Source organism: Equus asinus, chromosome 4 (genome assembly GCF_041296235.1).
Source record: "Equus asinus isolate D_3611 breed Donkey chromosome 4, EquAss-T2T_v2, whole genome shotgun sequence".
NCBI lineage: Eukaryota > Metazoa > Chordata > Mammalia > Perissodactyla > Equidae > Equus > Equus asinus.
Genome location: NC_091793.1, coordinates 11,668,975 through 11,735,604, shown reverse-complemented (window position 1 = coordinate 11,735,604; position 66,630 = coordinate 11,668,975).

Below are 66,630 nucleotides of genomic sequence, written 5' to 3'. Positions count from 1 at the left end.
CTGAGAGGTGGTTCCTGCATGCCTGGCAGGTTATTGCGGATTGTCTGCCAGGTGGTTCTCTCATAGCCAGCTGTTGATTTTGGCCTGTCAGGCAGGTGGTTCTGGTGAGTCCAGCAGGTGGCTCCGGCGTGCTCGGTAGGTGGTTCTGGCATGTCTGGCAGGTGGTTCCGGCGAGTTGAGCAGCTGGTTCCAGCCTGTCCGTCAGGTTAGGGATAGGGATAGGGTTAGGGTTACGGTTAGGGTTAGGGTTTAGGGTTTGGGGTTAGGGGTTAGGGTTAGGGGTAGGGTTAGGGTTAGGGTTACGGTTGGGTTAGGGTTTAGGGTTAGGCTTAGGGTTAGGGGTTAGGGTTAGGGTTAGGGTTTGGGGATAGGGTTAGGGTTAGGGTTAGGGTTAGGGCCCTGCAGGTGGTTCCGGCGAGGCGAGCAGGTGGCTCCGGCGCGCTCGGCAGGTGCTTCCGCTGCGCCCGGCAGGTGGTTCCGGCGAGGCGAGCAGGTTGTTCCTGCGTGCTCGGCAGGTGGTTCAGTTGGGTCTGGCAGGTGGTTTCGGTCTGTTCGGGGTGTGGTTCCAGCATCTCAGGCACATGGTTCTGGCACGTCTGAGAGGTGGTTCCGGCTGGCCCAACAGGTGTTTCTGGAGTCTCCGCCAAGTGGTTCTGGCGTAGCTGGCAGGTGATGTTGGCGTGACTGGCAGGTGGTTCCAGCCAGCCCGGCAGGTGTTTCCGGAGTGTTCACCAACTGGCTGTGGCGTAGCCGGCAGGTGATTTTGGCGTGTCCGACAGGTGGTTCTGGCGAGTCGAGCAGGTGCTTCCGGCATGCTCGGCAGGTGCTTCCGGTGTCATTGGCATGTGGTTCTGGCAGGTCTGAGAGGTGGTTCCGGCATGCCTGACAGGTGATTCCGGAGTGTTCGCCAAGCGGTTCTGGCATAGGCGGCAGGTGATTTTGCCATGTCCAGAATGTGGTTCCAGCGAGTCGAACATGTGGTTCCGGCGTGTCCGGCAGGTGTTTCCGGTCTGTCCAGCAGGTGGTTCTGGGGTGTCCGGCATGAGGTTCTGGCACGTCTGAGAGGTGGTTCCGGCCGGCCCGACATGCGTTTCCGGAGTGTCCGCCACGTGGTTCAGGCACGTCTGAGAGGTGGTTCCAGCATGCCCGGCAGGTTTTCCCGGAGAGTCCTCCAAGTGGTTCTGGCGTAGCCCGCAGGTGATTTTGGTGTGTCCGGCAGGTTGTTCCGTTCTGTCCGATAGGTTGTTCCGGCATGTCCAGCACGTGCTTCTGGCACTTCTGAGAGGTGGTTCTGGCATGCCGGGCAGGTTATTCCGGAGTGTCCGGTAAGTGGTTCTGGTGTAGCCGGCAGTTCATTTTGGCGTGTCTGGCACATGGGTCCTGCGAGTCGAGCAGGTGGTTCCGGCGTGCTCGGCAGGTGGTCCAGGCATGTCCGGCAGGTGGTTCCAGTCTGTCCAGGACGTGGTTCCAGCGTGTCCGGCACGTGGTTCTCTTACGTCTGAGAGGTGGTTCCTGCATGCCTGGCAGGTTATTGCGGATTGTCTGCCAGGTGGTTCTCTCATAGCCAGCTGTTGATTTTGGCCTGTCAGGCAGGTGGTTCTGGTGAGTCCAGCAGGTGGCTCTGGCGTGCTCGGCAGGTGGTTCTGGCATGTCTGGCAGGTGGTTCCGGCGAGTTGAGCAGCTGGTTCCAGCCTGTCCGTCAGGTTAGGGTTAGGGATAGGGTTAGGGTTACGGTTAGGGTTAGGGTTTAGGGTTTGGGGTTAGGGGTTAGGGTTAGGGGTAGGGTTAGGGTTAGGGTTACGGTTGGGTTAGGGTTTAGGGTTAGGCTTAGGGTTAGGGGTTAGGGTTAGGGTTAGGGTTTGGGGATAGGGTTAGGGTTAGGGTTAGGGTTGGGGCCCGGCAGGTGGTTCCGGCGAGCCGAGCAGGTGGCTCCGGCGCGCCTGGCAGGTGCTTCCGCTGCGCCCGGCATGTGGTTCCGGCGAGGCGAGCAGGTGGCTCCGGCGCGCTCGTCAGGTGCTTCCGCTGCGCCCGGCAGGTGGTTCCGGCGAGGCGAGCAGGTTGTTCCTGCGTGCTCGGCAGGTGGTTCAGTTGGTTCTGACAGGTGGTTTCGGTCTGTTCGGGGTGTGGTTCCAGCATCTCAGGCACATGGTTCTGGCACGTCTGAGAGGTGGTTCCGGCTGGCCCAACAGGTGTTTCTGGAGTCTCCGCCAAGTGGTTCTGGCGTAGCTGGCAGGTGATGTTGGCGTGACTGGCAGGTGGTTCCAGCCAGCCCGGCAGGTGTTTCCGGAGTGTTCACCAACTGGCTGTGGCGTAGCCGGCAGGTGATTTTGGCGTGTCCGACAGGTGGTTCTGGCGAGTCGAGCAGGTGCTTCCGGCATGCTCGGCAGGTGCTTCCGGTGTCATTGGCATGTGGTTCTGGCAGGTCTGAGAGGTGGTTCCGGCATGCCTGACAGGTGATTCCGGAGTGTTCGCCAAGCGGTTCTGGCATAGGCGGCAGGTGATTTTGCCATGTCCAGAATGTGGTTCCAGCGAGTCGAACATGTGGTTGCGGCGTGTCCGGCAGGTGTTTCCGGTCTGTCCAGCAGGTGGTTCTGGGGTGTCCGGCATGAGGTTCTGGCACGTCTGAGAGGTGGTTCCGGCCGGCCCGACATGCGTTTCCGGAGTGTCCGCCACGTGGTTCAGGCACGTCTGAGAGGTGGTTCCAGCATGCCCGGCAGGTTTTCCCGGAGAGTCCTCCAAGTGGTTCTGGCGTAGCCCGCAGGTGATTTTGGTGTGTCCGGCAGGTTGTTCCGTTCTGTCCGATAGGTTGTTCCGGCATGTCCAGCACGTGCTTCTGGCACTTCTGAGAGGTGGTTCTGGCATGCCGGGCAGGTTATTCCGGAGTGTCCGGTAAGTGGTTCTGGTGTAGCCGGCAGTTCATTTTGGCGTGTCTGGCACATGGGTCCTGCGAGTCGAGCAGGTGGTTCCGGCGTGCTCGGCAGGTGTTCCAGGCATGTCCGGCAGGTGGTTCCAGTCTGTCCAGGACGTGGTTCCAGCGTGTCCGGCACGTGGTTCTCTTACGTCTGAGAGGTGGTTCCTGCATGCCTGGAAGGTTATTGCGGATTGTCTGCCAGGTGGTTCTCTCATAGCCAGCTGTTGATTTTGGCCTGTCAGGCAGGTGGTTCTGGTGAGTCCAGCAGGTGGCTCCGGCGTGCTCGGCAGGTGGTTCTGGCATGTCTGGCAGGTGGTTCCGGCGAGTTGAGCAGCTGGTTCCAGCCTGTCCGTCAGGTTAGGGTTAGGGATAGGGTTAGGGTTACGGTTAGGGTTAGGGTTTAGGGTTTGGGGTTAGGGGTTAGGGTTAGGGGTAGGGTTAGGTTTGGGTTACGGTTGGGTTAGGGTTTAGGGTTAGGCTTAGGGTTAGGGGTTAGGGTTAGGGTTTGGGGATAGGGTTAGGGTTAGGGTTAGGGTTAGGGTTGGGGCCCGGCAGGTGGTTCCGGCGAGCCGAGCAGGTGGCTCCGGCGCGCTCGGCAGGTGCTTCCGCTGCGCCCGGCAGGTGGTTCCGGCGAGGCGAGCAGGTGGCTCCGGCGCGCTCGGCAGGTGCTTCCGCTGCGCCCGGCAGGTGGTTCCGGCGAGGCGAGCAGGTTGTTCCTGCGTGCTCGGCAGGTGGTTCAGTTGGTTCTGGCAGGTGGTTTCGGTCTGTTCGGGGTGTGGTTCCAGCATCTCAGGCACATGGTTCTGGCACGTCTGAGAGGTGGTTCCGGCTGGCCCAACAGGTGTTTCTGGAGTCTCCGCCAAGTGGTTCTGGCGTAGCTGGCAGGTGATGTTTGCGTGACTGGCAGGTGGTTCCAGCCAGCCCGGCAGGTGTTTCCGGAGTGTTCACCAACTGGCTGTGGTGTAGCCGGCAGGTGATTTTGGCGTGTCCGACAGGTGGTTCTGGCGAGTCGAGCAGGTGCTTCCGGCATGCTCGGCAGGTGCTTCCGGTGTCATTGGCATGTGGTTCTGGCAGGTCTGAGAGGTGGTTCCGGCATGCCTGACAGGTGATTCCGGAGTGTTCGCCAAGCGGTTCTGGCATAGGCGGCAGGTGATTTTGCCATGTCCAGAATGTGGTTCCAGCGAGTCGAACATGTGGTTGCGGCGTGTCCGGCAGGTGTTTCCGGTCTGTCCAGCAGGTGGTTCTGGGGTGTCCGGCATGAGGTTCTGGCACGTCTGAGAGGTGGTTCCGGCCGGCCCGACATGCGTTTCCGGAGTGTCCGCCACGTGGTTCAGGCACGTCTGAGAGGTGGTTCCAGCATGCCCGGCAGGTTTTCCCGGAGAGTCCTCCAAGTGGTTCTGGCGTAGCCCGCAGGTGATTTTGGTGTGTCCGGCAGGTTGTTCCGTTCTGTCCGATAGGTTGTTCCGGCATGTCCAGCACGTGCTTCTGGCACTTCTGAGAGGTGGTTCTGGCATGCCGGGCAGGTTATTCCGGAGTGTCCGGTAAGTGGTTCTGGTGTAGCCGGCAGTTCATTTTGGCGTGTCTGGCACATGGGTCCTGCGAGTCGAGCAGGTGGTTCCGGCGTGCTCGGCAGGTGTTCCAGGCATGTCCGGCAGGTGGTTCCAGTCTGTCCAGGACGTGGTTCCAGCGTGTCCGGCACGTGGTTCTCTTACGTCTGAGAGGTGGTTCCTGCATGCCTGGCAGGTTATTGCGGATTGTCTGCCAGGTGGTTCTCTCATAGCCAGCTGTTGATTTTGGCCTGTCAGGCAGGTGGTTCTGGTGAGTCCAGCAGGTGGCTCCGGCGTGCTCGGCAGGTGGTTCTGGCATGTCTGGCAGGTGGTTCCGGCGAGTTGAGCAGCTGGTTCCAGCCTGTCCGTCAGGTTAGGGTTAGGGATAGGGTTAGGGTTACGGTTAGGGTTAGGGTTTAGGGTTTGGGGTTAGGGGTTAGGGTTAGGGGAAGGGTTAGGGTTAGGGTTACGGTTGGGTTAGGGTTTAGGGTTAGGCTTAGGGTTAGGGGTTAGGGTTAGGGTTAGGGTTTGGGGATAGGGTTAGGGTTAGGGTTAGGGTTAGGGCCCGGCACGTGGTTCCGGCGAGGCGAGCAGGTGGCTCCGGCGCGCTCGGCAGGTGCTTCCGCTGGGCCCGGCAGGTGGTTCCGGCGAGGCGAGCAGGTGGCTCCGGCGTGCTTGGCACGTGCTTCCGCTGGGCCCGGCAGGTGGTTCCGGCAAGGCGAGCAGGTGGCTCCGGCGCGCTTGGCAGGTGCTTCCGCTGCACCCGGCAGGTGGTTCCGGCGAGGCGAGCAGGTGGCTCCGGCGCGCCCGGCATGTGCTTCTGCTGGGCATGGCAGGTGGTTCCGGCGAGGCGAGCAGGTGGCTCCGGCGCGCCGGGCAGGTGGTTCCGGTGAGGCGAGCAGGTGGCTCCGGCGCGCTCGGCAGGTGCTTCCGCTGCGCCCGGCAGGTGGTTCCGGCGAGGCGAGCAGGTGGCTCCGGCGCGCTCGGCAGGTGCTTCCGCTGGGCCCGGCAGGTGGTTCCAGCGAGGCGAGCAGGTGGCTCCGGCGTGCTTGGCACGTGCTTCCGCTGGGCCCGGCAGGTGGTTCCGGCGAGGCGAGCATGTTGTTCCTGCGTGCTCGGCAGGTGGTTCAGTTGGGTCTGGCAGGTGGTTTCGGTCTGTTTGGGGTGTGGTTCCAGCATCTCAGGCACATAATTCTGGCACGTCTGAGAGGTGGTTCCGGCTGGCCCAACAGGTGTTTCTGGAGTCTCCGCCAAGTGGTTCTGGCGTAGCTGGCAGGTGATGTTTGCGTGACTGGCAGGTGGTTCCAGCCAGCCCGGCAGGTGTTTCCGGAGTGTTCACCAACTGGCTGTGGTGTAGCCGGCAGGTGATTTTGGCGTGTCCGACAGGTGGTTCTGGCGAGTCGAGCAGGTGCTTCCGGCATGCTCGGCAGGTGCTTCCGGTGTCATTGGCATGTGGTTCTGGCAGGTCTGAGAGGTGGTTCCGGCATGCCTGACAGGTGATTCCGGAGTGTTCGCCAAGCGGTTCTGGCATAGGCGGCAGGTGATTTTGCCATGTCCAGAATGTGGTTCCAGCGAGTCGAATATGTGGTTCCGGTGTGTCCGGCAGGTGTTTCCGGTCTGTCCAGCAGGTGGTTCTGGGGTGTCCGGCATGAGGTTCTGGCACGTCTGAGAGGTGGTTCCGGCCGGCCCGACATGCGTTTCCGGAGTGTCCGCCACGTGGTTCAGGCACGTCTGAGAGGTGGTTCCAGCATGCCCGGCAGGTTTTCCCGGAGAGTCCTCCAAGTGGTTCTGGCGTAGCCCGCAGGTGATTTTGGTGTGTCCGGCAGGTTGTTCCGTTCTGTCCGATAGGTTGTTCCGGCATGTCCAGCACGTGCTTCTGGCACTTCTGAGAGGTGGTTCTGGCATGCCGGGCAGGTTATTCCGGAGTGTCCGGTAAGTGGTTCTGGTGTAGCCGGCAGTTCATTTTGGCGTGTCTGGCACATGGGTCCTGCGAGTCGAGCAGGTGGTTCCGGCGTGCTCGGCAGGTGGTCCAGGCATGTCCGGCAGGTGGTTCCAGTCTGTCCAGGACGTGGTTCCAGCGTGTCCGGCACGTGGTTCTCTTACGTCTGAGAGGTGGTTCCTGCATGCCTGGCAGGTTATTGCGGATTGTCTGCCAGGGGGTTCTCTCATAGCCAGCTGTTGATTTTGGCCTGTCAGGCAGGTGGTTCTGGTGAGTCCAGCAGGTGGCTCCGGCGTGCTCGGCAGGTGGTTCTGGCATGTCTGGCAGGTGGTTCCGGCGAGTTGAGCAGCTGGTTCCAGCCTGTCCGTCAGGTTAGGGTTAGGGATAGGGTTAGGGTTACGGTTAGGGTTAGGGTTTAGGGTTTGGGGTTAGGGGTTAGGGTTAGGGGTAGGGTTAGGGTTAGGGTTACGGTTGGGTTAGGGTTTAGGGTTAGGCTTAGGGTTAGGGGTTAGGGTTAGGGTTAGGGTTTGGGGATAGGGTTAGGGTTAGGGTTAGGGTTGGGGCCCGGCAGGTGGTTCCGGCGAGCCGAGCAGGTGGCTCCGGCGCGCCCGGCAGGTGCTTCCGCTGCGCCCGGCAGGTGGTTCCGGCGAGGCGAGCAGGTGGCTCCGGCGCGCTCAGCAGGTGTTTCCGCTGCGCCCGGCAGGTGGTTCCGGCGAGGCGAGCAGGTTGTTCCTGCGTGCTCGGCAGGTGGTTCAGTTGGGTCTGGCAGGTGGTTTCGGTCTGTTCGGGGTGTGGTTCCAGCATCTCAGGCACATGGTTCTGGCACGTCTGAGAGGTGGTTCCGGCTGGCCCAACAGGTGTTTCTGGAGTCTCCGCCAAGTGGTTCTGGCGTAGCTGGCAGGTGATGTTGGCGTGACTGGCAGGTGGTTCCAGCCAGCCCGGCAGGTGTTTCCGGAGTGTTCACCAACTGGCTGTGGCGTAGCCGGCAGGTGATTTTGGCGTGTCCGACAGGTGGTTCTGGCGAGTCGAGCAGGTGCTTCCGGCATGCTCGGCAGGTGCTTCCGGTGTCATTGGCATGTGGTTCTGGCAGGTCTGAGAGGTGGTTCCGGCATGCCTGACAGGTGATTCCGGAGTGTTCGCCAAGCGGTTCTGGCATAGGCGGCAGGTGATTTTGCCATGTCCAGAATGTGGTTCCAGCGAGTCGAACATGTGGTTCCGGCGTGTCCGGCAGGTGTTTCCGGTCTGTCCAGCAGGTGGTTCTGGGGTGTCCGGCATGAGGTTCTGGCACGTCTGAGAGGTGGTTCCGGCCGGCCCGACATGCGTTTCCGGAGTGTCCGCCACGTGGTTCAGGCACGTCTGAGAGGTGGTTCCAGCATGCCCGGCAGGTTTTCCCGGAGAGTCCTCCAAGTGGTTCTGGCGTAGCCCGCAGGTGATTTTGGTGTGTCCGGCAGGTTGTTCCGTTCTGTCCGATAGGTTGTTCCGGCATGTCCAGCACGTGCTTCTGGCACTTCTGAGAGGTGGTTCTGGCATGCCGGGCAGGTTATTCCGGAGTGTCCGGTAAGTGGTTCTGGTGTAGCCGGCAGTTCATTTTGGCGTGTCTGGCACATGGGTCCTGCGAGTCGAGCAGGTGGTTCCGGCGTGCTCGGCAGGTGGTCCAGGCATGTCCGGCAGGTGGTTCCAGTCTGTCCAGGACGTGGTTCCAGCGTGTCCGGCACGTGGTTCTCTTACGTCTGAGAGGTGGTTCCTGCATGCCTGGCAGGTTATTGCGGATTGTCTGCCAGGTGGTTCTCTCATAGCCAGCTGTTGATTTTGGCCTGTCAGGCAGGTGGTTCTGGTGAGTCCAGCAGGTGGCTCCGGCGTGCTCGGCAGGTGGTTCTGGCATGTCTGGCAGGTGGTTCCGGCGAGTTGAGCAGCTGGTTCCAGCCTGTCCGTCAGGTTAGGGTTAGGGATAGGGTTAGGGTTACGGTTAGGGTTAGGGTTTAGGGTTTGGGGTTAGGGGTTAGGGTTAGGGGTAGGGTTAGGGTTAGGGTTACGGTTGGGTTAGGGTTTAGGGTTAGGCTTAGGGTTAGGGGTTAGGGTTAGGGTTAGGGTTTGGGGATAGGGTTAGGGTTAGGGTTAGGGTTGGGGCCCGGCACGTGGTTCCGGCGAGGCGAGCAGGTGGCTCCGGCGCGCTCGGCAGGTGCTTCCGCTGGGCCCGGCAGGTGGTTCCGGCGAGGCGAGCAGGTGGCTGCGGCGTGCTTGGCACGTGCTTCCGCTGGGCCCGGCAGGTGGTTCCGGCGAGGCGAGCAGGTTGTTCCTGCGTGCTCGGCAGGTGGTTCAGTTGGGTCTGGCAGGTGGTTTCGGTCTGTTCGGGGTGTGGTTCCAGCATCTCAGGCACATGGTTCTGGCACGTCTGAGAGGTGTTTCCGGCTGGCCTAACAGGTGTTTCTGGAGTCTCCGCCAAGTGGTTCTGGCGTAGCTGGCAGGTGATGTTGGCGTGACTGGCAGGTGGTTCCAGCCAGCCCGGCAGGTGTTTCCGGAGTGTTCACCAACTGGCTGTGGCGTAGCCGGCAGGTGATTTTGGCGTGTCCGACAGGTGGTTCTGGCGAGTCGAGCAGGTGCTTCCGGCATGCTCGGCAGGTGCTTCCGGTGTCATTGGCATGTGGTTCTGGCATGTCTGAGAGGTGGTTCCGGCATGCCTGACAGGTGATTCCGGAGTGTTCGCCAAGCGGTTCTGGCATAGGCGGCAGGTGATTTTGCCATGTCCAGAATGTGGTTCCAGCGAGTCGAACATGTGGTTCCGGTGTGTCCGGCAGGTGTTTCCGGTCTGTCCAGCAGGTGGTTCTGGGGTGTCCGGCATGAGGTTCTGGCACGTCTGAGAGGTGGTTCCGGCCGGCCCGACATGCGTTTCCGGAGTGTCCGCCACGTGGTTCAGGCACGTCTGAGAGGTGGTTCCAGCATGCCCGGCAGGTTTTCCCGGAGAGTCCTCCAAGTGGTTCTGGCGTAGCCCGCAGGTGATTTTGGTGTGTCCGGCAGGTTGTTCCGTTCTGTCCGATAGGTTGTTCCGGCATGTCCAGCACGTGCTTCTGGCACTTCTGAGAGGTGGTTCTGGCATGCCGGGCAGGTTATTCCGGAGTGTCCGGTAAGTGGTTCTGGTGTAGCCGGCAGTTCATTTTGGCGTGTCTGGCACATGGGTCCTGCGAGTCGAGCAGGTGGTTCCGGCGTGCTCGGCAGGTGGTCCAGGCATGTCCGGCAGGTGGTTCCAGTCTGTCCAGGACGTGGTTCCAGCGTGTCCGGCACGTGGTTCTCTTACGTCTGAGAGGTGGTTCCTGCATGCCTGGCAGGTTATTGCGGATTGTCTGCCAGGTGGTTCTCTCATAGCCAGCTGTTGATTTTGGCCTGTCAGGCAGGTGGTTCTGGTGAGTCCAGCAGGTGGCTCCGGCGTGCTCGGCAGGTGGTTCTGGCATGTCTGGCAGGTGGTTCCGGCGAGTTGAGCAGCTGGTTCCAGCCTGTCCGTCAGGTTAGGGTTAGGGATAGGGTTAGGGTTACGGTTAGGGTTAGGGTTTAGGGTTTGGGGTTAGGGGTTAGGGTTAGGGGTAGGGTTAGGGTTAGGGTTACGGTTGGGTTAGGGTTTAGGGTTAGGCTTAGGGTTAGGGGTTAGGGTTAGGGTTAGGGTTTGGGGATAGGGTTAGGGTTAGGGTTAGGGTTAGGGCCCGGCACGTGGTTCCGGCGAGGCGAGCAGGTGGCTCCGGCGCGCTCGGCAGGTGCTTCCGCTGGGCCCGGCAGGTGGTTCCGGCGAGGCGAGCAGGTGGCTCCGGCGTGCTTGGCACGTGCTTCCGCTGGGCCCGGCAGGTGGTTCCGGCGAGGCGAGCAGGTGGCTCCGGCGCGCTCGGCAGGTGCTTCCGCTGCACCCGGCAGGTGGTTCCGGCGAGGCGAGCAGGTGGCTCCGGCGCGCCCGGCAGGTGCTTCTGCTGGGCGTGGCAGGTGGTTCCCGCGAGGCGAGCAGGTGGCTCCGGCGCGCCGGGTAGGTGGTTCCGGCGAGGCGAGCAGGTGGCTCCGGCGCGCTCGGCAGGTGCTTCCGCTGCGCCCGGCAGGTGGTTCCGGCGAGGCGAGCAGGTTGTTCCTGCGTGCTTGGCAGGTGGTTCAGTTGGGTCTGGCAGGTGGTTTCGGTCTGTTTGGGGTGTGGTTCCAGCATCTCAGGCACATGGTTCTGGCACGTCTGAGAGGTGGTTCCGACTGGCCCAACAGGTGTTTCTGGAGTCTCCGCCAAGTGGTTCTGGCGTAGCTGGCAGGTGATGTTGGCGTGACTGGCAGGTGGTTCCAGCCAGCCCGGCAGGTGTTTCCGGAGTGTTCACCAACTGGCTGTGGCGTAGCCGGCAGGTGATTTTGGCGTGTCCGACAGGTGGTTCTGGCGAGTCGAGCAGGTGCTTCCGGCATGCTCGGCAGGTGCTTCCGGTGTCATTGGCATGTGGTTCTGGCAGGTCTGAGAGGTGGTTCCGGCATGCCTGACAGGTGATTCCGGAGTGTTCGCCAAGCGGTTCTGGCATAGGCGGCAGGTGATTTTGCCATGTCCAGAATGTGGTTCCAGCGAGTCGAACATGTGGTTCCGGCGTGTCCGGCAGGTGTTTCCGGTCTGTCCAGCAGGTGGTTCTGGGGTGTCCGGCATGAGGTTCTGGCACGTCTGAGAGGTGGTTCCGGCCGGCCCGACATGCGTTTCCGGAGTGTCCGCCACGTGGTTCAGGCACGTCTGAGAGGTGGTTCCAGCATGCCCGGCAGGTTTTCCCGGAGAGTCCTCCAAGTGGTTCTGGCGTAGCCCGCAGGTGATTTTGGTGTGTCCGGCAGGTTGTTCCGTTCTGTCCGATAGGTTGTTCCGGCATGTCCAGCACGTGCTTCTGGCACTTCTGAGAGGTGGTTCTGGCATGCCGGGCAGGTTATTCCGGAGTGTCCGGTAAGTGGTTCTGGTGTAGCCGGCAGTTCATTTTGGCGTGTCTGGCACATGGGTCCTGCGAGTCGAGCAGGTGGTTCCGGCGTGCTCGGCAGGTGGTCCAGGCATGTCCGGCAGGTGGTTCCAGTCTGTCCAGGACGTGGTTCCAGCGTGTCCGGCACGTGGTTCTCTTACGTCTGAGAGGTGGTTCCTGCATGCCTGGCAGGTTATTGCGGATTGTCTGCCAGGGGGTTCTCTCATAGCCAGCTGTTGATTTTGGCCTGTCAGGCAGGTGGTTCTGGTGAGTCCAGCAGGTGGCTCCGGCGTGCTCGGCAGGTGGTTCTGGCATGTCTGGCAGGTGGTTCCGGCGAGTTGAGCAGCTGGTTCCAGCCTGTCCGTCAGGTTAGGGTTAGGGATAGGGTTAGGGTTACGGTTAGGGTTAGGGTTTAGGGTTTGGGGTTAGGGGTTAGGGTTAGGGGTAGGGTTAGGGTTAGGGTTACGGTTGGGTTAGGGTTTAGGGTTAGGCTTAGGGTTAGGGGTTAGGGTTAGGGTTAGGGTTTGGGGATAGGGTTAGGGTTAGGGTTAGGGTTGGGGCCCGGCACGTGGTTCCGGCGAGGCGAGCAGGTGGCTCCGGCGCGCTCGGCAGGTGCTTCCGCTGGGCCCGGCAGGTGGTTCCGGCGAGGCGAGCAGGTGGCTCCGGCGTGCTTGGCACGTGCTTCCGCTGGGCCCGGCAGGTGGTTCCGGCGAGGCGAGCAGTTTGTTCCTGCGTGCTCGGCAGGTGGTTCAGTTGGGTCTGGCAGGTGGTTTCGGTCTGTTCGGGGTGTGGTTCCAGCATCTCAGGCACATGGTTCTGGCACGTCTGAGAGGTGGTTCCGGCTGGCCCAACAGGTGTTTCTGGAGTCTCCGCCAAGTGGTTCTGGCGTAGCTGGCAGGTGATGTTGGCGTGACTGGCAGGTGGTTCCAGCCAGCCCGGCAGGTGTTTCCGGAGTGTTCACCAACTGGCTGTGGCGTAGCCGGCAGGTGATTTTGGCGTGTCCGACAGGTGGTTCTGGCGAGTCGAGCAGGTGCTTCCGGCATGCTCGGCAGGTGCTTCCGGTGTCATTGGCATGTGGTTCTGGCAGGTCTGAGAGGTGGTTCCGGCATGCCTGACAGGTGATTCCGGAGTGTTCGCCAAGCGGTTCTGGCATAGGCGGCAGGTGATTTTGCCATGTCCAGAATGTGGTTCCAGCGAGTCGAACATGTGGTTCCGGCGTGTCCGGCAGGTGTTTCCGGTCTGTCCAGCAGGTGGTTCTGGGGTGTCCGGCATGAGGTTCTGGCACGTCTGAGAGGTGGTTCCGGCCGGCCCGACATGCGTTTCCGGAGTGTCCGCCACGTGGTTCAGGCACGTCTGAGAGGTGGTTCCAGCATGCCCGGCAGGTTTTCCCGGAGAGTCCTCCAAGTGGTTCTGGCGTAGCCCGCAGGTGATTTTGGTGTGTCCGGCAGGTTGTTCCGTTCTGTCCGATAGGTTGTTCCGGCATGTCCAGCACGTGCTTCTGGCACTTCTGAGAGGTGGTTCTGGCATGCCGGGCAGGTTATTCCGGAGTGTCCGGTAAGTGGTTCTGGTGTAGCCGGCAGTTCATTTTGGCGTGTCTGGCACATGGGTCCTGCGAGTCGAGCAGGTGGTTCCGGCGTGCTCGGCAGGTGGTCCAGGCATGTCCGGCAGGTGGTTCCAGTCTGTCCAGGACGTGGTTCCAGCGTGTCCGGCACGTGGTTCTCTTACGTCTGAGAGGTGGTTCCTGCATGCCTGGCAGGTTATTGCGGATTGTCTGCCAGGGGGTTCTCTCATAGCCAGCTGTTGATTTTGGCCTGTCAGGCAGGTGGTTCTGGTGAGTCCAGCAGGTGGCTCCGGCGTGCTCGGCAGGTGGTTCTGGCATGTCTGGCAGGTGGTTCCGGCGAGTTGAGCAGCTGGTTCCAGCCTGTCCGTCAGGTTAGGGTTAGGGATAGGGTTAGGGTTACGGTTAGGGTTAGGGTTTAGGGTTTGGGGTTTGGGGTTAGGGTTAGGGGTAGGGTTAGGGTTAGGGTTACGGTTGGGTTAGGGTTTAGGGTTAGGCTTAGGGTTAGGGGTTAGGGTTAGGGTTAGGGTTTGGGGATAGGGTTAGGGTTAGGGTTAGGGTTAGGGCCCGGCACGTGGTTCCGGCGAGGCGAGCAGGTGACTCCGGCGCGCTCGGCAGGTGCTTCCGCTGGGCCCGGCAGGTGGTTCCGGCGAGGCGAGCAGGTGGCTCCGGCGTGCTTGGCACGTGCTTCCGCTGGGCCCGGCAGGTGGTTCCAGCGAGGCGAGCAGGTGGCTCCGGCGCGCTCGGCAGGTGCTTCCGCTGGGCCCGGCAGGTGGTTCCGGCGAGGCGAGCAGGTGGCTCCGGCGCGCCCGGCATGTGCTTCCGCTGTGCCCGGCAGGTGGTTCCGGCGAGTCGAGCAGGTTGTTCCTGCGTGCTCGGCAGGTGGTTCAGTTGGGTCTGGCAGGTGGTTTCGGTCTGTTCGGGGTGTGGTTCCAGCATCTCAGGCACATGGTTTTGGCACGTCTGAGAGGTGGTTCCGGCTGGCCCAACAGGTGTTTCTGGAGTCTCCGCCAAGTGGTTCTGGCGTAGCTGGCAGGTGATGTTGGCGTGACTGGCAGGTGGTTCCAGCCAGCCCGGCAGGTGTTTCCGGAGTGTTCACCAACTGGCTGTGGCGTAGCCGGCAGGTGATTTTGGCGTGTCCGACAGGTGGTTCTGGCGAGTCGAGCAGGTGCTTCCGGCATGCTCGGCAGGTGCTTCCGGTGTCATTGGCATGTGGTTCTGGCATGTCTGAGAGGTGGTTCCGGCATGCCTGACAGGTGATTCCGGAGTGTTCGCCAAGCGGTTCTGGCATAGGCGGCAGGTGATTTTGCCATGTCCAGAATGTGGTTCCAGCGAGTCGAACATGTGGTTCCGGCGTGTCCGGCAGGTGTTTCCGGTCTGTCCAGCAGGTGGTTCTGGGGTGTCCGGCATGAGGTTCTGGCACGTCTGAGAGGTGGTTCCGGCCGGCCCGACATGCGTTTCCGGAGTGTCCGCCACGTGGTTCAGGCACGTCTGAGAGGTGGTTCCAGCATGCCCGGCAGGTTTTCCCGGAGAGTCCTCCAAGTGGTTCTGGCGTAGCCCGCAGGTGATTTTGGTGTGTCCGGCAGGTTGTTCCGTTCTGTCCGATAGGTTGTTCCGGCATGTCCAGCACGTGCTTCTGGCACTTCTGAGAGGTGGTTCTGGCATGCCGGGCAGGTTATTCCGGAGTGTCCGGTAAGTGGTTCTGGTGTAGCCGGCAGTTCATTTTGGCGTGTCTGGCACATGGGTCCTGCGAGTCGAGCAGGTGGTTCCGGCGTGCTCGGCAGGTGGTCCAGGCATGTCCGGCAGGTGGTTCCAGTCTGTCCAGGACGTGGTTCCAGCGTGTCCGGCACGTGGTTCTCTTACGTCTGAGAGGTGGTTCCTGCATGCCTGGCAGGTTATTGCGGATTGTCTGCCAGGTGGTTCTCTCATAGCCAGCTGTTGATTTTGGCCTGTCAGGCAGGTGGTTCTGGTGAGTCCAGCAGGTGGCTCCGGCGTGCTCGGCAGGTGGTTCTGGCATGTCTGGCAGGTGGTTCCGGCGAGTTGAGCAGCTGGTTCCAGCCTGTCCGTCAGGTTAGGGTTACGGATAGGGTTAGGGTTACGGTTAGGGTTAGGGTTTAGGGTTTGGGGTTAGGGGTTAGGGTTAGGGGTAGGGTTAGGGTTAGGGTTACGGTTGGGTTAGGGTTTAGGGTTAGGCTTAGGGTTAGGGGTTAGGGTTAGGGTTTGGGGATAGGGTTAGGGTTAGGGTTAGGGTTAGGGCCCGGCACGTGGTTCCGGCGAGGCGAGCAGGTGGCTCCGGCGCGCTCGGCAAGTGCTTCCGCAGGGCCCGGCAGGTGGTTCCGGCGAGGCGAGCAGGTGGCTCCGGCGCGCCCGACAGGTGCTTCCGCTGGGCCTGGCAGGTGGTTCCGGCGAGGCGAGCAGGTTGTTCCTGCGTGCTCAGCAGGTGGTTCAGTTGCGCCTGGCAGGTGGTTTCGGTCTGTTCTGGGTGTGGTTCCAGCATCTCAGGCACATGGTTCTGGCACGTCTGAGAGGTGGTTCCAGCTGGCCTAACAGGTGTTTCTGGAGTCTCCGCCAAGTGGTTCTGGCGTAGCTGGCAGGTGATGTTGGCGTGACTGGCAGGTGGCTCCAGCCATCCCTGCAGGTGTTTCCGGAGTGTTCACCAACTGGCTGTGGCGTAGCCGGCAGGTGATTTTGGCGTGTCTGACAGGTGGTTCTGGCGAGTCGAGCAGGTGCTTCCGGCATGCTCGGCAGGTGCTTCCGGTGTCATTGGCATGTGGTTCTGGCATGTCTGAGAGGTGGTTCCGGCATGCCTGACAGGTGATTCCGGAGTGTTCGCCAAGCGGTTCTGGCATAGGCGGCAGGTGATTTTGCCATGTCCAGAATGTGGTTCCAGCGAGTCGAACATGTGGTTCCGGCGTGTCCGGCAGGTGTTTCCGGTCTGTCCAGCAGGTGGTTCTGGGGTGTCCGGCATGAGGTTCTGGCACGTCTGAGAGGTGGTTCCGGCCGGCCCGACATGCGTTTCCGGAGTGTCCGCCACGTGGTTCAGGCACGTCTGAGAGGTGGTTCCAGCATGCCCGGCAGGTTTTCCCGGAGAGTCCTCCAAGTGGTTCTGGCGTAGCCCGCAGGTGATTTTGGTGTGTCCGGCAGGTTGTTCCGTTCTGTCCGATAGGTTGTTCCGGCATGTCCAGCACGTGCTTCTGGCACTTCTGAGAGGTGGTTCTGGCATGCCGGGCAGGTTATTCCGGAGTGTCCGGTAAGTGGTTCTGGTGTAGCCGGCAGTTCATTTTGGCGTGTCTGGCACATGGGTCCTGCGAGTCGAGCAGGTGGTTCCGGCGTGCTCGGCAGGTGGTCCAGGCATGTCCGGCAGGTGGTTCCAGTCTGTCCAGGACGTGGTTCCAGCGTGTCCGGCACGTGGTTCTCTTACGTCTGAGAGGTGGTTCCTGCATGCCTGGCAGGTTATTGCGGATTGTCTGCCAGGTGGTTCTCTCATAGCCAGCTGTTGATTTTGGCCTGTCAGGCAGGTGGTTCTGGTGAGTCCAGCAGGTGGCTCCGGCGTGCTCGGCAGGTGGTTCTGGCATGTCTGGCAGGTGGTTCCGGCGAGTTGAGCAGCTGGTTCCAGCCTGTCCGTCAGGTTAGGGTTAGGGATAGGGTTAGGGTTACGGTTAGGGTTAGGGTTTAGGGTTTGGGGTTAGGGGTTAGGGTTAGGGGTAGGGTTAGGGTTAGGGTTACGGTTGGGTTAGGGTTTAGGGTTAGGCTTAGGGTTAGGGGTTAGGGTTAGGGTTAGGGTTTGGGGATAGGGTTAGGGTTAGGGTTAGGGTTAGGGCCCGGCACGTGGTTCCGGCGAGGCGAGCAGGTGGCTCCGGCGCGCTCGGCAGGTGCTTCCGCTGCACCCGGCAGGTGGTTCCGGCGAGGCGAGCAGGTGGCTCCGGCGCGCCCAGCAGGTGCTTCCGCTGTGCCCGGCAGGTGGTTCCGGCGAGTCGAGCAGGTTGTTCCTGCGTGCTCGGCAGGTGGTTCAGTTGGGTCTGGCAGGTGGTTTCCGTCTGTTCGGGGTGTGGTTCCAGCATCTCAGGCACATGGTTTTGGCACGTCTGAGAGGTGGTTCCGGCTGGCCCAACAGGTGTTTCTGGAGTCTCCGCCAAGTGGTTCTGGCGTAGCTGGCAGGTGATGTTGGCGTGACTGGCAGGTGGTTCCAGCCAGCCCGGCAGGTGTTTCCGGAGTGTTCACCAACTGGCTGTGGCGTAGCCGGCAGGTGATTTTGGCGTGTCCGACAGGTGGTTCTGGCGAGTCGAGCAGGTGCTTCCGGCATGCTCGGCAGGTGCTTCCGGTGTCATTGGCATGTGGTTCTGGCAGGTCTGAGAGGTGGTTCCGGCATGCCTGACAGGTGATTCCGGAGTGTTCGCCAAGCGGTTCTGGCATAGGCGGCAGGTGATTTTGCCATGTCCAGAATGTGGTTCCAGCGAGTCGAACATGTGGTTCCGGCGTGTCCGGCAGGTGTTTCCGGTCTGTCCAGCAGGTGGTTCTGGGGTGTCCGGCATGAGGTTCTGGCACGTCTGAGAGGTGGTTCCGGCCGGCCCGACATGCGTTTCCGGAGTGTCCGCCACGTGGTTCAGGCACGTCTGAGAGGTGGTTCCAGCATGCCCGGCAGGTTTTCCCGGAGAGTCCTCCAAGTGGTTCTGGCGTAGCCCGCAGGTGATTTTGGTGTGTCCGGCAGGTTGTTCCGTTCTGTCCGATAGGTTGTTCCGGCATGTCCAGCACGTGCTTCTGGCACTTCTGAGAAGTGGTTCTGGCATGCCGGGCAGGTTATTCCGGAGTGTCCGGTAAGTGGTTCTGGTGTAGCCGGCAGTTCATTTTGGCGTGTCTGGCACATGGGTCCTGCGAGTCGAGCAGGTGGTTCCGGCGTGCTCGGCAGGTGGTCCAGGCATGTCCGGCAGGTGGTTCCTGTCTGTCCAGGACGTGGTTCCAGCGTGTCCGGCACGTGGTTCTCTTACGTCTGAGAGGTGGTTCCTGCATGCCTGGAAGGTTATTGCGGATTGTCTTCCAGGTGGTTCTCTCATAGCCAGCTGTTGATTTTGGCCTGTCAGGCAGGTGGTTCTGGTGAGTCCAGCAGGTGGCTCCGGCGTGCTCGGCAGGTGGTTCTGGCATGTCTGGCAGGTGGTTCCGGCGAGTTGAGCAGCTGGTTCCAGCCTGTCCGTCAGGTTAGGGTTAGGGATAGGGTTAGGGTTACGGTTAGGGTAAGGGGTTAGGGTTAGGGGTAGGGTTAGGGTTAGGGTTACGGTTGGGTTAGGGTTTAGGGTTAGGCTTAGGGTTAGGGGTTAGGGTTAGGGTTAGGGTTTGGGGATAGGGTTAGGGTTAGGGTTAGGGTTAGGGCCCGGCACGTGGTTCCGGCGAGGCGAGCAGGTGGCTCCGGCGCGCTCGGCAGGTGCTTCCGCTGCACCCGGCAGGTGGTTCCGGCGAGGCGAGCAGGTGGCTCCGGCGCGCCCAGCAGGTGCTTCCGCTGTGCCCGGCAGGTGGTTCCGGCGAGTCGAGCAGGTTGTTCCTGCGTGCTCGGCAGATGGTTCAGTTGGGTCTGGCAGGTGGTTTCGGTCTGTTCGGGGTGTGGTTCCAGCATCTCAGGCACATGGTTTTGGCACGTCTGAGAGGTGGTTCCGGCTGGCCCAACAGGTGTTTCTGGAGTCTCCGCCAAGTGGTTCTGGCGTAGCTGGCAGGTGATGTTGGCGTGACTGGCAGGTGGTTCCAGCCAGCCCGGCAGGTGTTTCCGGAGTGTTCACCAACTGGCTGTGGCATAGCCGGCAGGTGATTTTGGCGTGTCCGACAGGTGGTTCTGGCGAGTCGAGCAGGTGCTTCCGGCATGCTCGGCAGGTGCTTCCGGTGTCATTGGCATGTGGTTCTGGCATGTCTGAGAGGTGGTTCCAGCATGCCTGACAGGTGATTCCGGAGTGTTCGCCAAGCGGTTCTGGCATAGGCGGCAGGTGATTTTGGCATGTCCAGAATGTGGTTCCAGCGAGTCGAACATGTGGTTCCGGCGTGTCCGGCAGGTGTTTCCGGTCTGTCCAGCAGGTGGTTCTGGGGTGTCCGGCATGAGGTTCTGGCACGTCTGAGAGGTGTTTCCGGCCGGCCCGACATGCGTTTCCGGAGTGTCCGCCACGTGGTTCAGGCACGTCTGAGAGGTGGTTCCAGCATGCCCGGCAGGTTTTCCCGGAGAGTCCTCCAAGTGGTTCTGGCGTAGCCCGCAGGTGATTTTGGTGTGTCCGGCAGGTTGTTCCGTTCTGTCCGATAGGTTGTTCCGGCATGTCCAGCACGTGCTTCTGGCACTTCTGAGAGGTGGTTCTGGCATGCCGGGCAGGTTATTCCAGAGTGTCCGGTAAGTGGTTCTGGTGTAGCCGGCAGTTCATTTTGGCGTGTCTGGCACATGGGTCCTGCGAGTCGAGCAGGTGGTTCCGGCGTGCTCGGCAGGTGGTCCAGGCATGTCCGGCAGGTGGTTCCTGTCTGTCCAGGACGTGGTTCCAGCGTGTCCGGCACGTGGTTCTCTTACGTCTGAGAGGTGGTTCCTGCATGCCTGGAAGGTTATTGCGGATTGTCTTCCAGGTGGTTCTCTCATAGCCAGCTGTTGATTTTGGCCTGTCAGGCAGGTGGTTCTGGTGAGTCCAGCAGGTGGCTCCGGCGTGCTCGGCAGGTGGTTCTGGCATGTCTGGCAGGTGGTTCCGGCGAGTTGAGCAGCTGGTTCCAGCCTGTCCGTCAGGTTAGGGTTAGGGATAGGGTTAGGGTTACGGTTAGGGTAAGGGGTTAGGGTTAGGGGTAGGGTTAGGGTTAGGGTTACGGTTGGGTTAGGGTTTAGGGTTAGGCTTAGGGTTAGTGGTTAGGGTTAGGGTTAGGGTTTGGGGATAGGGTTAGGGTTAGGGTTAGGGTTAGGGCCCGGCACGTGGTTCCGGCGAGGCGAGCAGGTGGCTCCGGCGCGCTCGGGAAGTGCTTCCGCTGGGCCCGGCAGGTGGTTCCGGCGAGGCGAGCAGGTGGCTCCGGCGCGCTCGGCAGGTGCTTCCGCTGCGCCCGGCAGGTGGTTCCGGCGAGTCGAGCAGGTTGTTCCTGCGTGCTCGGCAGGTGGTTCAGTTGGGTCTGGCAGGTGGTTTCGGTCTGTTCGGGGTGTGGTTCCAGCATCTCAGGCACATGGTTTTGGCACGTCTGAGAGGTGGTTCCGGCTGGCCCAACAGGTGTTTCTGGAGTCTCCGCCAAGTGGTTCTGGCGTAGCTGGCAGGTGATGTTGGCGTGACTGGCAGGTGGTTCCAGCCAGCCCGGCAGGTGTTTCCGGAGTGTTCACCAACTGGCTGTGGCGTAGCCGGCAGGTGACTTTGGCGTGTCCGACAGGTGGTTCTGGCGAGTCGAGCAGGTGCTTCCGGCATGCTCGACAGGTGCTTCCGGTGTCATTGGCATGTGGTTCTGGCAGGTCTGAGAGGTGGTTCCGGCATGCCTGACAGGTGATTCCGGAGTGTTCGCCAAGCGGTTCTGGCATAGGCGGCAGGTGATTTTGCCATGTCCAGAATGTGGTTCCAGCGAGTCGAACATGTGGTTCCGGCGTGTCCGGCAGGTGTTTCCGGTCTGTCCAGCAGGTGGTTCTGGGGTGTCCGGCATGAGGTTCGGGCACGTCTGAGAGGTGGTTCCGGCCGGCCCGACATGCGTTTCCGGAGTGTCCGCCACGTGGTTCAGGCACGTCTGAGAGGTGGTTCCAGCATGCCCGGCAGGTTTTCCCGGAGAGTCCTCCAAGTGGTTCTGGCGTAGCCCGCAGGTGATTTTGGTGTGTCCGGCAGGTTGTTCCGTTCTGTCCGATAGGTTGTTCCGGCATGTCCAGCACGTGCTTCTGGCACTTCTGAGAGGTGGTTCTGGCATGCCGGGCAGGTTATTCCGGAGTGTCCGGTAAGTGGTTCTGGTGTAGCCGGCAGTTCATTTTGGCGTGTCTGGCACATGGGTCCTGCGAGTCGAGCAGGTGGTTCCGGCGTGCTCGGCAGGTGGTCCAGGCATGTCCGGCAGGTGGTTGCAGTCTGTCCAGGACGTGGTTCCAGCGTGTCCAGCACGTGGTTCTCTTACGTCTGAGAGGTGGTTCCTGCATGCCTGGCAGGTTATTGCGGATTGTCTGCCAGGTGGTTCTCTCATAGCCAGCTGTTGATTTTGGCCTGTCAGGCAGGTGGTTCTGGTGAGTCCAGCAGGTGGCTCCGGCGTGCTCGGCAGGTGGTTCTGGCATGTCTGGCAGGTGGTTCCGGCGAGTTGAGCAGCTGGTTCCAGCCTGTCCGTCAGGTTAGGGTTACGGATAGGGTTAGGGTTACGGTTAGGGTTAGGGTTTAGGGTTTGGGGTTAGGGGTTAGGGTTAGGGGTAGGGTTAGGGTTGGGGTTACGGTTGGGTTAGGGTTTAGGGTTAGGCTTAGGGTTAGGGGTTAGGGTTAGGGTTAGGGTTTGTGGATAGGGTTAGGGTTAGGGTTAGGGTTAGGGCCCGGCCGGTGGTTCCGGCGAGCCGAGCAGGTGGCTCCGGCGCGCCCAGCAGGTGCTTCCGCTGGGCCCGGCAGGTGGTTCCGGCGAGGCGAGCAGGTGGCTCCGGCGCGCCCGGCAGGTGCTTCCGCTGCGCCCGGCAGGTGGTTCCGGCGAGTCGAGCAGGTGGCTCTGGCGCGCTCGGCAGGTGCTTCCGCTGGGCCCGGCAGGTGGTTCCGGCGAGGCGAGCAGGTGGCTCCGGCGCGCTCGGCAGGTGCTTCCGCTGCGCCCGGCAGGTGGTTCCGGCGAGTCGAGCAGGTGACTCCTGCGCGCCCGGCAGGTGCTTCCGCTGCGCCCGGCAGGTGGTTCCGGCGAGTCGAGCAGGTTGTTCCTGCGTGCTCGGCAGGTGGTTCAGTTGGGTCTGGCAGGTGGTTTCGGTCTGTTCGGGGTGTGGTTCCAGCATCTCAGGCACATGGTTTTGGCACGTCTGAGAGGTGGTTCCGGCTGGCCCAACAGGCGTTTCTGGAGTCTCCGCCAAGTGGTTCTGGCGTAGCTGGCAGGTGATGTTGGCGTGACTGGCAGGTGGTTCCAGCCAGCCCGGCAGGTGTTTCCGGAGTGTTCACCAACTGGCTGTGGCATAGCCGGCAGGTGATTTTGGCGTGTCCGACAGGTGGTTCTGGCGAGTCGAGCAGGTGCTTCCGGCATGCTCGGCAGGTGCTTCCGGTGTCATTGGCATGTGGTTCTGGCATTTCTGAGGGGTGGTTCCGGCATGCCTGACAGGTGATTCCGGAGTGTTCGCCAAGCGGTTCTGGCATAGGCGGCAGGTGATTTTGCCATGTCCAGAATGTGGTTCCAGCGAGTCGAACATGTGGTTCCGGCGTGTCCGGCAGGTGTTTCCAGTCTGTCCAGCAGGTGGTTCTGGGGTGTCCGGCATGAGGTTCTGGCACGTCTGAGAGGTGGTTCCGGCCGGCCCGACATGCGTTTCCGGAGTGTCCGCCACGTGGTTCAGGCACGTCTGAGAGGTGGTTCCAGCATGCCCGGCAGGTTTTCCCGGAGAGTCCTCCAAGTGGTTCTGGCGTAGCCCGCAGGTGATTTTGGTGTGTCCGGCAGGTTGTTCCGTTCTGTCCGATAGGTTGTTCCGGCATGTCCAGCACGTGCTTCTGGCACTTCTGAGAGGTGGTTCTGGCATGCCGGGCAGGTTATTCCGGAGTGTCCGGTAAGTGGTTCTGGTGTAGCCGGCAGTTCATTTTGGCGTGTCTGGCACATGGGTCCTGCGAGTCGAGCAGGTGGTTCCGGCGTGCTCGGCAGGTGGTCCAGGCATGTCCGGCAGGTGGTTCCAGTCTGTCCAGGACGTGGTTCCAGCGTGTCCGGCACGTGGTTCTCTTACGTCTGAGAGGTGGTTCCTGCATGCCTGGCAGGTTATTGCGGATTGTCTGCCAGGTGGTTCTCTCATAGCCAGCTGTTGATTTTGGCCTGTCAGGCAGGTGGTTCTGGTGAGTCCAGCAGGTGGCTCCGGCGTGCTCGGCAGGTGGTTCTGGCATGTCTGGCAGGTGGTTCCGGCGAGTTGAGCAGCTGGTTCCAGCCTGTCAGTCAGGTTAGGGTTAGGGATAGGGTTAGGGTTACGGTTCGGGTTAGGGTTTAGGGTTTTGGGTTAGGGGTTAGGGTTAGGAGTAGGGTTAGGGTTAGGGTTACGGTTGGGTTAGGGTTTAGGGTTAGGCTTAGGGTTAGGGGTTAGGGTTAGGGTTAGGGTTTGGGGATAGGGTTAGGGTTAGGGTTAGGGGTAGGGTTAGGGCCCGGCACGTGGTTCCGGCGAGGCGAGCAGGTGGCTCCGGCGCGCTCGGCAAGTGCTTCCGCTGGGCCCGGCAGGTGGTTCCGGCGAGGCGAGCAGGTGGCTCCGGCGCGCCCGACAGGTGCTTCCGCTCGGCCTGGCAGGTGGTTCCGGCGAGGCGAGCAGGTTGTTCCTGCGTGCTCGGCAGGTGGTTCAGTTGGGTCTGGCAGGTGGTTTCGGTCTGTTCGGGGTGTGGTTCCAGCATCTCAGGCACATGGTTCTGGCACGTCTGAGAGGTGGTTCCGGCTGGCCCAACAGGTGTTTCTGGAGTCTCCGCCAAGTGGTTCTGGCGTAGCTGGCAGGTGATGTTGGCGTGACTGGCAGGTGGTTCCAGCCAGCCCGGCAGGTGTTTCCGGAGTGTTCACCAACTGGCTGTGGCGTAGCCGGCAGGTGATTTTGGCGTGTCTGACAGGTGGTTCTGGCGAGTCGAGCAGGTGCTTCCGGCATGCTCGGCAGGTGCTTCCGGTGTCATTGGCATGTGGTTCTGGCATGTCTGAGAGGTGGTTCCGGCATGCCTGACAGGTGATTCCGGAGTGTTCGCCAAGCGGTTCTGGCATAGGCGGCAGGTGATTTTGCCATGTCCAGAATGTGGTTCCAGCGAGTCGAACATGTGGTTCCGGCGTGTCCGGCAGGTGTTTCCGGTCTGTCCAGCAGGTGGTTCTGGGGTGTCCGGCATGAGGTTCTGGCACGTCTGAGAGGTGGTTCCGGCCGGCCCGACATGCGTTTCCGGAGTGTCCGCCACGTGGTTCAGGCACGTCTGAGAGGTGGTTCCAGCATGCCCGGCAGGTTTTCCCGGAGAGTCCTCCAAGTGGTTCTGGCGTAGCCCGCAGGTGATTTTGGTGTGTCCGGCAGGTTGTTCCGTTCTGTCTGATAGGTTGTTCCGGCATGTCCAGCACGTGCTTCTGGCACTTCTGAGAGGTGGTTCTGGCATGCCGGGCAGGTTATTCCGGAGTGTCCGGTAAGTGGTTCTGGTGTAGCCGGCAGTTCATTTTGGCGTGTCTGGCACATGGGTCCTGCGAGTCGAGCAGGTGGTTCCGGCGTGCTCGGCAGGTGGTCCAGGCATGTCCGGCAGGTGGTTCCAGTCTGTCCAGGACGTGGTTCCAGCGTGTCCGGCACGTGGTTCTCTTACGTCTGAGAGGTGGTTCCTGCATGCCTGGCAGGTTATTGCGGATTGTCTGCCAGGTGGTTCTCTCATAGCCAGCTGTTGATTTTGGCCTGTCAGGCAGGTGGTTCTGGTGAGTCCAGCAGGTGGCTCCGGCGTGCTCGGCAGGTGGTTCTGGCATGTCTGGCAGGTGGTTCCGGCGAGTTGAGCAGCTGGTTCCAGCCTGTCCGTCAGGTTAGGGTTAGGGATAGGGTTAGGGTTACGGTTAGGGTTAGGGGTTAGGGTTAGGGGTAGGGTTAGGGTTAGGGTTACGGTTGGGTTAGGGTTTAGGGTTAGGCTTAGGGTTAGGGGTTAGGGTTAGGGTTAGGGTTTGGGGATAGGGTTAGGGTTAGGGTTAGGGTTAGGGCCCGGCACGTGGTTCCGGCGAGGCGAGCAGGTGGCTCCGGCGCGCTCGGCAAGTGCTTCCGCTGGGCCCGGCAGGTGGTTCCGGCGAGGCGAGCAGGTGGCTCCGGCGCGCTCGGCAGGTGCTTCCGCTGCGCCCGGCAGGTGGTTCCGGCGAGTCGAGCAGGTTGTTCCTGCGTGCTCGGCAGGTGGTTCAGTTGGGTCTGGCAGGTGGTTTCGGTCTGTTCGGGGTGTGGTTCCAGCATCTCAGGCACATGGTTTTGGCACGTCTGAGAGGTGGTTCCGGCTGGCCCAACAGGTGTTTCTGGAGTCTCCGCCAAGTGGTTCTGGCGTAGCTGGCAGGTGATGTTGGCGTGACTGGCAGGTGGTTCCAGCCAGCCCGGCAGGTGTTTCCGGAGTGTTCACCAACTGGCTGTGGCGTAGCCGGCAGGTGATTTTGGCGTGTCCGACAGGTGGTTCTGGCGAGTCGAGCAGGTGCTTCCGGCATGCTCGACAGGTGCTTCCGGTGTCATTGGCATGTGGTTCTGGCAGGTCTGAGAGGTGGTTCCGGCATGCCTGACAGGTGATTCCGGAGTGTTCGCCAAGCGGTTCTGGCATAGGCGGCAGGTGATTTTGCCATGTCCAGAATGTGGTTCCAGCGAGTCGAACATGTGGTTCCGGCGTGTCCGGCAGGTGTTTCCGGTCTGTCCAGCAGGTGGTTCTGGGGTGTCCGGCATGAGGTTCGGGCACGTCTGAGAGGTGGTTCCGGCCGGCCCGACATGCGTTTCCGGAGTGTCCGCCACGTGGTTCAGGCACGTCTGAGAGGTGGTTCCAGCATGCCCGGCAGGTTTTCCCGGAGAGTCCTCCAAGTGGTTCTGGCGTAGCCCGCAGGTGATTTTGGTGTGTCCGGCAGGTTGTTCCGTTCTGTCCGATAGGTTGTTCCGGCATGTCCAGCACGTGCTTCTGGCACTTCTGAGAGGTGGTTCTGGCATGCCGGGCAGGTTATTCCGGAGTGTCCGGTAAGTGGTTCTGGTGTAGCCGGCAGTTCATTTTGGCGTGTCTGGCACATGGGTCCTGCGAGTCGAGCAGGTGGTTCCGGCGTGCTCGGCAGGTGGTCCAGGCATGTCCGGCAGGTGGTTGCAGTCTGTCCAGGACGTGGTTCCAGCGTGTCCAGCACGTGGTTCTCTTACGTCTGAGAGGTGGTTCCTGCATGCCTGGCAGGTTATTGCGGATTGTCTGCCAGGTGGTTCTCTCATAGCCAGCTGTTGATTTTGGCCTGTCAGGCAGGTGGTTCTGGTGAGTCCAGCAGGTGGCTCCGGCGTGCTCGGCAGGTGGTTCTGGCATGTCTGGCAGGTGGTTCCGGCGAGTTGAGCAGCTGGTTCCAGCCTGTCCGTCAGGTTAGGGTTACGGATAGGGTTAGGGTTACGGTTAGGGTTAGGGTTTAGGGTTTGGGGTTAGGGGTTAGGGTTAGGGGTAGGGTTAGGGTTGGGGTTACGGTTGGGTTAGGGTTTAGGGTTAGGCTTAGGGTTAGGGGTTAGGGTTAGGGTTAGGGTTTGTGGATAGGGTTAGGGTTAGGGTTAGGGTTAGGGCCCGGCCGGTGGTTCCGGCGAGCCGAGCAGGTGGCTCCGGCGCGCCCAGCAGGTGCTTCCGCTGGGCCCGGCAGGTGGTTCCGGCGAGGCGAGCAGGTGGCTCCGGCGCGCCCGGCAGGTGCTTCCGCTGCGCCCGGCAGGTGGTTCCGGCGAGTCGAGCAGGTGGCTCTGGCGCGCTCGGCAGGTGCTTCCGCTGGGCCCGGCAGGTGGTTCCGGCGAGGCGAGCAGGTGGCTCCGGCGCGCTCGGCAGGTGCTTCCGCTGCGCCCGGCAGGTGGTTCCGGCGAGTCGAGCAGGTGACTCCTGCGCGCCCGGCAGGTGCTTCCGCTGCGCCCGGCAGGTGGTTCCGGCGAGTCGAGCAGGTTGTTCCTGCGTGCTCGGCAGGTGGTTCAGTTGGGTCTGGCAGGTGGTTTCGGTCTGTTCGGGGTGTGGTTCCAGCATCTCAGGCACATGGTTTTGGCACGTCTGAGAGGTGGTTCCGGCTGGCCCAACAGGCGTTTCTGGAGTCTCCGCCAAGTGGTTCTGGCGTAGCTGGCAGGTGATGTTGGCGTGACTGGCAGGTGGTTCCAGCCAGCCCGGCAGGTGTTTCCGGAGTGTTCACCAACTGGCTGTGGCATAGCCGGCAGGTGATTTTGGCGTGTCCGACAGGTGGTTCTGGCGAGTCGAGCAGGTGCTTCCGGCATGCTCGGCAGGTGCTTCCGGTGTCATTGGCATGTGGTTCTGGCATTTCTGAGGGGTGGTTCCGGCATGCCTGACAGGTGATTCCGGAGTGTTCGCCAAGCGGTTCTGGCATAGGCGGCAGGTGATTTTGCCATGTCCAGAATGTGGTTCCAGCGAGTCGAACATGTGGTTCCGGCGTGTCCGGCAGGTGTTTCCGGTCTGTCCAGCAGGTGGTTCTGGGGTGTCCGGCATGAGGTTCTGGCACGTCTGAGAGGTGGTTCCGGCCGGCCCGACATGCGTTTCCGGAGTGTCCGCCACGTGGTTCAGGCACGTCTGAGAGGTGGTTCCAGCATGCCCGGCAGGTTTTCCCGGAGAGTCCTCCAAGTGGTTCTGGCGTAGCCCGCAGGTGATTTTGGTGTGTCCGGCAGGTTGTTCCGTTCTGTCCGATAGGTTGTTCCGGCATGTCCAGCACGTGCTTCTGGCACTTCTGAGAGGTGGTTCTGGCATGCCGGGCAGGTTATTCCGGAGTGTCCGGTAAGTGGTTCTGGTGTAGCCGGCAGTTCATTTTGGCGTGTCTGGCACATGGGTCCTGCGAGTCGAGCAGGTGGTTCCGGCGTGCTCGGCAGGTGGTCCAGGCATGTCCGGCAGGTGGTTCCAGTCTGTCCAGGACGTGGTTCCAGCGTGTCCGGCACGTGGTTCTCTTACGTCTGAGAGGTGGTTCCTGCATGCCTGGCAGGTTATTGCGGATTGTCTGCCAGGTGGTTCTCTCATAGCCAGCTGTTGATTTTGGCCTGTCAGGCAGGTGGTTCTGGTGAGTCCAGCAGGTGGCTCCGGCGTGCTCGGCAGGTGGTTCTGGCATGTCTGGCAGGTGGTTCCGGCGAGTTGAGCAGCTGGTTCCAGCCTGTCAGTCAGGTTAGGGTTAGGGATAGGGTTAGGGTTACGGTTCGGGTTAGGGTTTAGGGTTTTGGGTTAGGGGTTAGGGTTAGGAGTAGGGTTAGGGTTAGGGTTACGGTTGGGTTAGGGTTTAGGGTTAGGCTTAGGGTTAGGGGTTAGGGTTAGGGTTAGGGTTTGGGGATAGGGTTAGGGTTAGGGTTAGGGGTAGGGTTAGGGCCCGGCACGTGGTTCCGGCGAGGCGAGCAGGTGGCTCCGGCGCGCTCGGCAAGTGCTTCCGCTGGGCCCGGCAGGTGGTTCCGGCGAGGCGAGCAGGTGGCTCCGGCGCGCCCGACAGGTGCTTCCGCTCGGCCTGGCAGGTGGTTCCGGCGAGGCGAGCAGGTTGTTCCTGCGTGCTCGGCAGGTGGTTCAGTTGGGTCTGGCAGGTGGTTTCGGTCTGTTCGGGGTGTGGTTCCAGCATCTCAGGCACATGGTTCTGGCACGTCTGAGAGGTGGTTCCGGCTGGCCCAACAGGTGTTTCTGGAGTCTCCGCCAAGTGGTTCTGGCGTAGCTGGCAGGTGATGTTGGCGTGACTGGCAGGTGGTTCCAGCCAGCCCGGCAGGTGTTTCCGGAGTGTTCACCAACTGGCTGTGGCGTAGCCGGCAGGTGATTTTGGCGTGTCTGACAGGTGGTTCTGGCGAGTCGAGCAGGTGCTTCCGGCATGCTCGGCAGGTGCTTCCGGTGTCATTGGCATGTGGTTCTGGCATGTCTGAGAGGTGGTTCCGGCATGCCTGACAGGTGATTCCGGAGTGTTCGCCAAGCGGTTCTGGCATAGGCGGCAGGTGATTTTGCCATGTCCAGAATGTGGTTCCAGCGAGTCGAACATGTGGTTCCGGCGTGTCCGGCAGGTGTTTCCGGTCTGTCCAGCAGGTGGTTCTGGGGTGTCCGGCATGAGGTTCTGGCACGTCTGAGAGGTGGTTCCGGCCGGCCCGACATGCGTTTCCGGAGTGTCCGCCACGTGGTTCAGGCACGTCTGAGAGGTGGTTCCAGCATGCCCGGCAGGTTTTCCCGGAGAGTCCTCCAAGTGGTTCTGGCGTAGCCCGCAGGTGATTTTGGTGTGTCCGGCAGGTTGTTCCGTTCTGTCTGATAGGTTGTTCCGGCATGTCCAGCACGTGCTTCTGGCACTTCTGAGAGGTGGTTCTGGCATGCCGGGCAGGTTATTCCGGAGTGTCCGGTAAGTGGTTCTGGTGTAGCCGGCAGTTCATTTTGGCGTGTCTGGCACATGGGTCCTGCGAGTCGAGCAGGTGGTTCCGGCGTGCTCGGCAGGTGGTCCAGGCATGTCCGGCAGGTGGTTCCAGTCTGTCCAGGACGTGGTTCCAGCGTGTCCGGCACGTGGTTCTCTTACGTCTGAGAGGTGGTTCCTGCATGCCTGGCAGGTTATTGCGGATTGTCTGCCAGGTGGTTCTCTCATAGCCAGCTGTTGATTTTGGCCTGTCAGGCAGGTGGTTCTGGTGAGTCCAGCAGGTGGCTCCGGCGTGCTCGGCAGGTGGTTCTGGCATGTCTGGCAGGTGGTTCCGGCGAGTTGAGCAGCTGGTTCCAGCCTGTCCGTCAGGTTAGGGTTAGGGATAGGGTTAGGGTTACGGTTAGGGTTAGGGTTTAGGGTTTGGGGTTAGGGGTTAGGGTTAGGGGTAGGGTTAGGGTTAGGGTTACGGTTGGGTTAGGGTTTAGGGTTAGGCTTAGGGTTAGGAGTTAGGGTTAGGGTTAGGGTTTGGGGATAGGGTTAGGGTTAGGGTTAGGGTTAGGGCCCGGCACGTGGTTCCGGCGAGGCGAGCAGGTGGCTCCGGCGCGCTCGGCAGGTGCTTCCGCTGCGCCCGGCAGGTGGTTCCGGCGAGGCGAGCAGGTTGTTCCTGCGTGCTCGGCAGGTGGTTCAGTTGGGTCTGGCAGGTGGTTTCGGTCTGTTCGGGGTGTGGTTCCAGCATCTCAGGCACATGGTTCTGGCACGTCTGAGAGGTGGTTCCGGCTGGCCCAACAGGTGTTTCTGGAGTCTCCGCCAAGTGGTTCTGGCGTAGCTGGCAGGTGATGTTGGCGTGACTGGCAGGTGGTTCCAGCCAGCCCGGCAGGTGTTTCCGGAGTGTTCACCAACTGGCTGTGGCGTAGCCGGCAGGTGATTTTGGCGTGTCTGACAGGTGGTTCTGGCGAGTCGAGCAGGTGCTTCCGGCATGCTCGGCAGGTGCTTCCGGTGTCATTGGCATGTGGTTCTGGCATGTCTGAGAGGTGGTTCCGGCATGCCTGACAGGTGATTCCGGAGTGTTCGCCAAGCGGTTCTGGCATAGGCGGCAGGTGATTTTGCCATGTCCAGAATGTGGTTCCAGCGAGTCGAACATGTGGTTCCGGCGTGTCCGGCAGGTGTTTCCGGTCTGTCCAGAAGGTGGTTCTGGGGTGTCCGGCATGAGGTTCTGGCACGTCTGAGAGGTGGTTCCGGCCGGCCCGACATGCGTTTCCGGAGTGTCCGCCACGTGGTTCAGGCACGTCTGAGAGGTGGTTCCAGCATGCCCGGCAGGTTTTCCCGGAGAGTCCTCCAAGTGGTTCTGGCGTAGCCCGCAGGTGATTTTGGTGTGTCCGGCAGGTTGTTCCGTTCTGTCTGATAGGTTGTTCCGGCATGTCCAGCACGTGCTTCTGGCACTTCTGAGAGGTGGTTCTGGCATGCTGGGCAGGTTATTCCGGAGTGTCCGGTAAGTGGTTCTGGTGTAGCCGGCAGTTCATTTTGGCGTGTCTGGCACATGGGTCCTGCGAGTCGAGCAGGTGGTTCCGGCGTGCTCGGCAGGTGGTCCAGGCATGTCCGGCAGGTGGTTCCAGTCTGTCCAGGACGTGGTTCCAGCGTGTCCGGCACGTGGTTCTCTTACGTCTGAGAGGTGGTTCCTGCATGCCTGGCAGGTTATTGCGGATTGTCTGCCAGGTGGTTCTCTCATAGCCAGCTGTTGATTTTGGCCTGTCAGGCAGGTGGTTCTGGTGAGTCCAGCAGGTGGCTCCGGCGTGCTCGGCAGGTGGTTCTGGCATGTCTGGCAGGTGGTTCCGGCGAGTTGAGCAGCTGGTTCCAGCCTGTCCGTCAGGTTAGGGTTAGGGATAGGGTTAGGGTTACGGTTAGGGTTAGGGTTTAGGGTTTGGGGTTAGGGGTTAGGGTTAGGGGTAGGGTTAGGGTTAGGGTTACGGTTGGGTTAGGGTTTAGGGTTAGGCTTAGGGTTAGGAGTTAGGGTTAGGGTTAGGGTTTGGGGATAGGGTTAGGGTTAGGGTTAGGGTTAGGGCCCGGCACGTGGTTCCGGCGAGGCGAGCAGGTGGCTCCGGCGCGCTCGGCAGGTGCTTCCGCTGCGCCCGGCAGGTGGTTCCGGCGAGGCGAGCAGGTTGTTCCTGCGTGCTCGGCAGGTGGTTCAGTTGGGTCTGGCAGGTGGTTTCGGTCTGTTCGGGGTGTGGTTCCAGCATCTCAGGCACATGGTTCTGGCACGTCTGAGAGGTGGTTCCGGCTGGCCCAACAGGTGTTTCTGGAGTCTCCGCCAAGTGGTTCTGGCGTAGCTGGCAGGTGATGTTGGCGTGACTGGCAGGTGGTTCCAGCCAGCCCGGCAGGTGTTTCCGGAGTGTTCACCAACTGGCTGTGGCGCAGCCGGCAGGTGATTCTGGCGTGTCCGACAGGTGGTTCTGGCGAGTCGAGCAGGTGCTTCCGGCATGCTCGGCAGGTGCTTCCGGTGTCATTGGCATGTGGTTCTGGCATGTCTGAGAGGTGGTTCCGGCATGCCTGACAGGTGATTCCGGAGTGTTCGCCAAGCGGTTCTGGCATAGGCGGCAGGTGATTTTGCCATGTCCAGAATGTGGTTCCAGCGAGTCGAACATGTGGTTCCGGCGTGTCCGGCAGGTGTTTCCGGTCTGTCCAGCAGGTGGTTCTGGGGTGTCCGGCATGAGGTTCTGGCACGTCTGAGAGGTGGTTCCGGCCGGCCCGACATGCGTTTCCGGAGTGTCCGCCACGTGGTTCAGGCACGTCTGAGAGGTGGTTCCAGCATGCCCGGCAGGTTTTCCCGGAGAGTCCTCCAAGTGGTTCTGGCGTAGCCCGCAGGTGATTTTGGTGTGTCCGGCAGGTTGTTCCGTTCTGTCCGATAGGTTGTTCCGGCATGTCCAGCACGTGCTTCTGGCACTTCTGAGAGGTGGTTCTGGCATGCCGGGCAGGTTATTCCGGAGTGTCCGGTAAGTGGTTCTGGTGTAGCCGGCAGTTCATTTTGGCGTGTCTGGCACATGGGTCCTGCGAGTCGAGCAGGTGGTTCCGGCGTGCTCGGCAGGTGGTCCAGGCATGTCCGGCAGGTGGTTCCAGTCTGTCCAGGACGTGGTTCCAGCGTGTCCGGCACGTGGTTCTCTTACGTCTGAGAGGTGGTTCCTGCATGCCTGGCAGGTTATTGCGGATTGTCTGCCAGGTGGTTCTCTCATAGCCAGCTGTTGATTTTGGCCTGTCAGGCAGGTGGTTCTGGTGAGTCCAGCAGGTGGCTCCGGCGTGCTCGGCAGGTGGTTCTGGCATGTCTGGCAGGTGGTTCCGGCGAGTTGAGCAGCTGGTTCCAGCCTGTCCGTCAGGTTAGGGTTAGGGATAGGGTTAGGGTTACGGTTAGGGTTAGGGTTTAGGGTTTGGGGTTAGGGGTTAGGGTTAGGAGTAGGGTTAGGGTTAGGGTTACGGTTGGGTTAGGGTTTAGGGTTAGGCTTAGGGTTAGGGGTTAGGGTTAGGGTTAGGGTTTGGGGATAGGGTTAGGGTTAGGGTTAGGGTTAGGGTTAGGGCCCGGCACGTGGTTCCGGCGAGGCGAGCAGGTGGCTCCGGCGCGCTCGGCAAGTGCTTCCGCTGGGCCCGGCAGGTGGTTCCGGCGAGGCGAGCAGGTGGCTCCGGCGCGCCCGACAGGTGCTTACGCTGGGCCTGGCAGGTGGTTCCGGCGAGGCGAGCAGGTTGTTCCTGCGTGCTCGGTGGTGGTTCAGTTGGGTGTGGCAGGTGGTTTCGGTCTGTTCGGGGTGTGGTTCCAGCATCTCAGGCACATGGTTCTGGCACGTCTGAGAGGTGGTTCCGGCTGGCCCAACAGGTGTTTCTGGAGTCTCCGTCAAGTGGTTCTGGCGTAGCTGGCAGGTGATGTTGGCGTGACTGGCAGGTGGTTCCAGCCAGCCCGGCAGGTGTTTCCGGAGTGTTCACCAACTGGCTGTGGCGTAGCCGGAAGGTGATTTTGGCGTGTCCGACAGGTGGTTCTGGCGAGTCGAGCAGGTGACTCCTGCGCGCCCGGCAGGTGCTTCCGCTGCGCCCGGCAGGTGGTTCCGGCGAGTCGAGCAGGTTGTTCCTGCGTGCTCGGCATGTGGTTCAGTTGGGTCTGGCAGGTGGTTTCGGTCTGTTCGGGGTGTGGTTCCAGCATCTCAGGCACATGGTTTTGGCACGTCTGAGAGGTGGTTCCGGCTGGCCCAACAGGTGTTTCTGGAGTCTCCGCCAAGTGGTTCTGGCGTAGCTGGCAGGTGATGTTGGCGTGACTGGCAGGTGGTTCCAGCCAGCCCGGCAGGTGTTTCCGGAGTGTTCACCAACTGGCTGTGGCATAGCCGGCAGGTGATTTTGGCGTGTCCGACAGGTGGTTCTGGCGAGTCGAGCAGGTGCTTCCGGCATGCTCGGCAGGTGCTTCCGGTGTCATTGGCATGTGGTTCTGGCATTTCTGAGAGGTGGTTCCGGCATGCCTGACAGGTGATTCCGGAGTGTTCGCCAAGCGGTTCTGGCATAGGCGGCAGGTGATTTTGCCATGTCCAGAATGTGGTTCCAGCGAGTCGAACATGTGGTTCCGGCGTGTCCGGCAGGTGTTTCCGGTCTGTCCAGCAGGTGGTTCTGGGGTGTCCGGCATGAGGTTCGGGCACGTCTGAGAGGTGGTTCCGGCCGGCCCGACATGCGTTTCCGGAGTGTCCGCCACGTGGTTCAGGCACGTCTGAGAGGTGGTTCCAGCATGCCCGGCAGGTTTTCCCGGAGAGTCCTCCAAGTGGTTCTGGCGTAGCCCGCAGGTGATTTTGGAGTGTCCGGCAGGTTGTTCCGTTCTGTCCGATAGGTTGTTCCGGCATGTCCAGCACGTGCTTCTGGCACTTCTGAGAGGTGGTTCTGGCATGCCGGGCAGGTTATTCCGGAGTGTCCGGTAAGTGGTTCTGGTGTAGCCGGCAGTTCATTTTGGCGTGTCTGGCACATGGGTCCTGCGAGTCGAGCAGGTGGTTCCGGCGTGCTCGGCAGGTGGTCCAGGCATGTCCGGCAGGTGGTTCCAGTCTGTCCAGGACGTGGTTCCAGCGTGTCCGGCACGTGGTTCTCTTACGTCTGAGAGGTGGTTCCTGCATGCCTGGCAGGTTATTGCGGATTGTCTGCCAGGTGGTTCTCTCATAGCCAGCTGTTGATTTTGGCCTGTCAGGCAGGTGGTTCTGGTGAGTCCAGCAGGTGGCTCCGGCGTGCTCGGCAGGTGGTTCTGGCATGTCTGGCAGGTGGTTCCGGCGAGTTGAGCAGCTGGTTCCAGCCTGTCCGTCAGGATAGGGTTACGGATAGGGTTAGGGTTACGGTTAGGGTTAGGGTTTAGGGTTTGGGGTTAGGGGTTAGGGTTAGGGGTAGGGTTAGGGTTAGGGTTACGGTTGGGTTAGGGCTTAGGGTTAGGCTTAGGGTTAGGGGTTAGGGTTAGGGTTAGGGTTTGGGGATAGGGTTAGGGTTAGGGTTAGGGTTAGGGCCCGGCACGTGGTTCCGGCGAGTCGAGCAGGTGGCTCCGGCGCGCTCGGCAGGTGCTGCCGCTGCGCCCGGCAGGTGGTTCCGGCGAGGCGAGCAGGTTGTTCCTGCGTGCTCGGCAGGTGGTTCAGTTGGGTCTGGCAGGTGGTTTCGGTCTGTTCGGGGTGTGGTTCCAGCATCTCAGGCACATGGTTCTGGCACGTCTGAGAGGTGGTTCCGGCTGGCCCAACAGGTGTTTCTGGAGTCTCCGCCAAGTGGTTCTGGCGTAGCTGGCAGGTGATGTTGGCGTGACTGGCAGGTGGTTCCAGCCAGCCCGGCAGGTGTTTCCGGAGTGTTCACCAACTGGCTGTGGCGTAGCCGGCAGGTGATTTTGGCGTGTCCGACAGGTGGTTCTGGCGAGTCGAGCAGGTGCTTCCGGCATGCTCGGCAGGTGCTTCCGGTGTCATTGGCATGTGGTTCTGGCAGGTCTGAGAGGTGGTTCCGGCATGCCTGACAGGTGATTCCGGAGTGTTCGCCAAGCGGTTCTGGCATAGGCGGCAGGTGATTTTGCCATGTCCAGAATGTGGTTCCAGCGAGTCGAACATGTGGTTCCGGCGTGTCCGGCAGGTGTTTCCGGTCTGTCCAGCAGGTGGTTCTGGGGTGTCCGGCATGAGGTTCTGGCACGTCTGAGAGGTGGTTCCGGCCGGCCCGACATGCGTTTCCGGAGTGTCCGCCACGCGGTTCAGGCACGTCTGAGAGGTGGTTCCAGCATGCCCGGCAGGTTTTCCCGGAGAGTCCTCCAAGTGGTTCTGGCGTAGCCCGCAGGTGATTTTGGTGTGTCCGGCAGGTTGTTCCGTTCTGTCCGATAGGTTGTTCCGGCATGTCCAGCACGTGCTTCTGGCACTTCTGAGAGGTGGTTCTGGCATGCCGGGCAGGTTATTCCGGAGTGTCCGGTAAGTGGTTCTGGTGTAGCCGGCAGTTCATTTTGGCGTGTCTGGCACATGGGTCCTGCGAGTCGAGCAGGTGGTTCCGGCGTGCTCGGCAGGTGGTCCAGGCATGTCCGGCAGGTGGTTCCAGTCTGTCCAGGACGTGGTTCCAGCGTGTCCGGCACGTGGTTCTCTTACGTCTGAGAGGTGGTTCCTGCATGCCTGGCAGGTTATTGCGGATTGTCTGCCAGGTGGTTCTCTCATAGCCAGCTGTTGATTTTGGCCTGTCAGGCAGGTGGTTCTGGTGAGTCCAGCAGGTGGCTCCGGCGTGCTCGGCAGGTGGTTCTGGCATGTCTGGCAGGTGGTTCCGGCGAGTTGAGCAGCTGGTTCCAGCCTGTCCGTCAGGTTAGGGTTACGGATAGGGTTAGGGTTACGGTTAGGGTTAGGGTTTAGGGTTTGGGGTTAGGGGTTAGGGTTAGGGGTAGGGTTAGGGTTAGGGTTACGGTTGGGTTAGGGTTTAGGGTTAGGCTTAGGGTTAGGGGTTAGGGTTAGGGTTAGGGTTTGGGGATAGGGTTAGGGTTAGGGTTAGGGTTAGGGCCCGGCACGTGGTTCCGGCGAGGCGAACAGGTGGCTCCGGCGCGCTCGGCAAGTGCTTCCGCTGGGCCCGGCAGGTGGTTCTGGCGAGGCGAGCAGCTGGCTCCGGCGCGCTCGGCAAGTGCTTCCGCTGGGCCCGGCAGGAGGTTCCGGCGAGGCGAGCAGGTGGCTCCGGCGCGCTCGGCAGGTGCTTCCGCTGCGCCCGGCAGGTGGTTCCGGCGAGGCGAGCAGGTGGCTCCGGCGCGCTCGGCAGGTGCTGCCGCTGCGCCCGGCAGGTGGTTCCGGCGAGGCGAGCAGGTTGTTCCTGCGTGCTCGGCAGGTGGTTCAGTTGGGTCTGGCAGGTGGTTTCGGTCTGTTCGGGGTGTGGTTCCAGCATCTCAGGCACATGGTTCTGGCACGTCTGAGAGGTGGTTCCGGCTGGCCCAACAGGTGTTTCTGGAGTCTCCGCCAAGTGGTTCTGGCGTAGCTGGCAGGTGATGTTGGCGTGACTGGCAGGTGGTTCCAGCCAGCCCGGCAGGTGTTTCCGGAGTGTTCACCAACTGGCTGTGGCGTAGCCGGCAGGTGATTTTGGCGTGTCCGACAGGTGGTTCTGGCGAGTCGAGCAGGTGCTTCCGGCATGCTCGGCAGGTGCTTCCGGTGTCATTGGCATGTGGTTCTGGCAGGTCTGAGAGGTGGTTCCGGCATGCCTGACAGGTGATTCCGGAGTGTTCGCCAAGCGGTTCTGGCATAGGCGGCAGGTGATTTTGCCATGTCCAGAATGTGGTTCCAGCGAGTCGAACATGTGGTTCCGGCGTGTCCGGCAGGTGTTTCCGGTCTGTCCAGCAGGTGGTTCTGGGGTGTCCGGCATGAGGTTCTGGCACGTCTGAGAGGTGGTTCCGGCCGGCCCGACATGCGTTTCCGGAGTGTCCGCCACGCGGTTCAGGCACGTCTGAGAGGTGGTTCCAGCATGCCCGGCAGGTTTTCCCGGAGAGTCCTCCAAGTGGTTCTGGCGTAGCCCGCAGGTGATTTTGGTGTGTCCGGCAGGTTGTTCCGTTCTGTCCGATAGGTTGTTCCGGCATGTCCAGCACGTGCTTCTGGCACTTCTGAGAGGTGGTTCTGGCATGCCGGGCAGGTTATTCCGGAGTGTCCGGTAAGTGGTTCTGGTGTAGCCGGCAGTTCATTTTGGCGTGTCTGGCACATGGGTCCTGCGAGTCGAGCAGGTGGTTCCGGCGTGCTCGGCAGGTGGTCCAGGCATGTCCGGCAGGTGGTTCCAGTCTGTCCAGGACGTGGTTCCAGCGTGTCCGGCACGTGGTTCTCTTACGTCTGAGAGGTGGTTCCTGCATGCCTGGCAGGTTATTGCGGATTGTCTGCCAGGTGGTTCTCTCATAGCCAGCTGTTGATTTTGGCCTGTCAGGCAGGTGGTTCTGGTGAGTCCAGCAGGTGGCTCCGGCGTGCTCGGCAGGTGGTTCTGGCATGTCTGGCAGGTGGTTCCGGCGAGTTGAGCAGCTGGTTCCAGCCTGTCCGTCAGGTTAGGGTTACGGATAGGGTTAGGGTTACGGTTAGGGTTAGGGTTTAGGGTTTGGGGTTAGGGGTTAGGGTTAGGGGTAGGGTTAGGGTTAGGGTTACGGTTGGGTTAGGGTTTAGGGTTAGGCTTAGGGTTAGGGGTTAGGGTTAGGGTTTGGGGATAGGGTTAGGGTTAGGGTTAGGGTTAGGGCCCGGCACGTGGTTCCGGCGAGGCGAGCATGTGGCTCTGGCGCGCTCGGCAGGTGCTTCCGCTGCGCCCGGCAGGTGGTTCCGGTGAGGGGAGCAGGTTGTTCCTGCGTGCTCGGCAGGTGGTTCAGTTGGGTCTGGCAGGTGGTTTCGGTCTGTTCGGGGTGTGGTTCCAGCATCTCAGGCACATGGTTTTGGCACGTCTGAGAGGTGGTTCCGGCTGGCCCAACAGGTGTTTCTGGAGTCTCCGCCAAGTGGTTCTGGCGTAGCTGGCAGGTGATGTTGGCGTGACTGGCAGGTGGTTCCAGCCAGCCCGGCAGGTGTTTCCGGAGTGTTCACCAACTGGCTGTGGCGTAGCCGGCAGGTGATTTTGGCGTGTCCGACAGGTGGTTCTGGCGAGTCGAGCAGGTGCTTCCGGCATGCTCGGCAGGTGCTTCCGGTGTCATTGGCATGTGGTTCTGGCAGGTCTGAGAGGTGGTTCCGGCATGCCTGACAGGTGATTCCGGAGTGTTCGCCAAGCGGTTCTGGCATAGGCGGCAGGTGATTTTGCCATGTCCAGAATGTGGTTCCAGCGAGTCGAACATGTGGTTGCGGCGTGTCCGGCAGGTGTTTCCGGTCTGTCCAGCAGGTGGTTCTGGGGTGTCCGGCATGAGGTTCTGGCACGTCTGAGAGGTGGTTCCGGCCGGCCCGACATGCGTTTCCGGAGTGTCCGCCACGTGGTTCAGGCACGTCTGAGAGGTGGTTCCAGCATGCGCGGCAGGTTTTCCCGGAGAGTCCTCCAAGTGGTTCTGGCGTAGCCCGCAGGTGATTTTGGTGTGTCCGGCAGGTTGTTCCGTTCTGTCCGATAGGTTGTTCCGGCATGTCCAGCACGTGCTTCTGGCACTTCTGAGAGGTGGTTCTGGCATGCCGGGCAGGTTATTCCGGAGTGTCCGGTAAGTGGTTCTGGTGTAGCCGGCAGTTCATTTTGGCGTGTCTGGCACATGGGTCCTGCGAGTCGAGCAGGTGGTTCCGGCGTGCTCGGCAGGTGGTCCAGGCATGTCCGGCAGGTGGTTCCAGTCTGTCCAGGACGTGGTTCCAGCGTGTCCGGCACGTGGTTCTCTTACGTCTGAGAGGTGGTTCCTGCATGCCTGGCAGGTTATTGCGGATTGTCTGCCAGGTGGTTCTCTCATAGCCAGCTGTTGATTTTGGCCTGTCAGGCAGGTGGTTCTGGTGAGTCCAGCAGGTGGCTCCGGCGTGCTCGGCAGGTGGTTCTGGCATGTCTGGCAGGTGGTTCCGGCGAGTTGAGCAGCTGGTTCCAGCCTGTCCGTCAGGTTAGGGTTAGGGATAGGGTTAGGGTTACGGTTAGGGTTAGGGTTTAGGGTTTGGGGTTAGGGGTTAGGGTTAGGGGTAGGGTTAAGGTTAGGGTTACGGTTGGGTTAGGGTTTAGGGTTGGGCTTAGGGTTAGGGGTTAGGGTTAGGGTTAGGGTTTGGGGATAGGGTTAGGGTTAGGGTTAGGGTTAGGGCCCGGCAGGTGGTTCCGGCGAGCCGAGCAGGTGGCTCCGGCGCGCTCGGCAGGTGCTTCCGCTGCGCCCGGCAGGTGGTTCCGGTGAGGCGAGCAGGTGGCTCCGGCGCGCTCGGCAGGTGCTTCCGCTGGGCCCGGCAGGTGGTTCCGGCGAGGCGAGCAGGTGGCTCCGGCGCGCTCGGCAGGTGCTTCCGCTGGGCCTGGCAGGTGGTTCCGGCGAGGCGAGCAGGTGGCTCCGGCGCGCTCGGCAGGTGCTTCCGCTGCGCCCGGCAGGTGGTTTCGGCGAGTCGAGCAGGTTGTTCCTGCGTGCTCGGCAGGTGGTTCAGTTGGGTCTGGCAGGTGGTTTCGGTCTGTTCGGGGTGTGGTTCCAGCATCTCAGGCACATGGTTCTGGCACGTCTGAGAGGTGGTTCCGGCTGGCCCAACAGGTGTTTCTGGAGTCTCCGCCAAGTGGTTCTGGCGTAGCTGGCAGGTGATGTTGGCGTGACTGGCAGGTGGTTCCAGCCAGCCCGGCAGGTGTTTCCGGAGTGTTCACCAACTGGCTGTGGCGTAGCCGGCAGGTGATTTTGGCGTGTCCGACAGGTGGTTCTGGCGAGTCGAGCAGGTGCTTCCGGCATGCTCGGCAGGTGCTTCCGGTGTCATTGGCATGTGGTTCTGGCATGTCTGAGAGGTGGTTCCGGCATGCCTGACAGGTGATTCCGGAGTGTTCGCCAAGCGGTTCTGGCATAGGCGGCAGGTGATTTTGCCATGTCCAGAATGTGGTTCCAGCGAGTCGAACATGTGGTTCCGGCGTGTCCGGCAGGTGTTTCCGGTCTGTCCAGCAGGTGGTTCTGGGGTGTCCGGCATGAGGTTCTGGCACGTCTGAGAGGTGGTTCCGGCCGGCCCGACATGCGTTTCCGGAGTGTCCGCCACGTGGTTCAGGCACGTCTGAGAGGTGGTTCCAGCATGCCCGGCAGGTTTTCCCGGAGAGTCCTCCAAGTGGTTCTGGCGTAGCCCGCAGGTGATTTTGGTGTGTCCGGCAGGTTGTTCCGTTCTGTCCGATAGGTTGTTCCGGCATGTCCAGCACGTGCTTCTGGCACTTCTGAGAGGTGGTTCTGGCATGCCGGGCAGGTTATTCCGGAGTGTCCGGTAAGTGGTTCTGGTGTAGCCGGCAGTTCATTTTGGCGTGTCTGGCACATGGGTCCTGCGAGTCGAGCAGGTGGTTCCGGCGTGCTCGGCAGGTGGTCCAGGCATGTCCGGCAGGTGGTTCCAGTCTGTCCAGGACGTGGTTCCAGCGTGTCCGGCACGTGGTTCTCTTACGTCTGAGAGGTGGTTCCTGCATGCCTGGCAGGTTATTGCGGATTGTCTGCCAGGTGGTTCTCTCATAGCCAGCTGTTGATTTTGGCCTGTCAGGCAGGTGGTTCTGGTGAGTCCAGCAGGTGGCTCCGGCGTGCTCGGCAGGTGGTTCTGGCATGTCTGGCAGGTGGTTCCGGCGAGTTGAGCAGCTGGTTCCAGCCTGTCCGTCAGGTTAGGGTTACGGATAGGGTTAGGGTTACGGTTAGGGTTAGGGTTTAGGGTTTGGGGTTAGGGGTTAGGGTTAGGGGTAGGGTTAGGGTTAGGGTTACGGTTGGGTTAGGGTTTAGGGTTAGGCTTAGGGTTAGGGGTTAGGGTTAGGGTTTGGGGATAGGGTTAGGGTTAGGGTTAGGGTTAGGGCCCGGCACGTGGTTACGGCGAGGCGAGCATGTGGCTCTGGCGCGCTCGGCAGGTGCTTCCGCTGCGCCCGGCAGGTGGTTCCGGTGAGGGGAGCAGGTTGTTCCTGCGTGCTCGGCAGGTGGTTCAGTTGGGTCTGGCAGGTGGTTTCGGTCTGTTCGGGGTGTGGTTCCAGCATCTCAGGCACATGGTTTTGGCACGTCTGAGAGGTGGTTCCGGCTGGCCCAACAGGTGTTTCTGGAGTCTCCGCCAAGTGGTTCTGGCGTAGCTGGCAGGTGATGTTGGCGTGACTGGCAGGTGGTTCCAGCCAGCCCGGCAGGTGTTTCCGGAGTGTTCACCAACTGGCTGTGGCGTAGCCGGCAGGTGATTTTGGCGTGTCCGACAGGTGGTTCTGGCGAGTCGAGCAGGTGCTTCCGGCATGCTCGGCAGGTGCTTCCGGTGTCATTGGCATGTGGTTCTGGCAGGTCTGAGAGGTGGTTCCGGCATGCCTGACAGGTGATTCCGGAGTGTTCGCCAAGCGGTTCTGGCATAGGCGGCAGGTGATTTTGCCATGTCCAGAATGTGGTTCCAGCGAGTCGAACATGTGGTTCCGGCGTGTCCGGCAGGTGTTTCCGGTCTGTCCAGCAGGTGGTTCTGGGGTGTCCGGCATGAGGTTCTGGCACGTCTGAGAGGTGGTTCCGGCCGGCCCGACATGCGTTTCCGGAGTGTCCGCCACGTGGTTCAGGCACGTCTGAGAGGTGGTTCCAGCATGCGCGGCAGGTTTTCCCGGAGAGTCCTCCAAGTGGTTCTGGCGTAGCCCGCAGGTGATTTTGGTGTGTCCGGCAGGTTGTTCCGTTCTGTCCGATAGGTTGTTCCGGCATGTCCAGCACGTGCTTCTGGCACTTCTGAGAGGTGGTTCTGGCATGCCGGGCAGGTTATTCCGGAGTGTCCGGTAAGTGGTTCTGGTGTAGCCGGCAGTTCATTTTGGCGTGTCTGGCACATGGGTCCTGCGAGTCGAGCAGGTGGTTCCGGCGTGCTCGGCAGGTGGTCCAGGCATGTCCGGCAGGTGGTTCCAGTCTGTCCAGGACGTGGTTCCAGCGTGTCCGGCACGTGGTTCTCTTACGTCTGAGAGGTGGTTCCTGCATGCCTGGCAGGTTATTGCGGATTGTCTGCCAGGTGGTTCTCTCATAGCCAGCTGTTGATTTTGGCCTGTCAGGCAGGTGGTTCTGGTGAGTCCAGAAGGTGGCTCCGGCGTGCTCGGCAGGTGGTTCTGGCATGTCTGGCAGGTGGTTCCGGCGAGTTGAGCAGCTGGTTCCAGCCTGTCCGTCAGGTTAGGGTTAGGGATAGGGTTAGGGTTACGGTTAGGGTTAGGGTTTAGGGTTTGGGGTTAGGGGTTAGGGTTAGGGGTAGGGTTAAGGTTAGGGTTACGGTTGGGTTAGGGTTTAGGGTAGGGCTTAGGGTTAGGGGTTAGGGTTAGGGTTAGGGTTTGGGGATAGGGTTAGGGTTAGGGTTAGGGTTAGGGCCCGGCAGGTGGTTCCGGCGAGCCGAGCAGGTGGCTCCGGCGCGCTCGGCAGGTGCTTCCGCTGCGCCCGGCAGGTGGTTCCGGTGAGGCGAGCAGGTGGCTCCGGCGCGCTCGGCAGGTGCTTCCGCTGGGCCCGGCAGGTGGTTCCGGCGAGGCGAGCAGGTGGCTCCGGCGCGCTCGGCAGGTGCTTCCGCTGGGCCTGGCAGGTGGTTCCGGCGAGGCGAGCAGGTGGCTCCGGCGCGCTCGGCAGGTGCTTCCGCTGCGCCCGGCAGGTGGTTTCGGCGAGTCGAGCAGGTTGTTCCTGCGTGCTCGGCAGGTGGTTCAGTTGGGTCTGGCAGGTGGTTTCGGTCTGTTCGGGGTGTGGTTCCAGCATCTCAGGCACATGGTTCTGGCACGTCTGAGAGGTGGTTCCGGCTGGCCCAACAGGTGTTTCTGGAGTCTCCGCCAAGTGGTTCTGGCGTAGCTGGCAGGTGATGTTGGCGTGACTGGCAGGTGGTTCCAGCCAGCCCGGCAGGTGTTTCCGGAGTGTTCACCAACTGGCTGTGGCATAGCCGGCAGGTGATTTTGGCGTGTCCGACAGGTGGTTCTGGCGAGTCGAGCAGGTGCTTCCGGCATGCTCGGCAGGTGCTTCCGGTGTCATTGGCATGTGGTTCTGGCAGGTCTGAGAGGTGGTTCCGGCATGCCTGACAGGTGATTCCGGAGTGTTCGCCAAGCGGTTCTGGCATAGGCGGCAGGTGATTTTGGCATGTCCAGAATGTGGTTCCAGCGAGTCGAACATGTGGTTCCGGCGTGTCCGGCAGGTGTTTCCGGTCTGTCCAGCAGGTGGTTCTGGGGTGTCCGGCATGAGGTTCTGGCACGTCTGAGAGGTGGTTCCGGCCGGCCCGACATGCGTTTCCGGAGTGTCCGCCACGTGGTTCAGGCACGTCTGAGAGGTGGTTCCAGCATGCGCGGCAGGTTTTCCCGGAGAGTCCTCCAAGTGGTTCTGGCGTAGCCCGCAGGTGATTTTGGTGTGTCCGGCAGGTTGTTCCGTTCTGTCCGATAGGTTGTTCCGGCATGTCCAGCACGTGCTTCTGGCACTTCTGAGAGGTGGTTCTGGCATGCCGGGCAGGTTATTCCGGAGTGTCCGGTAAGTGGTTCTGGTGTAGCCGGCAGTTCATTTTGGCGTGTCTGGCACATGGGTCCTGCGAGTCGAGCAGGTGGTTCCGGCGTGCTCGGCAGGTGGTCCAGGCATGTCCGGCAGGTGGTTCCAGTCTGTCCAGGACGTGGTTCCAGCGTGTCCGGCACGTGGTTCTCTTACGTCTGAGAGGTGGTTCCTGCATGCCTGGCAGGTTATTGCGGATTGTCTGCCAGGTGGTTCTCTCATAGCCAGCTGTTGATTTTGGCCTGTCAGGCAGGTGGTTCTGGTGAGTCCAGCAGGTGGCTCCGGCGTGCTCGGCAGGTGGTTCTGGCATGTCTGGCAGGTGGTTCCGGCGAGTTGAGCAGCTGGTTCCAGCCTGTCCGTCAGGTTAGGGTTACGGATAGGGTTAGGGTTACGGTTAGGGTTAGGGTTTAGGGTTTGGGGTTAGGGGTTAGGGTTAGGGGTAGGGTTAGGGTTAGGGTTACGGTTGGGTTAGGGTTTAGGGTTAGGCTTAGGGTTAGGGGTTAGGGTTAGGGTTTGGGGATAGGGTTAGGGTTAGGGTTAGGGTTAGGGCCCGGCACGTGGTTCCGGCGAGGCGAGCATGTGGCTCTGGCGCGCTCGGCAGGTGCTTCCGCTGCGCCCGGCAGGTGGTTCCGGTGAGGGGAGCAGGTTGTTCCTGCGTGCTCGGCAGGTGGTTCAGTTGGGTCTGGCAGGTGGTTTCGGTCTGTTCGGGGTGTGGTTCCAGCATCTCAGGCACATGGTTTTGGCACGTCTGAGAGGTGGTTCCGGCTGGCCCAACAGGTGTTTCTGGAGTCTCCGCCAAGTGGTTCTGGCGTAGCTGGCAGGTGATGTTGGCGTGACTGGCAGGTGGTTCCAGCCAGCCCGGCAGGTGTTTCCGGAGTGTTCACCAACTGGCTGTGGCGTAGCCGGCAGGTGATTTTGGCGTGTCCGACAGGTGGTTCTGGCGAGTCGAGCAGGTGCTTCCGGCATGCTCGGCAGGTGCTTCCGGTGTCATTGGCATGTGGTTCTGGCAGGTCTGAGAGGTGGTTCCGGCATGCCTGACAGGTGATTCCGGAGTGTTCGCCAAGCGGTTCTGGCATAGGCGGCAGGTGATTTTGGCATGTCCAGAATGTGGTTCCAGCGAGTCGAACATGTGGTTCCGGCGTGTCCGGCAGGTGTTTCCGGTCTGTCCAGCAGGTGGTTCTGGGGTGTCCGGCATGAGGTTCTGGCACGTCTGAGAGGTGGTTCCGGCCGGCCCGACATGCGTTTCCGGAGTGTCCGCCACGTGGTTCAGGCACGTCTGAGAGGTGGTTCCAGCATGCCCGGCAGGTTTTCCCGGAGAGTCCTCCAAGTGGTTCTGGCGTAGCCCCCAGGTGATTTTGGTGTGTCCGGCAGGTTGTTCCGTTCTGTCCGATAGGTTGTTCCGGCATGTCCAGCACGTGCTTCTGGCACTTCTGAGAGGTGGTTCTGGCATGCCGGGCAGGTTATTCCGGAGTGTCCGGTAAGTGGTTCTGGTGTAGCCGGCAGTTCATTTTGGCGTGTCTGGCACATGGGTCCTGCGAGTCGAGCAGGTGGTTCCGGCGTGCTCGGCAGGTGGTCCAGGCATGTCCGGCAGGTGGTTCCAGTCTGTCCAGGACGTGGTTCCAGCGTGTCCGGCACGTGGTTCTCTTACGTCTGAGAGGTGGTTCCTGCATGCCTGGCAGGTTATTGCGGATTGTCTGCCAGGTGGTTCTCTCATAGCCAGCTGTTGATTTTGGCCTGTCAGGCAGGTGGTTCTGGTGAGTCCAGCAGGTGGCTCCGGCGTGCTCGGCAGGTGGTTCTGGCATGTCTGGCAGGTGGTTCCGGCGAGTTGAGCAGCTGGTTCCAGCCTGTCCGTCAGGATAGGGTTACGGATAGGGTTAGGGTTACGGTTAGGGTTAGGGTTTAGGGTTTGGGGTTAGGGGTTAGGGTTAGGGGTAGGGTTAGGGTTAGGGTTACGGTTGGGTTAGGGCTTAGGGTTAGGCTTAGGGTTAGGGGTTAGGGTTAGGGTTAGGGTTTGGGGATAGGGTTAGGGTTAGGGTTAGGGTTAGGGCCCGGCACGTGGTTCCGGCGAGGCGAGCAGGTGGCTCCGGCGCGCTCGGCAGGTGCTGCCGCTGCGCCCGGCAGGTGGTTCCGGCGAGGCGAGCAGGTTGTTCCTGCGTGCTCGGCAGGTGGTTCAGTTGGGTCTGGCAGGTGGTTTCGGTCTGTTCGGGGTGTGGTTCCAGCATCTCAGGCACATGGTTCTGGCACGTCTGAGAGGTGGTTCCGGCTGGCCCAACAGGTGTTTCTGGAGTCTCCGCCAAGTGGTTCTGGCGTAGCTGGCAGGTGATGTTGGCGTGACTGGCAGGTGGTTCCAGCCAGCCCGGCAGGTGTTTCCGGAGTGTTCACCAACTGGCTGTGGCGTAGCCGGCAGGTGATTTTGGCGTGTCCGACAGGTGGTTCTGGCGAGTCGAGCAGGTGCTTCCGGCATGCTCGGCAGGTGCTTCCGGTGTCATTGGCATGTGGTTCTGGCAGGTCTGAGAGGTGGTTCCGGCATGCCTGACAGGTGATTCCGGAGTGTTCGCCAAGCGGTTCTGGCATAGGCGGCAGGTGATTTTGCCATGTCCAGAATGTGGTTCCAGCGAGTCGAACATGTGGTTCCGGCGTGTCCGGCAGGTGTTTCCGGTCTGTCCAGCAGGTGGTTCTGGGGTGTCCGGCATGAGGTTCTGGCACGTCTGAGAGGTGTTTCCGGCCGGCCCGACATGCGTTTCCGGAGTGTCCGCCACGCGGTTCAGGCACGTCTGAGAGGTGGTTCCAGCATGCCCGGCAGGTTTTCCCGGAGAGTCCTCCAAGTGGTTCTGGCGTAGCCCGCAGGTGATTTTGGTGTGTCCGGCAGGTTGTTCCGTTCTGTCCGATAGGTTGTTCCGGCATGTCCAGCACGTGCTTCTGGCACTTCTGAGAGGTGGTTCTGGCATGCCGGGCAGGTTATTCCGGAGTGTCCGGTAAGTGGTTCTGGTGTAGCCGGCAGTTCATTTTGGCGTGTCTGGCACATGGGTCCTGCGAGTCGAGCAGGTGGTTCCGGCGTGCTCGGCAGGTGGTCCAGGCATGTCAGGCAGGTGGTTCCAGTCTGTCCAGGACGTGGTTCCAGCGTGTCCGGCACGTGGTTCTCTTACGTCTGAGAGGTGGTTCCTGCATGCCTGGCAGGTTATTGCGGATTGTCTGCCAGGTGGTTCTCTCATAGCCAGCTGTTGATTTTGGCCTGTCAGGCAGGTGGTTCTGGTGAGTCCAGCAGGTGGCTCCGGCGTGCTCGGCAGGTGGTTCTGGCATGTCTGGCAGGTGGTTCCGGCGAGTTGAGCAGCTGGTTCCAGCCTGTCCGTCAGGTTAGGGTTACGGATAGGGTTAGGGTTACGGTTAGGGTTAGGGTTTAGGGTTTGGGGTTAGGGGTTAGGGTTAGGGGTAGGGTTAGGGTTAGGGTTACGGTTGGGTTAGGGTTTAGGGTTAGGCTTAGGGTTAGGGGTTAGGGTTAGGGTTAGGGTTTGGGGATAGGGTTAGGGTTAGGGTTAGGGTTAGGGCCCGGCACGTGGTTCCGGCGAGGCGAACAGGTGGCTCCGGCGCGCTCGGCAAGTGCTTCCGCTGGGCCCGGCAGGTGGTTCTGGCGAGGCGAGCAGCTGGCTCCGGCGCGCTCGGCAAGTGCTTCCGCTGGGCCCGGCAGGAGGTTCCGGCGAGGCGAGCAGGTGGCTCCGGCGCGCTCGGCAGGTGCTTCCGCTGCGCCCGGCAGGTGGTTCCGGCGAGGCGAGCAGGTGGCTCCGGCGCGCTCGGCAGGTGCATCCGCTGGGCCCGGCAGGTGGTTCCGGCGAGGCGAGCAGGTTGTTCCTGCGTGCTCGGCAGGTGGTTCAGTTGGGTCTGGCAGGTGGTTTCGGTCTGTTCGGGGTGTGGTTCCAGCATCTCAGGCACATGGTTCTGGCACGTCTGAGAGGTGGTTCCGGCTGGCCCAACAGGTGTTTCTGGAGTCTCCGCCAAGTGGTTCTGGCGTAGCTGGCAGGTGATGTTGGCGTGACTGGCAGGTGGTTCCAGCCAGCCCGGCAGGTGTTTCCGGAGTGTTCACCAACTGGCTGTGGCGTAGCCGGCAGGTGATTTTGGCGTGTCCGACAGGTGGTTCTGGCGAGTCGAGCAGGTGCTTCCGGCATGCTCGGCAGGTGCTTCCGGTGTCATTGGCATGTGGTTCTGGCAGGTCTGAGAGGTGGTTCCGGCATGCCTGACAGGTGATTCCGGAGTGTTCGCCAAGCGGTTCTGGCATAGGCGGCAGGTGATTTTGCCATGTCCAGAATGTGGTTCCAGCGAGTCGAACATGTGGTTCCGGCGTGTCCGGCAGGTGTTTCCGGTCTGTCCAGCAGGTGGTTCTGGGGTGTCCGGCATGAGGTTCTGGCACGTCTGAGAGGTGGTTCCGGCCGGCCCGACATGCGTTTCCGGAGTGTCCGCCACGTGGTTCAGGCACGTCTGAGAGGTGGTTCCAGCATGCCCGGCAGGTTTTCCCGGAGAGTCCTCCAAGTGGTTCTGGCGTAGCCCGCAGGTGATTTTGGTGTGTCCGGCAGGTTGTTCCGTTCTGTCCGATAGGTTGTTCCGGCATGTCCAGCACGTGCTTCTGGCACTTCTGAGAGGTGGTTCTGGCATGCCGGGCAGGTTATTCCGGAGTGTCCGGTAAGTGGTTCTGGTGTAGCCGGCAGTTCATTTTGGCGTGTCTGGCACATGGGTCCTGCGAGTCGAGCAGGTGGTTCCGGCGTGCTCGGCAGGTGGTCCAGGCATGTCCGGCAGGTGGTTCCAGTCTGTCCAGGACGTGGTTCCAGCGTGTCCGGCACGTGGTTCTCTTACGTCTGAGAGGTGGTTCCTGCATGCCTGGCAGGTTATTGCGGATTGTCTGCCAGGTGGTTCTCTCATAGCCAGCTGTTGATTTTGGCCTGTCAGGCAGGTGGTTCTGGTGAGTCCAGCAGGTGGCTCCGGCGTGCTCGGCAGGTGGTTCTGGCATGTCTGGCAGGTGGTTCCGGCGAGTTGAGCAGCTGGTTCCAGCCTGTCCGTCAGGTTAGGGTTACGGATAGGGTTAGGGTTACGGTTAGGGTTAGGGTTTAGGGTTTGGGGTTAGGGGTTAGGGTTAGGGGTAGGGTTAGGGTTAGGGTTACGGTTGGGTTAGGGTTTAGGGTTAGGCTTAGGGTTAGGGGTTAGGGTTAGGGTTTGGGGATAGGGTTAGGGTTAGGGTTAGGGTTAGGGCCCGGCACGTGGTTCCGGCGAGGCGAGCATGTGGCTCCGGCGCGCTCGGCAGGTGCTTCCGCTGCGCCCGGCAGGTGGTTCCGGTGAGGGGAGCAGGTTGTTCCTGCGTGCTCGGCAGGTGGTTCAGTTGGGTCTGGCAGGTGGTTTCGGTCTGTTCGGGGTGTGGTTCCAGCATCTCAGGCACATGGTTTTGGCACGTCTGAGAGGTGGTTCCGGCTGGCCCAACAGGTGTTTCTGGAGTCTCCGCCAAGTGGTTCTGGCGTAGCTGGCAGGTGATGTTGGCGTGACTGGCAGGTGGTTCCAGCCAGCCCGGCAGGTGTTTCCGGAGTGTTCACCAACTGGCTGTGGCGTAGCCGGCAGGTGATTTTGGCGTGTCCGACAGGTGGTTCTGGCGAGTCGAGCAGGTGCTTCCGGCATGCTCGGCAGGTGCTTCCGGTGTCATTGGCATGTGGTTCTGGCAGGTCTGAGAGGTGGTTCCGGCATGCCTGACAGGTGATTCCGGAGTGTTCGCCAAGCGGTTCTGGCATAGGCGGCAGGTGATTTTGCCATGTCCAGAATGTGGTTCCAGCGAGTCGAACATGTGGTTCCGGCGTGTCCGGCAGGTGTTTCCGGTCTGTCCAGCAGGTGGTTCTGGGGTGTCCGGCATGAGGTTCTGGCACGTCTGAGAGGTGGTTCCGGCCGGCCCGACATGCGTTTCCGGAGTGTCCGCCACGTGGTTCAGGCACGTCTGAGAGGTGGTTCCAGCATGCGCGGCAGGTTTTCCCGGAGAGTCCTCCAAGTGGTTCTGGCGTAGCCCGCAGGTGATTTTGGTGTGTCCGGCAGGTTGTTCCGTTCTGTCCGATAGGTTGTTCCGGCATGTCCAGCACGTGCTTCTGGCACTTCTGAGAGGTGGTTCTGGCATGCCGGGCAGGTTATTCCGGAGTGTCCGGTAAGTGGTTCTGGTGTAGCCGGCAGTTCATTTTGGCGTGTCTGGCACATGGGTCCTGCGAGTCGAGCAGGTGGTTCCGGCGTGCTCGGCAGGTGGTCCAGGCATGTCCGGCAGGTGGTTCCAGTCTGTCCAGGACGTGGTTCCAGCGTGTCCGGCACGTGGTTCTCTTACGTCTGAGAGGTGGTTCCTGCATGCCTGGCAGGTTATTGCGGATTGTCTGCCAGGTGGTTCTCTCATAGCCAGCTGTTGATTTTGGCCTGTCAGGCAGGTGGTTCTGGTGAGTCCAGAAGGTGGCTCCGGCGTGCTCGGCAGGTGGTTCTGGCATGTCTGGCAGGTGGTTCCGGCGAGTTGAGCAGCTGGTTCCAGCCTGTCCGTCAGGTTAGGGTTAGGGATAGGGTTAGGGTTACGGTTAGGGTTAGGGTTTAGGGTTTGGGGTTAGGGGTTAGGGTTAGGGGTAGGGTTAAGGTTAGGGTTACGGTTGGGTTAGGGTTTAGGGTTGGGCTTAGGGTTAGGGGTTAGGGTTAGGGTTAGGGTTTCGGGATAGGGTTAGGGTTAGGGTTAGGGTTAGGGCCCGGCAGGTGGTTCCGGCGAGCCGAGCAGGTGGCTCCGGCGCGCTCGGCAGGTGCTTCCGCTGCGCCCGGCAGGTGGTTCCGGTGAGGCGAGCAGGTGGCTCCGGCGCGCTCGGCAGGTGCTTCCGCTGGGCCCGGCAGGTGGTTCCGGCGAGGCGAGCAGGTGGCTCCGGCGCGCTCGGCAGGTGCTTCCGCTGGGCCTGGCAGGTGGTTCCGGCGAGGCGAGCAGGTGGCTCCGGCGCGCTCGGCAGGTGCTTCCGCTGCGCCCGGCAGGTGGTTTCGGCGAGTCGAGCAGGTTGTTCCTGCGTGCTCGGCAGGTGGTTCAGTTGGGTCTGGCAGGTGGTTTCGGTCTGTTCGGGGTGTGGTTCCAGCATCTCAGGCACATGGTTCTGGCACGTCTGAGAGGTGGTTCCGGCTGGCCCAACAGGTGTTTCTGGAGTCTCCGCCAAGTGGTTCTGGCGTAGCTGGCAGGTGATGTTGGCGTGACTGGCAGGTGGTTCCAGCCAGCCCGGCAGGTGTTTCCGGAGTGTTCACCAACTGGCTGTGGCGTAGCCGGCAGGTGATTTTGGCGTGTCCGACAGGTGGTTCTGGCGAGTCGAGCAGGTGCTTCCGGCATGCTCGGCAGGTGCTTCCGGTGTCATTGGCATGTGGTTCTGGCATGTCTGAGAGGTGGTTCCGGCATGCCTGACAGGTGATTCCGGAGTGTTCGCCAAGCGGTTCTGGCATAGGCGGCAGGTGATTTTGCCATGTCCAGAATGTGGTTCCAGCGAGTCGAACATGTGGTTCCGGCGTGTCCGGCAGGTGTTTCCGGTCTGTCCAGCAGGTGGTTCTGGGGTGTCCGGCATGAGGTTCTGGCACGTCTGAGAGGTGGTTCCGGCCGGCCCGACATGCGTTTCCGGAGTGTCCGCCACGTGGTTCAGGCACGTCTGAGAGGTGGTTCCAGCATGCCCGGCAGGTTTTCCCGGAGAGTCCTCCAAGTGGTTCTGGCGTAGCCCGCAGGTGATTTTGGTGTGTCCGGCAGGTTGTTCCGTTCTGTCCGATAGGTTGTTCCGGCATGTCCAGCACGTGCTTCTGGCACTTCTGAGAGGTGGTTCTGGCATGCCGGGCAGGTTATTCCGGAGTGTCCGGTAAGTGGTTCTGGTGTAGCCGGCAGTTCATTTTGGCGTGTCTGGCACATGGGTCCTGCGAGTCGAGCAGGTGGTTCCGGCGTGCTCGGCAGGTGGTCCAGGCATGTCCGGCAGGTGGTTCCAGTCTGTCCAGGACGTGGTTCCAGCGTGTCCGGCACGTGGTTCTCTTACGTCTGAGAGGTGGTTCCTGCATGCCTGGCAGGTTATTGCGGATTGTCTGCCAGGTGGTTCTCTCATAGCCAGCTGTTGATTTTGGCCTGTCAGGCAGGTGGTTCTGGTGAGTCCAGCAGGTGGCTCCGGCGTGCTCGGCAGGTGGTTCTGGCATGTCTGGCAGGTGGTTCCGGCGAGTTGAGCAGCTGGTTCCAGCCTGTCCGTCAGGTTAGGGTTACGGATAGGGTTAGGGTTACGGTTAGGGTTAGGGTTTAGGGTTTGGGGTTAGGGGTTAGGGTTAGGGGTAGGGTTAGGGTTAGGGTTACGGTTGGGTTAGGGTTTAGGGTTAGGCTTAGGGTTAGGGGTTAGGGTTAGGGTTTGGGGATAGGGTTAGGGTTAGGGTTAGGGTTAGGGCCCGGCACGTGGTTCCGGCGAGGCGAGCATGTGGCTCTGGCGCGCTCGGCAGGTGCTTCCGCTGCGCCCGGCAGGTGGTTCCGGTGAGGGGAGCAGGTTGTTCCTGCGTGCTCGGCAGGTGGTTCAGTTGGGTCTGGCAGGTGGTTTCGGTCTGTTCGGGGTGTGGTTCCAGCATCTCAGGCACATGGTTTTGGCACGTCTGAGAGGTGGTTCCGGCTGGCCCAACAGGTGTTTCTGGAGTCTCCGCCAAGTGGTTCTGGCGTAGCTGGCAGGTGATGTTGGCGTGACTGGCAGGTGGTTCCAGCCAGCCCGGCAGGTGTTTCCGGAGTGTTCACCAACTGGCTGTGGCGTAGCCGGCAGGTGATTTTGGCGTGTCCGACAGGTGGTTCTGGCGAGTCGAGCAGGTGCTTCCGGCATGCTCGGCAGGTGCTTCCGGTGTCATTGGCATGTGGTTCTGGCAGGTCTGAGAGGTGGTTCCGGCATGCCTGACAGGTGATTCCGGAGTGTTCGCCAAGCGGTTCTGGCATAGGCGGCAGGTGATTTTGCCATGTCCAGAATGTGGTTCCAGCGAGTCGAACATGTGGTTCCGGCGTGTCCGGCAGGTGTTTCCGGTCTGTCCAGCAGGTGGTTCTGGGGTGTCCGGCATGAGGTTCTGGCACGTCTGAGAGGTGGTTCCGGCCGGCCCGACATGCGTTTCCGGAGTGTCCGCCACGTGGTTCAGGCACGTCTGAGAGGTGGTTCCAGCATGCGCGGCAGGTTTTCCCGGAGAGTCCTCCAAGTGGTTCTGGCGTAGCCCGCAGGTGATTTTGGTGTGTCCGGCAGGTTGTTCCGTTCTGTCCGATAGGTTGTTCCGGCATGTCCAGCACGTGCTTCTGGCACTTCTGAGAGGTGGTTCTGTCATGCCGGGCAGGTTATTCCGGGGTGTCCGGTAAGTGGTTCTGGTGTAGCCGGCAGTTCATTTTGGCGTGTCTGGCACATGGGTCCTGCGAGTCGAGCAGGTGGTTCCGGCGTGCTCGGCAGGTGGTCCAGGCATGTCCGGGAGGTGGTTCCAGTCTGTCCAGGACGTGGTTCCAGCGTGTCCGGCACGTGGTTCTCTTACGTCTGAGAGGTGGTTCCTGCATGCCTGGCAGGTTATTGCGGATTGTCTGCCAGGTGGTTCTCTCATAGCCAGCTGTTGATTTTGGCCTGTCAGGCAGGTGGTTCTGGTGAGTCCAGCAGGTGGCTCCGGCGTGCTCGGCAGGTGGTTCTGGCATGTCTGGCAGGTGGTTCCGGCAAGTTGAGCAGCTGGTTCCAGCCTGTCCGTCAGGTTAGGGTTAGGGATAGGGTTAGGGTTACGGTTAGGGTTAGGGTTTAGGGTTTGGGGTTAGGGGTTAGGGTTAGGGGTAGGGTTAGGGTTAGGGTTACGGTTGGGTTAGGGTTTAGGGTTAGGCTTAGGGTTAGGGGTTAGGGTTAGGGTTACGGTTGGGTTAGGGTTTAGGGTTAGGCTTAGGGTTAGGGGTTAGGGTTAGGGTTTGGGGATAGGGTTAGGGTTAGGGTTAGGGTTAGGGCCCGTCACGTGGTTCCGGCGAGGCGAGCATGTGGCTCCGGCGCGCTCGGCAGCTGCTTCCGCTGCGCCCGGCAGGTGGTTCCCGTGAGGGGAGCAGGTTGTTCCTGCGTGCTCGGCAGGTGGTTCAGTTGGGTCTGGCAGGTGGTTTCGGTCTGTTCGGGGTGTGGTTCCAGCATCTCAGGCACATGGTTTTGGCACGTCTGAGAGGTGGTTCCGGCTGGCCCAACAGGTGTTTCTGGAGTCTCCGCCAAGTGGTTCTGGCGTAGCTGGCAGGTGATGTTGGCGTGACTGGCAGGTGGTTCCAGCCAGCCAGGCAGGTGTTTCCGGAGTGTTCACCAACTGGCTGTGGCGTAGCCGGCAGGTGATTTTGGCGTGTCCGACAGGTGGTTCTGGCGAGTCGAGCAGGTGCTTCCGGCATGCTCGGCAGGTGCTTCCGGTGTCATTGGCATGTGGTTCTGGCATGTCTGAGAGGTGGTTCCGGCATGCCTGACAGCTGATTCCGGAGTGTTCGCCAAGCGGTTCTGGCATAGGCGGCAGGTGATTTTGCCATGTCCAGAATGTGGTTCCAGCGAGTCGAACATGTGGTTCCGGCGTGTCCGGCAGGTGTTTCCGGTCTGTAAAGCAGGTGGTTCTGGGGTGTCCGGCATGAGGTTCTGGCACGTCTGAGAGGTGGTTCCGGCCGGCCCGACATGCGTTTCCGGAGTGTCCGCCACGTGGTTCAGGCACGTCTGAGGGGTGGTTCCAGCATGCCCGGCAGGTTTTCCCGGAGAGTCCTCCAAGTGGTTCTGGCGTAGCCCGCAGGTGATTTTGGTGTGTCCGGCAGGTTGTTCCGTTCTGTCCGATAGGTTGTTCCGGCATGTCCAGCACGTGCTTCTGGCACTTCTGAGAGGTGGTTCTGGCATGCCGGGCAGGTTATTCCGGGGTGTCCGGTAAGTGGTTCTGGTGTAGCCGGCAGTTCATTTTGGCGTGTCTGGCACATGGGTCCTGCGAGTCGAGCAGGTGGTTCCGGCGTGCTCGGCAGGTGTTCCAGGCATGTCCGGCAGGTGGTTCCAGTCTGTCCAGGACGTGGTTCCAGCGTGTCCGGCACGTGGTTCTCTTACGTCTGAGAGGTGGTTCCTGCATGCCTGGCAGGTTATTGCGGATTGTCTGCCAGGTGGTTCTCTCATAGCCAGCTGTTGATTTTGGCCTGTCAGGCAGGTGGTTCTGGTGAGTCCAGCAGGTGGCTCCGGCGTGCTTGGCAGGTGGTTCTGGCATGTCTGGCAGGTGGTTCCGGCGAGTTGAGCAGCTGGTTCCAGCCTGTCCGTCAGGTTAGGGTTACGGATAGGGTTAGGGTTACGGTTAGGGTTAGGGTTTAGGGTTTGGGGTTAGGGGTTAGGGTTAGGGGTAGGGTTAGGGTTAGGGTTACGGTTGGGTTAGGGTTTAGGGTTAGGCTTAGGGTTAGGGGTTAGGGTTAGGGTTACGGTTGGGTTAGGGTTTAGGGTTAGGCTTAGGGTTAGGGGTTAGGGTTAGGGTTTGGGGATAGGGTTAGGGTTAGGGTTAGGGTTAGGGCCCGGCACGTGGTTCCGGCGAGGCGAGCATGTGGCTCCGGCGCGCTCGGCAGGTGCTTCCGCTGTGCCCGGCAGGTGGTTCCGGTGAGGGGAGCAGGTTGTTCCTGCGTGCTCGGCAGGTGGTTCAGTTGGGTCTGGCAGGTGGTTTCGGTCTGTTCGGGGTGTGGTTCCAGCATCTCAGGCACATGGTTTTGGCACGTCTGAGAGGTGGTTCCGGCTGGCCCAACAGGTGTTTCTGGAGTCTCCGCCAAGTGGTTCTGGCGTAGCTGGCAGGTGATGTTGGCGTGACTGGCAGGTGGTTCCAGCCAGCCAGGCAGGTGTTTCCGGAGTGTTCACCAACTGGCTGTGGCGTAGCCGGCAGGTGATTTTGGCGTGTCCGACAGGTGGTTCTGGCGAGTCGAGCAGGTGCTTCTGGCATGCTCGGCAGGTGCTTCCGGTGTCATTGGCATGTGGTTCTGGCAGGTCTGAGAGGTGGTTCCGGCATGCCTGACAGCTGATTCCGGAGTGTTCGCCAAGCGGTTCTGGCATAGGCGGCAGGTGATTTTGCCATGTCCAGAATGTGGTTCCAGCGAGTCGAACATGTGGTTCCGGCGTGTCCGGCAGGTGTTTCCGGTCTGTCCAGCAGGTGGTTCTGGGGTGTCCGGCATGAGGTTCTGGCACGTCTGAGAGGTGGTTCCGGCCGGCCCGACATGCGTTTCCGGAGTGTCCGCCACGTGGTTCAGGCACGTCTGAGAGGTGGTTCCAGCATGCCCGGCAGGTTTTCCCGGAGAGTCCTCCAAGTGGTTCTGGCGTAGCCCGCAGGTGATTTTGGTGTGTCCGGCAGGTTGTTCCGTTCTGTCCGATAGGTTGTTCCGGCATGTCCAGCACGTGCTTCTGGCACTTCTGAGAGGTGGTTCTGGCATGCCGGGCAGGTTATTCCGGAGTGTCCGGTAAGTGGTTCTGGTGTAGCCGGCAGTTCATTTTGGCGTGTCTGGCACATGGGTCCTGCGAGTCGAGCAGGTGGTTCCGGCGTGCTCGGCAGGTGGTCCAGGCATGTCCGGCAGGTGGTTCCAGTCTGTCCAGGACGTGGTTCCAGCGTGTCCGGCACGTGGTTCTCTTACGTCTGAGAGGTGGTTCCTGCATGCCTGGCAGGTTATTGCGGATTGTCTGCCAGGTGGTTCTCTCATAGCCAGCTGTTGATTTTGGCCTGTCAGGCAGGTGGTTCTGGTGAGTCCAGCAGGTGGCTCCGGCGTGCTCGGCAGGTGGTTCTGGCATGTCTGGCAGGTGGTTCCGGCGAGTTGAGCAGCTGGTTCCAGCCTGTCCGTCAGGTTAGGGTTACGGATAGGGTTAGGGTTACGGTTAGGGTTAGGGTTTAGGGTTTGGGGTTAGGGGTTAGGGTTAGGGGAAGGGTTAGGGTTAGGGTTACGGTTGGGTAAGGGTTTAGGGTTAGGCTTAGGGTTAGGGGTTAGGGTTATGGTCTGGGGATAGGGTTAGGGTTAGGGTTAGGGTTAGGGCCCGGCACGTGGTTCCGGCGAGGCGAGCATGTGGCTCCGGCGCGCTCGGCAGGTGCTTCCGCTGCGCCCGGCAGGTGGTTCCCGTGAGGGGAGCAGGTTGTTCCTGCGTGCTCGGCAGGTGGTTCAGTTGGGTCTGGCAGGTGGTTTCGGTCTGTTCGGGGTGTGGTTCCAGCATCTCAGGCACATGGTTTTGGCACGTCTGAGAGGTGGTTCCGGCTGGCCCAACAGGTGTTTCTGGAGTCTCCGCCAAGTGGTTCTGGCGTAGCTGGCAGGTGATGTTGGCGTGACTGGCAGGTGGTTCCAGCCAGCCCGGCAGGTGTTTCCGGAGTGTTCACCAACTGGCTGTGGCGTAGCCGGCAGGTGATTTTGGCGTGTCCGACAGGTGGTTCTGGCGAGTCGAGCAGGTGCTTCCGGCATGCTCGGCAGGTGCTTCCGGTGTCATTGGCATGTGGTTCTGGCAGGTCTGAGAGGTGGTTCCGGCATGCCTGACAGCTGATTCCGGAGTGTTCGCCAAGCGGTTCTGGCATAGGCGGCAGGTGATTTTGCCATGTCCAGAATGTGGTTCCAGCGAGTCGAACATGTGGTTCCGGCGTGTCCGGCAGGTGTTTCCGGTCTGTCCAGCAGGTGGTTCTGGGGTGTCCGGCATGAGGTTCTGGCACGTCTGAGAGGTGGTTCCGGCCGGCCCGACATGCGTTTCCGGAGTGTCCGCCACGTGGTTCAGGCACGTCTGAGAGGTGGTTCCAGCATGCCCGGCAGGTTTTCCCGGAGAGTCCTCCAAGTGGTTCTGGCGTAGCCCGCAGGTGATTTTGGTGTGTCCGGCAGGTTGTTCCGTTCTGTCCGATAGGTTGTTCCGGCATGTCCAGCACGTGCTTCTGGCACTTCTGAGAGGTGGTTGTGGCATGCCGGGCAGGTTATTCCGGGGTGTCCGGTATGTGGTTCTGGTGTAGCCGGCAGTTCATTTTGGCGTGTCTGGCACATGGGTCCTGCGAGTCGAGCAGGTGGTTCCGGCGTGCTCGGCAGGTGTTCCAGGCATGTCCGGCAGGTGGTTCCAGTCTGTCCAGGACGTGGTTCCAGCGTGTCCGGCACGTGGTTCTCTTACGTCTGAGAGGTGGTTCCTGCATGCCTGGCAGGTTATTGCGGATTGTCTGCCAGGTGGTTCTCTCATAGCCAGCTGTTGATTTTGGCCTGTCAGGCAGGTGGTTCTGGTGAGTCCAGCAGGTGGCTCCGGCGTGCTCGGCAGGTGGTTCTGGCATGTCTGGCAGGTGGTTCCGGCGAGTTGAGCAGCTGGTTCCAGCCTGTCCGTCAGGTTAGGGTTAGGGATAGGGTTAGGGTTACGGTTAGGGTTAGGGTTTAGGGTTTGGGGTTAGGGGTTAGGGTTAGGGGTAGGGTTAGGGTTAGGGTTACGGTTGGGTTAGGGTTTAGGGTTAGGCTTAGGGTTAGGGGTTAGGGTTAGGGTTAGGGTTTGGGGATAGGGTTAGGGTTAGGGTTAGGGTTAGGGCCCGGCAGGTGGTTCCGGCGAGCCGAGCAGGTGGCTCCGGCGCGCCCGGCAGGTGCTTCCGCTGCGCCCGGCAGGTGGTTCCGGCGAGGCGAGCAGGTGGCTCCGGCGCGCTCGGCAAGTGCTTCCGCTGGGCCCGGCAGGTGGTTCCGGCGAGGCGAGCAGGTGGCTCCGGCGCGCTCGGCAGGTGCTTCCGCTGCGCCCGGTAGGTGGTTCCGGCGAGGCGAGCAGGTGGCTCCGGCGTGCTCGGCAGGTGCTTCCGCTGGGCCCGGCTCGTGGTTCCGGAGAGGCGAGCATGTGGATCCGGCGCGCTCGGCAGGTGCTTCCGCTGCGCCCGGCAGGTGGTTCCGGCGAGTCGAGCAGGTTGTTCCTGCGTGCTCGGCAGGTGGTTCAGTTGGGTCTGGCAGGTGGTTTCGGTCTGTTCGGGGTGTGGTTCCAGCATCTCAGGCACATGGTTTTGGCACGTCTGACAGGTGGTTCTGGCTGGCCCAAGAGGTGTTTCTGGAGTCTCCGCCAAGTGGTTCTGGCGTAGCTGGCAGGTGATGTTGGCGTGACTGGCAGGTGGTTCCAGCCAGCCCGGCAGGTGTTTCCGGAGTGTTCACCAACTGGCTGTGGCGTAGCCGGCAGGTGATTTTGGCGTGTCCCACAGGTGGTTCTGGCGAGTCGAGCAGGTGCTTCCGGCATGCTCGGCAGGTGCTTCCGGTGTCATTGGCATGTGGTTCTGGCAGGTCTGAGAGGTGGTTCCGGCATGCCTGACAGGTGATTCCGGAGTGTTCGCCAAGCGGTTCTGGCATAGGCGGCAGGTGATTTTGCCATGTCCAGAATGTGGTTCCAGCGAGTCGAACATGTGGTTCCGGCGTGTCCGGCAGGTGTTTCCGGTCTGTCCAGCAGGTGGTTCTGGGGTGTCCGGCATGAGGTTCTGGCACGTCTGAGAGGTGGTTCCGGCCGGCCCGACATGCGTTTCCGGAGTGTCCGCCACGTGGTTCAGGCACGTCTGAGAGGTGGTTCCAGCATGCCCGGCAGGTTTTCCCGGAGAGTCCTCCAAGTGGTTCTGGCGTAGCCCGCAGGTGATTTTGGTGTGTCCGGCAGGTTGTTCCGTTCTGTCTGATAGGTTGTTCCGGCATGTCCAGCACGTGCTTCTGGCACTTCTGAGAGGTGGTTCTGCCATGCCGGGCAGGTTATTCCGGGGTGTCCGGTAAGTGGTTCTGGTGTAGCCGGCAGTTCATTTTGGCGTGTCTGGCACATGGGTCCTGCGAGTCGAGCAGGCGGTTCCGGCGTGCTCGGCAGGTGTTCCAGGCATGTCCGGCAGGTGGTTCCAGTCTGTCCAGGACGTGGTTCCAGCGTGTCCGGCACGTGGTTCTCTTACGTCTGAGAGGTGGTTCCTGCATGCCTGGCAGGTTATTGCGGATTGTCTGCCAGGTGGTTCTCTCATAGCCAGCTGTTGATTTTGGCCTGTCAGGCAGGTGGTTCTGGTGAGTCCAGCAGGTGGCTCCGGCGTGCTCGGCAGGTGGTTCTGGCATGTCTGGCAGGTGGTTCCGGCGAGTTGAGCAGCTGGTTCCAGCCTGTCCGTCAGGTTAGGGTTAGGGATAGGGTTAGGGTTACGGTTAGGGTTAGGGTTTAGGGTTTGGGGTTAGGGGTTAGGGTTAGGGGTAGGGTTAGGGTTAGGGTTACGGTTGGGTTAGGGTTTAGGGTTAGGCTTAGGGTTAGGGGTTAGGATTAGGGTTAGGGTTTGGGGATAGGGTTAGGGTTAGGGTTAGGGTTAGGGCCCGGCACGTGGTTCCGGCGAGGCGAGCATGTGGCTCTGGCGCGCTCGGCAGGTGCTTCCGCTGCGCCCGGCAGGTGGTTCCGGTGAGGGGAGCATGTTGTTCCTGCGTGCTCGGCAGGTGGTTCAGTTGGGTCTGGCAGGTGGTTTCGGTCTGTTCGGGGTGTGGTTCCAGCATCTCAGGCACATGGTTTTGGCACGTCTGAGAGGTGGTTCCGGCTGGCCCAACAGGTGTTTCTGGAGTCTCCGCCAAGTGGTTCTGGCGTAGCTGGCAGGTGATGTTGGCGTGACTGGCAGGTGGTTCCAGCCAGCCAGGCAGGTGTTTCCGGAGTGTTCACCAACTGGCTGTGGCGTAGCCGGCAGGTGATTTTGGCGTGTCCGACAGGTGGTTCTGGCGAGTCGAGCAGGTGCTTCCGGCATGCTCGGCAGGTGCTTCCGGTGTCATTGGCATGTGGTTCTGGCAGGTCTGAGAGGTGGTTCCGGCATGCCTGACAGGTGATTCCGGAGTGTTCGCCAAGCGGTTCTGGCATAGGCGGCAGGTGATTTTGCCATGTCCAGAATGTGGTTCCAGCGAGTCGAACATGTGGTTCCGGCGTGTCCGGCAGGTGTTTCCGGTCTGTCCAGCAGGTGGTTCTGGGGTGTCCGGCATGAGGTTCTGGCACGTCTGAGAGGTGGTTCCGGCCGGCCCGACATGCGTTTCCGGAGTGTCCGCCACGTGGTTCAGGCACGTCTGAGAGGTGGTTCCAGCATGCCCGGCAGGTTTTCCCGGAGAGTCCTCCAAGTGGTTCTGGCGTAGCCCGCAGGTGATTTTGGTGTGTCCGGCAGGTTGTTCCGTTCTGTCCGATAGGTTGTTCCGGCATGTCCAGCACGTGCTTCTGGCACTTCTGAGAGGTGGTTCTGGCATGCCGGGCAGGTTATTCCGGAGTGTCCGGTAAGTGGTTCTGGTGTAGCCGGCAGTTCATTTTGGCGTGTCTGGCACATGGGTCCTGCGAGTCGAGCAGGTGGTTCCGGCGTGCTCGGCAGGTGGTCCAGGCATGTCCGGCAGGTGGTTCCAGTCTGTCCAGGACGTGGTTCCAGCGTGTCCGGCACGTGGTTCTCTTACGTCTGAGAGGTGGTTCCTGCATGCCTGGCAGGTTATTGCGGATTGTCTGCCAGGTGGTTCTCTCATAGTCAGCTGTTGATTTTGGCCTGTCAGGCAGGTGGTTCTGGTGAGTCCAGCAGGTGGCTCCGGCGTGCTCGGCAGGTGGTTCTGGCATGTCTGGCAGGTGGTTCCGGCGAGTTGAGCAGCTGGTTCCAGCCTGTCCGTCAGGTTAGGGTTACGGATAGGGTTAGGGTTATGGTTAGGGTTAGGGTTTAGGGTTTGGGGTTAGGGGTTAGGGTTAGGGGTAGGGTTAGGGTTAGGGTTACGGTTGGGTTAGGGTTTAGGGTTAGGCTTAGGGTTAGGGGTTAGGGTTAGGGTTTGGGGATAGGGTTAGGGTTAGGGTTAGGGTTAGGGCCCGGCAGGTGGTTCCGGCGAGGCGAGCATGTGGCTCCGGCGCGCTCGGCAGGTGCTTCCGCTGCGCCCGGCAGGTGGTTCCGGTGAGGGGAGCAGGTTGTTCCTGCGTGCTCGGCAGGTGGTTCAGTTGGGTCTGGCAGGTGGTTTCGGTCTGTTCGGGGTGTGGTTCCAGCATCTCAGGCACATGGTTTTGGCACGTCTGAGAGGTGGTTCCGGCTGGCCCAACAGGTGTTTCTGGAGTCTCCGCCAAGTGGTTCTGGCGTAGCTGGCAGGTGATGTTGGCGTGACTGGCAGGTGGTTCCAGTCAGCCAGGCAGGTGTTTCCGGAGTGTTCACCAACTGGCTGTGGCGTAGCCGGCAGGTGATTTTGGCGTGTCCGACAGGTGGTTCTGGCGAGTCGAGCAGGTGCTTCCGGCATGCTCGGGAGGTGCTTCCGGTGTCATTAGCATGTGGTTCTGGCAGGTCTGAGAGGTGGTTCCTGCATGCCTGACAGCTGATTCCGGAGTGTTCGCCAAGCGGTTCTGGCATAGGCGGCAGGTGATTTTGCCATGTCCAGAATGTGGTTCCAGCGAGTCGAACATGTGGTTCCGGCGTGTCCGGCAGGTGTTTCCGGTCTGTCCAGCAGGTGGTTCTGGGGTGTCCGGCATGAGGTTCTGGCACGTCTGAGAGGTGTTTCCGGCCGGCCCGACATGCGTTTCCGGAGTGTCCGCCACGTGGTTCAGGCACGTCTGAGAGGTGGTTCCAGCATGCGCGGCAGGTTTTCCCGGAGAGTCCTCCAAGTGGTTCTGGCGTAGCCCGCAGGTGATTTTGGTGTGTCCGGCAGGTTGTTCCGTTCTGTCCGATAGGTTGTTCCGGCATGTCCAGCACATGCTTCTGGCACTTCTGAGAGGTGGTTCTGCCATGCCGGGCAGGTTATTCCGGAGTGTCCGGTAAGTGGTTCTGGTGTAGCCGGCAGTTCATTTTGGCGTGTCTGGCACATGGGTCCTGCGAGTCGAGCAGGTGGTTCCGGCATGCTCGGCAGGTGGTCCAGGCATGTCCGGCAGGTGGTTCCAGTCTGTCCAGGACGTGGTTCCAGCGTGTCCGGCACGTGGTTCTCTTACGTCTGAGAGGTGGTTCCTGCATGCCTGGCAGGTTATTGCGGATTGTCTGCCAGGTGGTTCTCTCATAGCCAGCTGTTGATTTTGGCCTGTCAGGCAGGTGGTTCTGGTGAGTCCAGCAGGTGGCTCCGGCGTGCTCGGCAGGTGGTTCTGGCATGTCTGGCAGGTGGTTCCGGCGAGTTGAGCAGCTGGTTCCAGCCTGTCCGTCAGGTTAGGGTTACGGATAGGGTTAGGGTTACGGTTAGGGTTAGGGTTTAGGGTTTGGGGTTAGGGGTTAGGGTTAGGGGTAGGGTTAGGGTTAGGGTTACGGTTGGGTTAGGGTTTAAGGTTAGGGTTTGGGGATAGGGTTAGGGTTAGGGTTAGGGTTAGGGCCCGGCAGGTGGTTCCGGCGAGCCGAGCAGGTGGCTCCGGCGCGCCCGGCAGGTGCTTCCGCTGCGCCCGGCAGGTGGTTCCGGGGAGGCGATCAGGTGGCTCCGGCGCGCTCGGCAAGTGCTTCCGCTGGGCCCGGCAGGTGGTTCCGGCGAGGCGAGCAGGTGGCTCCGGCGCGCTCGGCAGGTGCTTCCGCTGCACCCGGCAGGTGGTTCCGGCGAGGCGAGCAGGTTGTTCCTGCGTGCTCGGCAGGTGGTTCAGTTGGGTCTGGCAGGTGGTTTCGGTCTGTTCGGGGTGTGGTTCCAGCATCTCAGGCACATGGTTTTGGCACGTCTGACAGGTGGTTCTGGCTGGCCCAACAGGTGTTTCTGGAGTCTCCGCCAAGTGGTTCTGGCGTAGCTGGCAGGTGATGTTGGCGTGACTGGCAGGTGGTTCCAGCCAGCCAGGCAGGTGTTTCCGGAGTGTTCACCAACTGGCTGTGGCGTAGCCGGCAGGTGATTTTGGCGTGTCCCACAGGTGGTTCTGGCGAGTCGAGCAGGTGCTTCCGGCATGCTCGGCAGGTGCTTCCGGTGTCATTGGCATGTGGTTCTGGCATGTCTGAGAGGTGGTTCCGGCATGCCTGACAGGTGATTCCAGAGTGTTCGCCAAGCGGTTCTGGCATAGGCGGCAGGTGATTTTGGCATGTCCAGAATGTGGTTCCAGCGAGTCGAACATGTGGTTCCGGCGTGTCCGGCAGGTGTTTCCGGTCTGTCCAGCAGGTGGTTCTGGGGTGTCCGGCATGAGGTTCTGGCACGTCTGAGAGGTGGTTCCGGCCGGCCCGACATGCGTTTCCGGAGTGTCCGCCACGTGGTTCAGGCACGTCTGAGAGGTGGTTCCAGCATGCCCGGCAGGTTTTCCCGGAGAGTCCTCCAAGTGGTTCTGGCGTAGCCCGCAGGTGATTTTGGTGTGTCCGGCAGGTTGTTCCGTTCTGTCCGATAGGTTGTTCCGGCATGTCCAGCACGTGCTTCTGGCACTTCTGAGAGGTGGTTCTGTCATGCCGGGCAGGTTATTCCGGAGTGTCCGGTAAGTGGTTCTGGTGTAGCCGGCAGTTCATTTTGGCGTGTCTGGCACATGGGTCCTGCGAGTCGAGCAGGTGGTTCCGGCGTGCTCGGCAGGTGGTCCAGGCATGTCCGGCAGGTGGTTCCAGTCTGTCCAGGACGTGGTTCCAGCGTGTCCGGCACGTGGTTCTCTTACGTCTGAGAGGTGGTTCCTGCATGCCTGGCAGGTTATTGCGGATTGTCTGCCAGGTGGTTCTCTCATAGCCAGCTGTTGATTTTGGCCTGTCAGGCAGGTGGTTCTGGTGAGTCCAGCAGGTGGCTCCGGCGTGCTCGGCAGGTGGTTCTGGCATGTCTGGCAGGTGGTTCCGGCGAGTTGAGCAGCTGGTTCCAGCCTGTCCGTCAGGTTAGGGTTACGGATAGGGTTAGGGTTACGGTTAGGGTTAGGGTTTAGGGTTTGGGGTTAGGGGTTAGGGTTAGGGGTAGGGTTAGGGTTAGGGTTACGGTTGGGTTAGGGTTTAGGGTTAGGCTTAGGGTTAGGGGTTAGGGTTAGGGTTTGGGGATAGGGTTAGGGTTAGGGTTAGGGTTAGGGCCCGGCACGTGGTTCCGGCGAGGCGAGCATGTGGCTCCGGCGCGCTCGGCAGGTGCTTCCGCTGCGCCCGGCAGGTGGTTCCGGTGAGGGGAGCAGGTTGTTCCTGCGTGCTCGGCAGGTGGTTCAGTTGGGTCTGGCAGGTGGTTTCGGTCTGTTCGGGGTGTGGTTCCAGCATCTCAGGCACATGGTTTTGGCACGTCTGAGAGGTGGTTCCGGCTGGCCCAACAGGTGTTTCTGGAGTCTCCGCCAAGTGGTTCTGGCGTAGCTGGCAGGTGATGTTGGCGTGACTGGCAGGTGGTTCTAGCCAGCCCTGCAGATGTTTCCGGAGTGTTCACCAACTGGCTGTGGCGTAGCCGGCAGGTGATTTTGGCGTGTCCGACAGGTGGTTCTGGCGAGTCGAGCAGGTGCTTCCGGCATGCTCGGCAGGTGCTTCCGGTGTCATTGGCATGTGGTTCTGGCATGTCTGAGAGGTGGTTCCGGCATGCCTGACAGGTGATTCTGGAGTGTTTGCCAAGCAGTTCTGGCATAGGCGGCAGGTGATTTTGCCATGTCCAGAATGTGGTTCCAGCGAGTCGAACATGTGGTTCCGGCGTGTCCGGCAGGTGTTTCCGGTCTGTCCAGCAGGTGGTTCTGGGGTGTCCGGCATGAGGTTCTGGCACGTCTGAGAGGTGGTTCCGGCCGGCCCGACATGCGTTTCCGGAGTGTCCGCCACGTGGTTCAGGCACGTCTGAGAGGTGGTTCCAGCATGCCCGGCAGGTTTTCCCGGAGAGTCCTCCAAGTGGTTCTGGCGTAGCCCGCAGGTGATTTTGGTGTGTCCGGCAGGTTGTTCCGTTCTGTCCGATAGGTTGTTCCGGCATGTCCAGCACGTGCTTCTGGCACTTCTGAGAAGTGGTTCTGGCATGCCGGGCAGGTTATTCCGGAGTGTCCGGTAAGTGGTTCTGGTGTAGCCGGCAGTTCATTTTGGCGTGTCTGGCACATGGGTCCTGCGAGTCGAGCAGGTGGTTCCGGCGTGCTCGGCAGGTGTTCCAGGCATGTCCGGCAGGTGGTTCCAGTCTGTCCAGGACGTGGTTCCAGCGTGTCCGGCACGTGGTTCTCTTACGTCTGAGAGGTGGTTCCTGCATGCCTGGCAGGTTATTGCGGATTGTCTGCCAGGTGGTTCTCTCATAGCCAGCTGTTGATTTTGGCCTGTCAGGCAGGTGGTTCTGGTGAGTCCAGCAGGTGGCTCCGGCGTGCTCGGCAGGTGGTTCTGGCATGTCTGGCAGGTGGTTCCGGCGAGTTGAGCAGCTGGTTCCAGCCTGTCCGTCAGGTTAGGGTTACGGATAGGGTTAGGGTTACGGTTAGGGTTAGGGTTTAGGGTTTGGGGTTAGGGGTTAGGGTTAGGGGTAGGGTTAGGGTTAGGGTTACGGTTGGGTTAGGGTTTAGGGTTAGGCTTAGGGTTAGGGGTTAGGGTTAGGGTTAGGGTTTGGGGATAGGGTTAGGGTTAGGGTTAGGGTTAGGGCCCGGCACGTGGTTCCGGCGAGGCGAGCATGTGGCTCCGGCGCGCTCGGCAGGTGCTTCCGCTGCGCCCGGCAGGTGGTTCCGGTGAGGGGAGCAGGTTGTTCCTGCGTGCTCGGCAGGTGGTTCAGTTGGGTCTGGCAGGTGGTTTCGGTCTGTTCGGGGTGTGGTTCCAGCATCTCAGGCACATGGTTTTGGCACGTCTGAGAGGTGGTTCCGGCTGGCCCAACAGGTGTTTCTGGAGTCTCCGCCAAGTGGTTCTGGCGTAGCTGGCAGGTGATGTTGGCGTGACTGGCAGGTGGTTCCAGCCAGCCAGGCAGGTGTTTCCGGAGTGTTCACCAACTGGCTGTGGCGTAGCCGGCAGGTGATTTTGGCGTGTCCGACAGGTGGTTCTGGCGAGTCGAGCAGGTGCTTCCGGCATGCTCGGCAGGTGCTTCCGGTGTCATTGGCATGTGGTTCTGGCAGGTCTGAGAGGTGGTTCCGGCATGCCTGACAGGTGATTCCGGAGTGTTCGCCAAGCGGTTCTGGCATAGGCGGCAGGTGATTTTGCCATGTCCAGAATGTGGTTCCAGCGAGTCGAACATGTGGTTCCGGCGTGTCCGGCAGGTGTTTCCGGTCTGTCCAGCAGGTGGTTCTGGGGTGTCCGGCATGAGGTTCTGGCACGTCTGAGAGGTGGTTCCGGCCGGCCCGACATGCGTTTCCGGAGTGTCCGCCACGTGGTTCAGGCACGTCTGAGAGGTGGTTCCAGCATGCCCGGC